This window comes from Carassius gibelio, chromosome B3 (assembly GCF_023724105.1).
Source record: "Carassius gibelio isolate Cgi1373 ecotype wild population from Czech Republic chromosome B3, carGib1.2-hapl.c, whole genome shotgun sequence".
In the NCBI taxonomy this organism is placed as follows: Eukaryota; Metazoa; Chordata; class Actinopteri; order Cypriniformes; family Cyprinidae; genus Carassius; species Carassius gibelio.
The window spans coordinates 6,462,164-6,534,252 of NC_068398.1; the positions used below are offsets into that span (position 1 = coordinate 6,462,164).

Sequence of the window (72,089 nt, forward strand, 5' to 3'; positions counted from 1 at the left end):
CTAAATACAGAGGTACCTCCAAAGAAAGAAGAACTTTTTAAGAGAGAGGAGCCATCAAATACAGATGAATCTTCAGAGGCAAGCCAACTTTCAAAGAAAGATGAAATTTCAAAAACAAGAGAACCTGCTAAGACAGAGAAATATCTGAAAACTGAGGAATATCTGAAAACAGAGGAATCACCAAAGAAAGAGGAACCTCCTAGGACAGACAAACCTTCTAAGAGTGAGGAGCATCTAAATACAGAGGTACCTCCAAAGAAAGAAGAACTTTTTAAGAGAGAGGAGCCATCAAAGACGGATGAATCAGAGGCAGGCCAACTTTCAAAAAAAGGAGAACCTTCTAAGACAGAAAAATTTCTGAAAACAGAGGAACCTTCTGAGACAGACAAACCATATCAGAGTGAGGAGCATCTAAATACAGAGGTACCTCCAAAGAAAGAAGAACTTCCTAAGAGAGAGGAGCCATCAAAGACAAATGAATCTTCAGAGGCAAGCCAACTTTCAAAGAAAGATGAAATTTCAAAGACAGGAGAACCTTCTAAGACAGAGGAATATCTGAAAACAGAGGAATCACTGAAAACAAAGGAATCACCAAAGAAAGAGGAACCTCCTGAGACAGATACACATTCTAAGAATGAGCAGCATCTATATACAGAGGAACCTCCAAAGAAAGAAAAACTTTTTAAGAGAGAGGAGCCATCAAAGACAGATCAATCAAAGACAGGCCAACTTTCAAAGAGAGGAGAACCTTGTCAAACAGAAAAATCTCTGAAAACAGAGGAACCTCCAAAGAGAGAGGAACTTCCTAAGACAGACAAACCTTCTAAGAGTGAGGAACATCTAAATAAAGAGGTACCCCCAAAGAAAGAAGAACTTTTTAAGAGAGAGGAGCCATCAAAGACAGATGAATCTTCAGAGGCAGGCCAACTTTCAAAGAAAGATGAAATTTCAAAGACAGGAGAACCTTCTAAGACAGAAGAAACTCAGACAGTAGAGGAATATCTGAAAACAGAGGAATCTCTAAAAACAGAGGAATCACAAAAGAAAGAGGAACATCCTGAGACAGATAAACCTTCTAAGAGTGAGGAGCGTCTAAATACAGAGGTACCTCCAAAGAAAGAAGAACTTTCTAAGAGAGAGGAGCCATCAAAGACAGATGAATCTTCAGAGGCAGGCCAACATTCAAGGAAAGATGAACTTTCAAAGAGAGGAGAACATTCTAAGAAAGAAGAATCTCTGAAAACAGAGGTACCTCCAAAGAAAGAGGAACCTCCTGAGACAGATAAACCTTCTAAGAGTGAGGAGCATCTAAATACAGAGGTACCTCCAAAGAAAGAAGAACTTCCTAAGAGAGAGGAGCCATCAAAGACAGATGAATCAGAGGCAGGCCAACTTTCAAAGAAGGATGAACATTCTAAGACAGAAGAATTTCTGAAAACAGAGGAATCACCAAAGAAAGAGGAACCTTCCAAGAAAGACAAACCTTCTAAGAGTGAGGAGCATGTAAATACAGAGGTACCTCCAAAGAAAGAAGAACTTCCTAAGAGAGAGGAGCCATCAAAGACAGATGAAACTTCAGAGGCAGGCCAACTTTCAAAGAAAGATGAAATTTCAAAGACAGGAGAACCTTTTAATATAGAAGAACCTCTGAAAAAAGATGAACCTTCAAATAACGAGGGACCTCCTAAGACAGACAACCATTCTAAGAGTGAGGAGCATCTAAATACAGAGGTACCACCAAAGAAAGAAGAACTTCCGAAAAGAAAGGAGCCATCAAAGACAGATGAATCTTCAGAGGCAGGCCAACTTTTAAGGAAAGATGAATTTTCGAAGACAGTAGAACCCTCTAAAACAGAAGAATCTCTGAAAACAGAGGAATCACCAAAGAAAGAGGAACCTCCTAAGACAGACAAATATTCTAAGAGTGAGGAGCATCTAAAAACAGAAGTACCTCCAAAGAAAGAAGAACTTTTTAAGAGAGAGGAGCCATCAAAGACAGATGAATCTTCAGAAGCAGGCCAACTTTCAAAGACACGAGAACCTACTAAGGCAGAAAAATTTATGAAAACAGAGGAACCTCCAAAGGAAGAGGAACCTCGTAAGACATACAAACCTTCTAAGAGTGAGGAGCATATAATTACAGAGGTACTTCCAAAGAAAGAAGAACTTCCTAAGAGAGAGGAGCCATCAGAGACAGATGAATCTTCAGAGGCAGGCCAACTTTTAAAGAAAGATGAAATTTCAAAGACAGTAGAACCTTCTCAGACAGAAAAATCTCAGAATACAGAGGAACATCCAAAGAAAGAGGAACCTCCAAAGACAGACAAACCTTCTAAGAGTGACGAGCATCTAAATACAGAGGTACCTCCAAAGAAAGAAGAACTTCCTAAGAGAGAGGAGCCATCAAAGACAGATGAATCAGAGGCAGGCCAACTTTCAAAGAAGGATGAACATTCTAAGACAGAAGAATTTCTGAAAACAGAGGAATCACCAAAGAAAGAGGAACCTTCCAAGAAAGACAAACCTTCTAAGAGTGAGGAGCATGTAAATACAGAGGTACCTCCAAAGAAAGAAGAACTTCCTAAGAGAGAGGAGCCATCAAAGACAGATGAAACTTCAGAGGCAGGCCAACTTTCAAAGAAAGATGAAATTTCAAAGACAGGAGAACCTTCTAATATAGAAGAACCTCTGAAAAAAGATGAACCTTCAAATAATGAGGGACCTCCTAAGACAGACAAACGTTCTAAGAGTGAGGAGCATCTAAATACAGAGGTACCACCAAAGAAAGAAGAACTTCCGAAAAGAAAGGAGCCATCAAAGACAGATGAATCTTCAGAGGCAGGCCAACTTTTAAGGAAAGATGAATTTTCGAGGACAGTAGAACCCTCTGAGACAGAAGTATCTCTGAAAACAGAGGAATCACCAAAGAAAGAGGAACCTCCTAAGACAGACAAATATTCCAAGAGTGAGGAGCATCTAAAAACAGAAGTACCTCCAAAGAAAGAAGAACTTTTTAAGAGAGAGGAGCCATCAAAGACAGATGAATCTTCAGAAGCAGGCCAACTTTCAAAGACACGAGAACCTACTAAGGCAGAAAAATCTATGAAAACAGAGGAACCTCCAAAGGAAGAGGAACCTCCTAAGACATACAAACCTTCTAAGAGTGAGGAGCATATAATTAAGGAGGTACTTCCAAAGAAAGAAGAACTTCCTAAGAGAGAGGAGCCATCAGAGACAGATGAATATTCAGAGGCAGGCCAACTTTTAAAGAAAGATGAAATTTCAAAGACAGTAGAACCTTCTCAGACAGAAAAATCTCAGAATACAGAGGAACATCCAAAGAAAGAGGAACCTCCAAAGACAGACAAACCTTCTAAGAGTGACGAGCATCTAAATACAGAGGTACCTCCAAAGAAAGAAGAACTTTTTAAGAGAGAGGAGCCATCAAAGACAGATGAATCAGAGGCAGGTCAACTATCAAAGAAAGATGAACTTTCAAAGACAGGAGAACCTTCTAAGACAGAAGGTCCTCTGAAAACAGATGAACTTTCAAATAAAGAGGAACCTCCTAAGACAGAAAAACATTCTAAGAGTGAGGAGCATCTAAATACAGAGGTACCTCCAAAGAAAGAAGAACTTTTTAAGAGAGAGGAGCCATCAAAGACAGATGAATCAGAGGCAGCCCAACTTTCAAAGAGAGGAGAACCTTCTCAGACAGAAGAATCTCTGAAAACAGATGCATTACCAAAGAAAGAGGAAACTCCTGAGGCAGATAAACCTTCAAAAAATGAGGAGCATGTAAATACAGAGGTACCTCCAAATAAAGAAGAACTTTTTAAGAGAGAGGAACCATCAAAGACAGATGAATCTTCAGAGGCAGGCCAAATTTCAAAGACAGTGGAACCTTCTAAGGCAGAAAAATCTATGAAAACAGAGGAATCTCCAAAGGGAGAGGAACCTCCTAAGACATACAAACCTTCTAAGAGCGAAGAGCATCTAATTACAGAGGTACTTCCAAAGAAAGAAGAACGTCCTAAGAGAGAGGAGCCATCAAAGACAGATGAATCTTCAGAGGCAGGCCAACTTTCAAAAAAAGATGAAATTTCAAAGACAGGAGAACCTTCTCAGACAGAAAAATCTGTGAAAACAGAGGAATCTCCAAAGGCAGAGGAACCTCCTAAGACAGACAAACCTTTTAAGAGGGAGGAGCATCTAAAAACAGAGGTACCTCCAAAGAAAGAAGAATTTCCTAAGAGAGACGAGCAATCAAAGACAGATAAATGGGAGGCAGACCAACTTTCAAAGAGAGGAGAACCTTCTCAGACAGAAGAATCTCTGAAAACAGATGCATTACCAAGGAAAGAGGAACCTCCTGAGCCAGATAAACCTTCTAAAAGTGAGGAGCATGTAAATACAGAGGAACCTCCAAAGAAAGAAGAATTTCCTAAGAGAGAGGAGCCATCAAAGACAGATGAATCAGAGGCAGGCCAACTATCAAAGAAAGATGAACTTTCAAAGACAGGAGAACCTTCTAAGACAGAAGAATCTCTAAAAACAGAGGAATCTCTGAAAACAGAGGAATCAACAAAGAAAGAGGAACCTCCTGAGACAGATAAACCTTCTAAGAGTGAGGATCATCTAAATACAGAGGTACTTCCAAAGAAAGAAGAACGTCCTAAGAGAGAGGAGCCATCAAAGACAGATGAATATACAGAGGCTGGCCAACTTTCAAAGAAAGATGAACTTTCAAAGACAGCAGAACCTTCTAAGACAGAAGAATCTCTGAAAACAGAGGAATCACTGAAAACAGAGGAATCACCAATGAAAGAGGAACCTCCTGAGACAGATAAACCTTTTAAGAGCGAGGAGCATCGAAATACAGAGGTACTTCCAAAGAAAGAAGAACTTCCTAAGAGAGAGGAGCCATCAGAGACAGATGAATCTTCAGAGGCAGGCCAACTTTTAAAGAAAGATGAAATTTCAAAGACAGTAGAACCTTCTCAGACAGAAAAATCTCAGAATACAGAGGAACATCCAAAGAAAGAGGAACCTCCAAAGACAGACAAACCTTCTAAGAGTGACGAGCATCTAAATACAGAGGTACCTCCAAAGAAAGAAGAACTTCCTAAGAGAGAGGAGCCATCAAAGACAGATGAATCAGAGGCAAGCCAACTTTCAAAGAAAGATGAAATTTCAAAGACAGGAGAACCTTCTAAGACAGAGGAATATCTGAAAACAGAGGAATCACTGAAAACAAAGGAATCACCAAAGAAAGAGGAACCTCCTGAGACAGATACACATTCTAAGAATGAGCAGCATCTATATACAGAGGAACCTCCAAAGAAAGAAAAACTTTTTAAGAGAGAGGAGCCATCAAAGACAGATCAATCAAAGACAGGCCAACTTTCAAAGAGAGGAGAACCTTGTCAAACAGAAAAATCTCTGAAAACAGAGGAACCTCCAAAGAGAGAGGAACTTCCTAAGACAGACAAACCTTCTAAGAGTGAGGAACATCTAAATAAAGAGGTACCCCCAAAGAAAGAAGAACTTTTTAAGAGAGAGGAGCCATCAAAGACAGATGAATCTTCAGAGGCAGGCCAACTTTCAAAGAAAGATGAAATTTCAAAGACAGGAGAACCTTCTAAGACAGAAGAAACTCAGACAGTAGAGGAATATCTGAAAACAGAGGAATCTCTAAAAACAGAGGAATCACAAAAGAAAGAGGAACTTCCTGAGACAGATAAACCTTCTAAGAGTGAGGAGCGTCTAAATACAGAGGTACCTCCAAAGAAAGAAGAACTTTCTAAGAGAGAGGAGCCATCAAAGACAGATGAATCTTCAGAGGCAGGCCAACATTCAAGGAAAGATGAACTTTCAAAGAGAGGAGAACATTCTAAGAAAGAAGAATCTCTGAAAACAGAGGTACCTCCAAAGAAAGAGGAACCTCCTGAGACAGATAAACCTTCTAAGAGTGAGGAGCATCTAAATACAGAGGTACCTCCAAAGAAAGAAGAACTTCCTAAGAGAGAGGAGCCATCAAAGACAGATGAATCAGAGGCAGGCCAACTTTCAAAGAAGGATGAACATTCTAAGACAGAAGAATTTCTGAAAACAGAGGAATCACCAAAGAAAGAGGAACCTTCCAAGAAAGACAAACCTTCTAAGAGTGAGGAACATGTAAATACAGAGGTACCTCCAAAGAAAGAAGAACTTCCTAAGAGAGAGGAGCCATCAAAGACAGATGAAACTTCAGAGGCAGGCCAACTTTCAAAGAAAGATGAAATTTCAAAGACAGGAGAACCTTTTAATATAGAAGAACCTCTGAAAAAAGATGAACCTTCAAATAACGAGGGACCTCCTAAGACAGACAACCATTCTAAGAGTGAGGAGCATCTAAATACAGAGGTACCACCAAAGAAAGAAGAACTTCCGAAAAGAAAGGAGCCATCAAAGACAGATGAATCTTCAGAGGCAGGCCAACTTTTAAGGAAAGATGAATTTTCGAAGACAGTAGAACCCTCTAAAACAGAAGAATCTCTGAAAACAGAGGAATCACCAAAGAAAGAGGAACCTCCTAAGACAGACAAATATTCTAAGAGTGAGGAGCATCTAAAAACAGAAGTACCTCCAAAGAAAGAAGAACTTTTTAAGAGAGAGGAGCCATCAAAGACAGATGAATCTTCAGAAGCAGGCCAACTTTCAAAGACACGAGAACCTACTAAGGCAGAAAAATTTATGAAAACAGAGGAACCTCCAAAGGAAGAGGAACCTCGTAAGACATACAAACCTTCTAAGAGTGAGGATATGGAGCCAGAAGAATCTCAATAAAGATAAATGCACACACTACATTCACATATGCACACACAGGATCCATACATGCACACACATAATTCATAAATACACACACAGGATACACAAATGCACACAAAATTCACAAATGCACACACAAAATTTAAAAAGCACAGAAGATTCACAAATGCATACAAAATTCAGAAATGCACACAAAATTCAGAAATACACACACAATTCAGAAATGCAAACAACATTTACAAATGCACTCAAGATTCACAAATGCACAGGACAAGATTCAGAAATGTATTTCTGATGCACACACACATATATCTTGATTTACAAACTGCTTGCGGTCTGTGAACTTCACTGCATTTGTGTGTGAATTTTGAGACTCCCTTGACTTGGCTCGACACACAAATGCCTTTTTTTAAACAGGGAATGATCTGCAACCAATCAGATATCTCCCTTGTTTTAGCCAATCACAAGAATGCACCCCACGTGGGGAATTGTTTACTTATAAGCCAATCAGCGAACAACTCACTTTCCTCACGCAGCGAACGACTCACTTTCCTCAGCGAACGACTCACTTACCTCACACAGCCGGCGACTCACTTTGCGCAGCCAGCGACCCACTTTGCGCAGCGAACGACTCACTTTCCTCACGAGTCACGCAGCGAACGACTCACTTTCCTCACCCAGCGAGCGACTCACTTTCCTCACGAGTCATGCAGCGAACGACTCACTTTCCTCACCCAGCGAGCGACTCACTTTCCTCAGCGAACGATTCACTTTCCTCAGGAGTCACGCAGCGAACGACTCACTTTCCTCACCCAGCGAACGATTCACTTTCCTCAAGCAGCGAAGTTGAGCGAACGATTCACTTTCCTCACGCAGCGATCAACTCACTTTCCTAAGCGAACGACAGCCGCAGACCCACTTTTCGCAGCCAGAGAGCCACTTTCCTCTCGCAGCGGACCACTGACTCTCTCTTCATGTAGGGACTGAATATTATAATTAAAGTGACTTCTATATTGCATCCAAAAGAATATTTAGATATATTTAAATATTCAAAAAGGTTTAAACATTTTTTTTTTTTTTACTTTCATTAAAATATTTCAATAAAATGAAATAATTGCCTATTGCAAATTTATGAATCCATGGTTAACTTTTTTTTCTGCAGTCACTGGGCTATATGTATTGAGACATTTTTTAATTTATATTTTGTAAAAAATAATAAAAAATAAACCTGAATTGTAATCTAAACATCTGTATTTTCATACAATTTAATACAATTGCTGTGTGAACACGTTCATGTGATTGGCTTATAAGTAAACAATCCCCCCACATGGGGTGCATTCTTGTGATTGGCTAAAAGAAGGCAGATATCTGATTGGTTGCTGATCATTCCCTGTTTAAAAAAAAAAGCATTTGTGTGTCGAGCCAAGTCAGGGGAGTCTCAAAATTCACACACAAATGCAGTGAAGTTCACAGACCGCAAGCAGTTTGTAAATCAAGATATATGTGTGTGTGCATCAGAAATACATTTCTGAATCTTGTCCTGTGCATTTGTGAATCTTGTTCTGTGCATTTGTGAATCTTGAGTGCATTTGTAAAGGTTGTTTGCATTTCTGAATTGTGTGTGTATTTCTGATTTTTGTGTGCATTTCTGAATTTTGTATGCATTTGTGAATCTTCTGTGCTTTTTAAATTTTGTGTGTGCATCTGTGAATTTTGTGTGCATTTGTGTATCCTGTGTGTGTATTTATGAATCATGTGTGTGCATCTATGAATCCTGTGTGTGCATATGTGACTGTAGTGTGTGCATTTATCTTTATTGAGACTCTTCTGGCTCCATATGAGGAGCATATAATTACAGAGGTACTTCCAAAGAAAGAAGAACTTCCTAAGAGAGAGGAGCCATCAGAGACAGATGAATCTTCAGAGGCAGGCCAACTTTTAAAGAAAGATGAAATTTCAAAGACAGTAGAACCTTCTCAGACAGAAAAATCTCAGAATACAGAGGAACATCCAAAGAAAGAGGAACCTCCAAAGACAGACAAACCTTCTAAGAGTGACGAGCATCTAAATACAGAGGTACCTCCAAAGAAAGAAGAACTTCCTAAGAGAGAGAAGCCATCAAAGACAGATGAATCAGAGGCAGGCCAACTTTCAAAGAAGGATGAACATTCTAAGACAGAAGAATTTCTGAAAACAGAGGAATCACCAAAGAAAGAGGAACCTTCCAAGAAAGACAAACCTTCTAAGAGTGAGGAGCATGTAAATACAGAGGTACCTCCAAAGAAAGAAGAACTTCCTAAGAGAGAGGAGCCATCAAAGACAGATGAAACTTCAGAGGCAGGCCAACTTTCAAAGAAAGATGAAATTTCAAAGACAGGAGAACCTTCTAATATAGAAGAACCTCTGAAAAAAGATGAACCTTCAAATAATGAGGGACCTCCTAAGACAGACAAACGTTCTAAGAGTGAGGAGCATCTAAATACAGAGGTACCACCAAAGAAAGAAGAACTTCCGAAAAGAAAGGAGCCATCAAAGACAGATGAATCTTCAGAGGCAGGCCAACTTTTAAGGAAAGATGAATTTTCGAGGACAGTAGAACCCTCTGAGACAGAAGTATCTCTGAAAACAGAGGAATCACCAAAGAAAGAGGAACCTCCTAAGACAGACAAATATTCTAAGAGTGAGGAGCATCTAAAAACAGAAGTACCTCCAAAGAAAGAAGAACTTTTTAAGAGAGAGGAGCCATCAAAGACAGATGAATCTTCAGAAGCAGGCCAACTTTCAAAGACACGAGAACCTACTAAGGCAGAAAAATCTATGAAAACAGAGGAACCTCCAAAGGAAGAGGAACCTCCTAAGACATACAAACCTTCTAAGAGTGAGGAGCATATAATTAAGGAGGTACTTCCAAAGAAAGAAGAACTTCCTAAGAGAGAGGAGCCATCAGAGACAGATGAATATTCAGAGGCAGGCCAACTTTTAAAGAAAGATGAAATTTCAAAGACAGTAGAACCTTCTCAGACAGAAAAATCTCAGAATACAGAGGAACATCCAAAGAAAGAGGAACCTCCAAAGACAGACAAACCTTCTAAGAGTGACGAGCATCTAAATACAGAGGTACCTCCAAAGAAAGAAGAACTTTTTAAGAGAGAGGAGCCATCAAAGACAGATGAATCAGAGGCAGGTCAACTATCAAAGAAAGATGAACTTTCAAAGACAGGAGAACCTTCTAAGACAGAAGGTCCTCTGAAAACAGATGAACTTTCAAATAAAGAGGAACCTCCTAAGACAGAAAAACATTCTAAGAGTGAGGAGCATCTAAATACAGAGGTACCTCCAAAGAAAGAAGAACTTTTTAAGAGAGAGGAGCCATCAAAGACAGATGAATCAGAGGCAGCCCAACTTTCAAAGAGAGGAGAACCTTCTCAGACAGAAGAATCTCTGAAAACAGATGCATTACCAAAGAAAGAGGAAACTCCTGAGGCAGATAAACCTTCAAAAAATGAGGAGCATGTAAATACAGAGGTACCTCCAAATAAAGAAGAACTTTTTAAGAGAGAGGAACCATCAAAGACAGATGAATCTTCAGAGGCAGGCCAAATTTCAAAGACAGTGGAACCTTCTAAGGCAGAAAAATCTATGAAAACAGAGGAATCTCCAAAGGGAGAGGAACCTCCTAAGACATACAAACCTTCTAAGAGCGAAGAGCATCTAATTACAGAGGTACTTCCAAAGAAAGAAGAACGTCCTAAGAGAGAGGAGCCATCAAAGACAGATGAATCTTCAGAGGCAGGCCAACTTTCAAAAAAAGATGAAATTTCAAAGACAGGAGAACCTTCTCAGACAGAAAAATCTGTGAAAACAGAGGAATCTCCAAAGGCAGAGTATTCTGTCCTCAGTGTGTGTGACTGTACACAAATCGACAGATAGCTAACAGGCTTCAAGAGAAAGTCAGAGGCTGGAGTAAAGTTCAAGGCTCTTTACTGTTGTCTTAATTCTCATGAAGGAATCTTTGTAAAACTGAAATGATACAGAAAGATAACACCAATCACTGAATGCTATCCAAACATGTCATACATTAACAGACATTAAATAATACACCTTTAAGCTACAAAGTTGTAACACATATATTACATTCAGCTAATATGCTTATAACTGTAAAAACTTATAACTTATAGTAAATATAGTATGTGCAGCTCAACAGCTAAACTAACAAACTATTGAATGACCTCTTCACTGAAAGCCTATACAATAGCAGTTTTCATGTGTAAACAAATAAATATTCAAGAACATTGCAGAAAGTCTTACATGACATATGTATCAACGTAATTAACTATAAACTCAAATACAACTTACAAGCGATGCTTTCTCAAGGCACAAACACAAAATGAAGACAGGATTAGATTACTAGAGCTGCAAGTGGACCGCATGGAATATAACTACTGATGTATTTCCTGATCTGACTGCATCATGTGATAAAATCAACCAATGAAAGCAATGTAAGAATTATATATGAACACAATGAATTACTCCTAGATGACCACTAGGGGGAGAAAGAAACAAACTAAATGCAAAGTATTCTTACAGAACATGACACTCCCCGCCTGGTATTAATTAAATACCACTCTCTGAATAACCTTATTAAGTCTGAATAAAAAAGGGAAAACTAAATCAGTTTAATTCCTCAGCACTCTTGAGAAGGATCGTCTCAGAAACAGGTCTCAAGAAGGTCCTTGCTGACCCAGATCTTGTGACCTTGAGTTCAATCTTCCTGACCTTCCCATCTTCGTCAGGGAATGTCCTTGTAACCAGAGCCATGGGCCATTCATTCCTTTTCTCCTGGTTATCCTTAAGCAGAACCAGGTCACCTTTCTCAATGTTTGGTCGTACATCCTGCCACTTGCTTCGGCTTTGCAGCGTAGGAAGGTACTCACGTCTCCATCTGCTCCAAAATGTGTTGGCCAGATGCTGCACCCGTCTCCACTGCTGGCGATGAAGATCTGTGCTGTCAAAGGTTCCCGGAGGAGGAGGGTAAGTAGACATCTTCTGAGTCAGAAGTGTAGCAGGAGTAAGAAGAAAGGGTGACTCCGGGTCTGAAGAAATAGGTGCAAGTGGCCTAGCATTAATAATTGCTGTGATCTCTGCCATTAAAGTAGACAACACCTCATGAGTGAGGCATGAAGGGTTGGTTTGCATAAGCATGGAGTTGAGTATCCGTCTGGCGAAACCAATCATTCGCTCCCAAGCTCCTCCCATGTGGGAGGAATGCGGAGAGTTAAACACCCAAGAGCAACCCTCTTCACCCAAGTACCTCCTCACATTGGGCTCTTTGGGATCGGTAAGGAGTATGTGCAGCTCCTTGCAGGCACCTGTAAAGTTGGTTCCACAGTCTGAACGGATTTGCTTGGCAGGTCCCCGCAAAGCAAAGAATCGGCGCAATGCATTGATAAAGCTTGATGTGTCCATCGCCTCTATCAGCTCTATGTGCACGGCCCGTGTGCTCATGCAGGTGAAAAGTACAGCCCACCTTTTGCTGTTAGCCTGACTACCGCGGGTTCGTCTTGTGGTGACAGCCCAAGGGCCAAAAACGTCAAGACCCACGTAGGTGAAAGGGGGCTCTGTACTCAGACGATCTGAAGGTAGGTCTGCCATCTTTTGTTCAGCGCTTTTCCCCCGAAGTTTGTTACATGTCACACATTTGTGAAGGATACTGCTGATACATTTCTTAGCTCCAATGATCCAAAATCCAGCTTCGCGGATAGAGCCTTCTGTAAAAACACGACCTTGGTGCTTAACCTTGTCATGGTAATGGCGCACAAGCAATGTTGCAATGTGGCTGCGGCCTGGAATGATGAGAGGGAACTTTTCTTTAGTGTCGAGTAACGCATGGTTGAGCCTGCCTCCTATTCTCAGAAGACCCTCTTCGTCCACATAGGGGTTAAGCTTTCTCAGTGAACTATCTTTTGAGATATCTTTCCCAGCAACCAAGCAGGAGAACTCTTTGCTGTAAGTTTCCCTTTGCACACACTTGACAATAAGAGTTTCTGCCTTAGACAGTTCTTCTGCCGTGTGAGGTTTTCTGCACAGATGCCAACCACTACAGCTGCCATTCTTGGTTTTTACTTCATTTCTTTGAGACTGAATGATGTGTGTCAGGAATGCTGTGGCTCGTACCAGAGACTTCCAAGATGAGAACCGTTCAAAACGATGAGATCCCAGACTACATGATGGAGTAGAGAGAGTGGTGGCATGAGAACGCACATCAACGTCTGCATCTGGATCAATGAGCTCATATGACTCCTCTCCTGAAATGGCTTCTCCTTCAGGAAGGGACAAAAATGAAGGCCCTGTGAGCCAGGTTGTGCTTGCTAATTCAGCCGCAGGTACAGAACGTGTAGCATGATCTGCTGGATTCTGTGTGGTGCAGACGTAGTGCCACTGCTCAGGTTTGGTGGACTTCCTGATTCGCTGGATTCTGTTGGAAACGTACACATAAAACCGCCTGGTCTGATTGTATATGTACCCCAAGACGACCTTGCTGTCTGTATAAAACTGCAATGTGTCTACACTGATGTCCAACTCACTCTCTATCAACTCTGCCATTTCTACTGCCAACACAGCTGCTCCCAGTTCCAACCTTGGGATAGTGTGAGCAGATAAGGGCACCAGTTTTGCCTTTCCCAAAACAAATCCCACGTAACACTCTCCATCATCGCTGATCACCTTAAGGTAAGCTACAGCGGCAATGGCCTTCACCGAGGCATCTGAGAAGATGTGGAGCTCTTTCTTTTGGGTGGTGGTAAGGGTAGTAGGTGTGTAGGCTCTTGGAATCTTGAGCTCACTCAAGTCTTGCAAGGAGTCTTTCCACATTCTCCATTCAGTTTCCTTCTCATGTGGAAGAGGCGTATCCCAGTCGAGGGCTTCAATGCTAGTAAACTCTCGTAACAGGAACTTCCCTTGTATAATGATTGGCGCCACAAATCCGAGAGGATCAAACAAACTGTTCACGGTGGCTAGAACACCTCTACGGGTAAAAGGCTTCTCGGTAGATGCTACTCTGAAGGTGAAAACATCATGTTTAAGATCCCAGCTGAGCCCTAAGCTGCGTTGAATGAGGGATGAATTGTCGTTGAAGTCCAGGTTCTGCAAACCCTTTGCGTGGTCTTCTAGTGGAAAGGCATCCAAAACGCCAGAGTGGTTTGACGCTATCTTATGGAGGCGTAAGTTTGATTCTGCAAGCATCTCTTGTGCCTTTTTCAGCAGATCTATGGCTTTAGAAGCTGATGGTAGAGACTTGAGGCCATCGTCGACGTAGAAGTCGCGCTCCACAAAGTGTTGTGCCTCTGAGCCATACTCACTTGCTCCATATTGTGCCGCGCGACGAAGACCATAGATAGCTACTGCTGGCGACGGGCTATTGCCGAACACATGGACTTTCATCCTGTACTCAACAATCTCCTTTCCTGGTTCGTTGTCCTTGAACCAAAGGAACCTAAGGAAGTCTCGATGGTCTTCTCTGACAGTGAAACTGTAAAACATCTGCTCAATGTCTGCTACCACTGCTATTGACTCTCTGCGGAAGCGTAGTAAGACTCCAAGTAAGCTGTTGTTCAGATCTGGGCCTTTAAGTAACACATCGTTGAGAGAAATCCCATGATGCTGAGCACTGGAATCAAACACGACTCTAATCTGGTTCGGCTTCTGAGGGTGATAGACACCGAAGATGGGTAAGTACCATCGTTCCTTTCCCTCTTGCAGCGGTGGAGCTAACTCTGCCTGGTCGTGATCGAAGATCTTTTGCATGAAGTTCACAAAGTGAGTTTTCATCTCAGGCTTTCTTTTAAATGTGTGGCACAAAGAGGCAAGGCGACTAAGAGCTTGTTCTCGATTGTTTGGCAGCTGTCGCCGTGGTGATCGAAATGGAAGAGGCGCCACCCAGCTATTAGACTCATCTATAAACATTTCTTTATCCATAAGCTCCAGGAAAAGATCATCTTCGATGGAGAGACCCACTTTGTCATCATCCTTGGTTCTCTCAAAAATCGTGCTGCCGAGGCTGCAGTCATGGAGGACTGGGGTGTGGTTTGTAAGGCCGTGAAGAGATGTGCAGTGTAGTCCTTCATTGCCAAACCTCTCCTTGACTTGAATATGATTGGGACATGGAGTAAGGAGAGATGGACGTCCATTTTCGAGCACGTTAGTCCGAAAAGAATTTACAGAATCTGTCTTTTGGGCTGAGCCCAAGCAGACGTTACCTATAACAACCCAGCCAAGGTCTAGTCTTTGAGCGTAGGGTGCTCTAGGTGGCCCATTGCGTTGTTCTCTGACTTTGTGAACCTGGAGGATGTCGCGTCCCAGAAGAAGGAGTATCTGGGCCTCTTGATCTAGGTGTGGTATCTTGTGAGCTATGGACTTCAGGTGTGTGTGGTGCTGTGCAGCTGCTGGAGTTGGAATCTCTGTGCGGTCATTCGGCACATGATTGCATTCAATGAGTGTAGGAAGCATCACACTTGTTGTTTCATCCAGTGACTCCACCATGAACCCTGTGGCTCTTCTCCCAAACGCTTCGGTGACCCCTGAACATGTGCGCAGAATGTATGGTGAGTTTGACCCTTCAATTTGAAAGAGGTCAAAGAATTCAGACCTGGCCAAGGACCTGTTGCTCTGATCATCCAGAATGACATACATTTTCACAGCTTTGTCAGGGTGTGCTTTAGGATAAACTTTCACTAGGCAAATCTTGGAACAGGATCTAGGTTCCTTACTGTTATCACAGACCTCCGTGCACCTAGAGGTGACTGCCATCTGAAGTGTTTCTCTTTCACCCTCCCCGCCATGCTCTGAGGGGGGACTTTTCCTGTCCCATGGTGGGGGTCCAGGATGTAGTGCTGCAATATGGCTGTCGCTCTCACATTCTGTGCACTTCAAAGCTACTTCACAGTTCTTAGCCTGGTGAATAGTAGAAGAGCAACATCTGAAACAGATCCCATTTTCTTTAAGAAAAGCTTTGCGTTCCTCTAGTGACTTACTTCGAAAACCTCTACACTTTTTCAGAGGATGTGGCTTCTTGTGGATCGGGCATTGTTTGTCTATTTCTCCTCGCCTGCTGCTTGAACTATCCGCCTGAGAAGCTGTTTGTAGTGACGCGATTCCAGTCTTGTGAGCAGAAACATAGCCTTTGCCATATGCTGATCTCTTTTCCACTCGATCAAACTTTGATGGTCCTGTAGTATACCTGTGGGAATTATTCAACGGGGTTACAGGGGCTGTCAAGAGAGTGAAACTTGGGTCGTTTCTTCGGCGTGCTTCACTGCATATGAACTCTGTAAAGTATGCAAATGGAGGAAAACATACATTGTGTTGCTCCTTGTATTGTGAGCCTTGAGCTAACCACCTCTCTTGCAGACCAATTGGCAACTTCTCTACGATAGGGTTGACACCCCTTGCGGTGTCCAAGTATGAGAGCCCTGGAAGGTAACCCTCAGATTTTGCAGACACTAACTCCCTTAGCAGGTCTCCCAGCTCCCTGAGCTTTATGGGGTCCTTATGACTGATTTTAGGAAAGTTCTCTATCCTCTCAAAGAGAGCTCTTTCAATTACCTCGGGGGAGCCATAGCACTCCTCTAGGCGATCCCAAGCCATTCTTAAACCTATATCAGGCCTGGCAACATGTACAGAACGAATCCGTATGACGTGTTCTGAAGACTGATTTCCTAACCATTTTGTTAAGAGGTCAAGCTCTTCGCTAGCACTTAAGTTCAGTCCTCCAATAGCGTTGCAGAATGAAGATTTCCACGCCCAGTAATTTTCTGGACGATCATTAAACTTGAACAGGCCAGAATTCACCAGCTCTCGACGTACCAAGTACCTCGCAATATCACTCATACCTGCCCTGTCGTCTGCATAGCCTAAATGTGACTGTAATGAGGCTCTACTGACAGAGCAAGGGTCTGGACGAGTAGAGAAGAGGTGATCAAAGGAGTGGTGTTGAACTGCTGGCGTTGGCCTTTCAGGCTGCTGCGCTTTATGGTTATCATCCCTTGTGTTGAGTTGATGTACCATGGACGTTGTTCTTTCTAGCTGTTGTGCTGCAGCCTGAATTGCACCCTCATTCTTGGGTAAGAAATGAGAAGCACTGTTGGGACCAGGGAAATGCTCCTTTCTGTCTGATTGGACCTCAGGTTTGATGAGCGGCAACAGTGATGGCGTGTATGGTTCAAGTACTGGGGGTTTTTCATCACTGAGACGTAGCTGGGAGTGTTGTTCGACATATTCACGGGTGCGCTGAATGGCGGCTTGAACTGACTCATGAAGACTCCGACTGCCCTGAGTACCTTCGATCTCTGCTGCTGCCTCAAAAACTTCAGCTTCAGCCAAAGCTACTGCAATCTCCCTCTCTTGCTCCAAAGCTGCTAACTCAACGGCTATACGTGCTTCCTTGACCTTCAAATCAGCTGCAAGATGTGCCTCTTTTATCTTCAATTCAGCTTCTCTCTGAACAAAGGTGGCACGTGCACGTGCAGCTTCAACTTTAGCACGGGCCTTAGCAGCGGCCCTGCTAGCTGAGGACACTTTAGATGTGCTTGATAAGGTGGAATGTTGTGATCTTGCTTCACGTGCCGTCTCTTGATCTTTAACACTGCCGTCAGTGATGGATGCTTTTCCCACTCCAGCCTCACTGATATGCGACATTATGTTTAACAATCCTCCAAGATGTATTAGACGGGAAGTATAAAGAGGCCTTAGTATGTTTGAGAGGTGTCCTGGCTCAGTTTTTTATCTTCTTATTGCTGTTTTGCCCGCCGTGAAGTCGCTTTTTTACTATTCTGTCCTCAGTGTGTGTGACTGTACACAAATCGACAGATAGCTAACAGGCTTCAAGAGAAAGTCAGAGGCTGGAGTAAAGTTCAAGGCTCTTTACTGTTGTCTTAATTCTCATGAAGGAATCTTTGTAAAACTGAAATGATACAGAAAGATAACACCAATCACTGAATGCTATCCAAACATGTCATACATTAACAGACATGAAATAATACACCTTTAAGCTACAAAGTTGTAACACATATATTACATTCAGCTAATATGCTTATAACTGTAAAAACTTATAACTTATAGTAAATATAGTATGTGCAGCTCAACAGCTAAACTAACAAACTATTGAATGACCTCTTCACTGAAAGCCTATACAATAGCAGTTTTCATGTGTAAACAAATAAATATTCAAGAACATTGCAGAAAGTCTTACATGACATATGTATCAACGTAATTAACTATAAACTCAAATACAACTTACAAGCGATGCTTTCTCAAGGCACAAACACAAAATGAAGACAGGATTAGATTACTAGAGCTGCAAGTGGACCGCATGGAATATAACTACTGATGTATTTCCTGATCTGACTGCATCATGTGATAAAATCAACCAATGAAAGCAATGTAAGAATTATATATGAACACAATGAATTACTCCTAGATGACCACTAGGGGGAGAAAGAAACAAACTAAATGCAAAGTATTCTTACAGAACATGACACAGAGGAACCTCCTAAGACAGACAAACCTTTTAAGAGGGAGGAGCATCTAAAAACAGAGGTACCTCCAAAGAAAGAAGAATTTCCTAAGAGAGACGAGCAATCAAAGACAGATAAATGGGAGGCAGACCAACTTTCAAAGAGAGGAGAACCTTCTCAGACAGAAGAATCTCTGAAAACAGATGCATTACCAAGGAAAGAGGAACCTCCTGAGCCAGATAAACCTTCTAAAAGTGAGGAGCATGTAAATACAGAGGAACCTCCAAAGAAAGAAGAATTTCCTAAGAGAGAGGAGCCATCAAAGACAGATGAATCAGAGGCAGGCCAACTATCAAAGAAAGATGAACTTTCAAAGACAGGAGAACCTTCTAAGACAGAAGAATCTCTAAAAACAGAGGAATCTCTGAAAACAGAGGAATCAACAAAGAAAGAGGAACCTCCTGAGACAGATAAACCTTCTAAGAGTGAGGATCATCTAAATACAGAGGTACCTCCAAAGAAAGAAGAACTTCCTAAGTTAAAGGAGCAATCAAAGACAGATGAATCTTCAGAGGCAGGCCAACTTTCAAAGAAAGATGAACTTTCAAAGACAGAAGAACCTTCTATGACAGAAAAACCTTCTAAGACAGAAGAACCTCTGAAAACAGAGGAACCTCCAAAGAAAGAGCAACCTCCTAAGACAGACAAACCTTCTAAGAGTGAGGAGCATCTAAATACAGAGGTACTTCCAAAGAAAGAAGAACGTCCTAAGAGAGAGGAGCCATCAAAGACAGATGAATATACAGAGGCTGGCCAACTTTCAAAGAAAGATGAACTTTCAAAGACAGCAGAACCTTCTAAGACAGAAGAATCTCTGAAAACAGAGGAATCACTGAAAACAGAGGAATCACCAATGAAAGAGGAACCTCCTGAGACAGATAAACCTTTTAAGAGCGAGGAGCATCGAAATACAGAGGTACTTCCAAAGAAAGAAGAACTTCCTAAGAGAGAGGAGCCATCAGAGACAGATGAATCTTCAGAGGCAGGCCAACTTTTAAAGAAAGATGAAATTTCAAAGACAGTAGAACCTTCTCAGACAGAAAAATCTCAGAATACAGAGGAACATCCAAAGAAAGAGGAACCTCCAAAGACAGACAAACCTTCTAAGAGTGATGAGCATCTAAATACAGAGGTACCTCCAAAGAAAGAAGAACTTCCTAAGAGAGAGGAGCCATCAAAGACAGATGAATCAGAGGCAGGCCAACTTTCAAAGAAGGATGAACATTCTAAGACAGAAGAATTTCTGAAAACAGAGGAATCACCAAAGAAAGAGGAACTTTCCAAGAAAGACAAACCTTCTAAGAGTGAGGAGCATGTAAATACAGAGGTACCTCCAAAGAAAGAAGAACTTCCTAAGAGAGAGGAGCCATCAAAGACAGATGAAACTTCAGAGGCAGGCCAACTTTCAAAGAAAGATGAAATTTCAAAGACAGGAGAACCTTCTAATATAGAAGAACCTCTGAAAAAAGATGAACCTTCAAATAATGAGGGACCTCCTAAGACAGACAAACATTCTAAGAGTGAGGAGCATCTAAATACAGAGGTACCACCAAAGAAAGAAGAACTTCCGAAAAGAAAGGAGCCATCAAAGACAGATGAATCTTCAGAGGCAGGCCAACTTTTAAGGAAAGATGAATTTTCGAAGACAGTAGAACCCTCTAAGACAGAAGAATCTCTGAAAACAGAGGAATCACCAAAGAAAGAGGAACCTCCTAAGACAGACAAATATTCTAAGAGTGAGGAGCATCTAAAAACAGAAGTACCTCCAAAGAAAGAAGAACTTTTTAAGAGAGAGGAACCATCAAAGACAGATGAATCTTCAGAAGCAGGCCAACTTTCAAAGACACGAGAACCTACTAAGGCAGAAAAATCTATGAAAACAGAGGAACCTCCAAAGGAAGAGGAACCTCCTAAGACATACAAACCTTCTAAGAGTGAGGAGCATATAATTACAGAGGTACTTCCAAAGAAAGAAGAACTTCCTAAGAGAGAGGAGCCATCAGAGACAGATGAATCTTCAGAGGCAGGCCAACTTTTAAAAAAAGATGAAATTTCAAAGACAGTAGAACCTTCTCAGACAGAAAAATCTCAGAATACAGAGGAACATCCAAAGAAAGAGGAACCTCCAAAGACAGACAAACCTTCTAAGAGTGACGAGCATCTAAATACAGAGGTACCTCCAAAGAAAGAAGAACTTTTTAAGAGAGAGGAGCCATCAAAGACAGATGAATCAGAGGCAGCCCAACTTTCAAAGAGAGGAGAACCTTCTCAGACAGAAGAATCTCTGAAAACAGATGCATTACCAAAGAAAGAGGAAACTCCTGAGGCAGATAAACCTTCAAAAAATGAGGAGCATGTAAATACAGAGGTACCTCCAAATAAAGAAGAACTTTTTAAGAGAGAGGAGCTATCAAAGACAGATGAATCTTCAGAGGCAGGCCAAATTTCAAAGACAGTGGAACCTTCTAAGGCAGAAAAATCTATGAAAACAGAGGAATCTCCAAAGGGAGAGGAACCTCCTAAGACATACAAACCTTCTAAGAGCGAGGAGCATCTACTTACAGAGGTACTTCCAAAGAAAGAAGAACGTCCTAAGAGAGAGGAGCCATCAAAGACAGATGAATCTTCAGAGGCAGGCCAACTTTCAAAAAAAGATGAAATTTCAAAGACAGGAGAACCTTCTCAGACAGAAAAATCTGTGAAAACAGAGGAATCTCCAAAGGGAGAGGAACCTCCTAAGACAGACAAACCTTTTAAGAGGGAGGAGCATCTAAAAACAGAGGTACCTCCAAAGAAAGAAGAATTTCCTAAGAGAGACGAGCAATCAAAGACAGATAAATGGGAGGCAGACCAACTTTCAAAGAGAGGAGAACCTTCTCAGACAGAAGAAACTCTGAAAACAGATGCATTACCAAGGAAAGAGGAACCTCCTGAGCCAGATAAACCTTCTAAAAGTGAGGAGCATGTAAATACAGAGGAACCTCCAAAGAAAGAAGAATTTCCTAAGAGAGAGGAGCCATCAAAGACAGATGAATCAGAGGCAGGCCAACTATCAAAGAAAGATGAACTTTCAAAGACAGGAGAACCTTCTAAGACAGAAGAATCTCTAAAAACAGAGGAATCTCTGAAAACAGATGCATTACCAAGGAAAGAGGAACCTCCTGAGACAGATAAACCTGCTAAGAGTGAGGATCATCTAAATACAGAGGTACCTCCAAAGAAAGAAGAACTTCCTAAGTTAAAGGAGCAATCAAAGACAGATGAATCTTCAGAGGCAGGCCAACTTTCAAAGAAAGATGAACTTTCAAAGACAGAAGAACCTTCTAAGACAGAAAAACCTTCTAAGACAGAAGAACCTCTGAAAACAGAGGAACCTCCAAAGAAAGAGCAACCTCCTAAGACAGACAAACCTTCTAAGAGTGAGGAGCATCTAAATACAGAGGTACTTCCAAAGAAAGAAGAACGTCCTAAGAGAAAGGAGCCATCAAAGACAGAAGAATATACAGAGGCAGGCCAACTTTCAAAGAAAGATGAAATTTCAAAGACAGGAGAGCTTCCTAAGACAGAAAAATCTCTGAAAAAAGAGGAACCTCCAAAGACAGATGAACCTCCTAAAACAGACAAACCTTCTAAGAGTGAGGAGTATCTAAATAAAGAGGAACTTCCAAAGAAAGAAGAACGTCCTAAGAGAGAGGAGCCATCAAATACAGATGAATCAGAAGCAGACCAACTTTCAAAGAGAGGAGAACCTTCTCAAACAGAAAAATTTCTGAAAACAGAGGAACCTCCACAGAAAGAGGAACCTCCTAAGATAGATAAACCGTCTAAGAGTGAGGAGCATCTAAAAACAGAGGTACCTCCAAAGAAAGAAGAACTTTTTAAGAGAGAGGAGCCATCAAAGACAGATGAATCTTCAGAGGCAGGCCAACTTTCAAAGACAGGAGAACCTTCTAAGGCAGAAACATATTTGAAAACAGATGAAGCTTCAAAGGAAGAGGTACCTCCTAAGACATACAAACCTTCTAAGAGTGAGGTGCATCTAATTACAGAGGTACTTCCAAAGAAAGAAGAACTTCCTAAGAGAGAGGAGCCATCAAAGACTGATGAATCAGAGGCAGGCCAACAATCAAAGAAAGATGAACTTTCAAAGACAGGAGGACCCTCTAAGACAGAAGAATCTCTGAAAACAGAGGAACCAAATAAGAAAGAGGAACCTCCTAAGCCAGACAAACATCCTAAGAGCGAGGAGCATCTAAATATAGAGGTACCTCCAAAGAAAGAAGAACTTTTTGAGAGAGAGGAGCCATTAAAGGCAGATGAATCAGAGGCACGCCAACTATCAAAGAAAGATGAACTTTCAAAGACAAGAGAACCTTCTAAGATAGAAGAATCTCTGAAAACAGAGGAATCACCAAAGAAAGAGGAACATCCTGAGACAGACAAACATTTTAAGAGTGAGGAGTATCTAAAAACAGATGTACCTCCAAAGAAAGAAGAACTTTTTAAGAGAGAGGAGCCATCAAAAACAGATGAATCTTCAGAGGCAGGCCAACTTTCAAAGAAAGATGTACTTTCAAAGAAAGGAGAACCTATTAAGACAAAAGAATCTCTAAAAACAGAGGAATCTCTGAAAACAGAGGAATCAACAAAGAAAGAGGAACCTCCTGAGACAGATAAACCTTCTAAGAGTGAGGAGCATCTAAAAACAGATGTACCTCCAAAGAAAGAACTTCCTGAGTTAAAGGAGCAATCAAAGACAAATGAATCTTCAGAGGCAGGCCAACTTTCAAAGAAAGATGAACTTTCAAAGACAGGAGAACCTTCTAAGGCAGAAAAATATCTGAAAACAGAGGAACCTCCAAAGAAGGAGGAACCTCCTGAGACTGACAAACCTTCTAAGAGTGAGGAGCATCTAATTACAGAGGTGCTTCCAAAGAAAGAAGAACTTCCTAAGCGAGAGGAGCCATCAAAGACAGATGAATCTTCAGAGGCAGGCCAACTTTCAAAGACAGGAGAACCTTCTAAGGCAGAAAAATATCTGAAAACAGAGGAACCTCCAAAGAAGGAGGAACTTACTAAGACTGACAAACCTTCTAAGAGTGAGGAGCATCTAATTACAGAGGTGCTCCCAAAGAAAGAAGAACTTCCTAAGAGAGAGGAGCCATCAAAGACAGATGAATCTTCAGAGGCAGGCCAACTTTCAAAGACAGGAGAACCTTCTAAGACAGAAGAACCTCTGAAAACAGTGGAACCTACAATGAAAGAGCAACCTTCTAAGAGAGACAAACCTTCTAAGAGTGAGGAGCATCTATATACAGAGGAACCTCCAAAGAAAGAAGAACTTTTTAAGAGAGAGGAGCCATCAAAGACAGATGAATCAGAGGCAGGCCAACATTCAAAGAGAGGAGAACCTTCTCAAACAGAAAAATCTCTGAAAACAGAGGAACCTCTAAAGAAAGAGGAACCTCCTAAGACTGACAAACCTTCTAAAAGTGAGGAGCATCTAAAAACAGACTTACCTTCAAAGAAAGAAGAACTTTTTAAGAGAGAGGAGCCATCAAAGACAGATGAATCTTCAGAAGCAGGCCAACTTTCAAAGACAGTAGAACCTTCTAAGGCAGAAAAATCTATGAAAACAGATAAAGCTTCAAAGGAAGAGGAACCTCCTAAGACATACAAACCTTCTAATAGTGAGGAGCATCTAATTACAGAGGTACTTCCAAAGAAAGAAGAACTTCCTAAGAGAGAGGAGCCATCAAAGACAGATGAATCTTCAGAGGCAGGCCAACTTTCAAAGAAAGATGAAATTTCAAAGACAGGAGAACCTTCTAAGACATATAAACCTTCTAAGAGTGAGGAGCATCGAAATACAGAGGTACCTCCAAAGAAAGAAGAACTTCCGAAGAGAAAGGAGCCATCAAAGACAGATGAATCTTCAGAGGCAGGCCAACTTTCAAAGAAAGATGAAATTTCAAAGACAGGAGAGCTTCCTAAGACCAAAAAATCTGTGAAAACAGAGGAACCTCCAAAGAAAGATGAACCTCCTAAGACAGACAAATCTAATAAGAGTGAGGAGCATCGAAATACAAAGGTACTTCAAAAGAAAGAAGAACGTCCTAAAAGAGAGGAGCCATCAAAGACAGATGAATATTCAGAGGCTGGCCAAATTTCAAAGAAAGATGAACTTTCAAAGACAGGAGAACCTTCTAAGGCAGAAAAATACCTGAAAACAGAGGAACCTCCTAAGACTGACAAACCTTCTAAGAGTGAGGAGCATCTAATTGCAGAGGTGCTTCCAAAGAAAGAAGAACGTCCTAAGAGAGAGGAGCCATCAAAGACAGATGAATCTTCAAAGGCAGGCCAACTTTCAAAGAAAGATGAACTTTCAAAGACAGGAGAACCTTCTAAGACAGAAGAATCTCTGAAAACAGAGGAATCTCTGAAAACAGATGAATCACCAAAGAAAGAGGAACCTCCTGAGACAGATAAACATTCTAAGAGTGAGCAGCATCTAAACAAAGAGGTACCTCCAAAGAAAGAAGAACTTCTTAAGAGAGAGGAGCCATCAAAGACAGATGAATCAGAAGCAGGCCAACTTTCAAAGAAAGATGAACTTTCAAAGACAGCAGAACCTTCTAAGACAGAAGAATCTCTGAAAACAGAGGAATCATCAAAGAAAGAGGAACCTCTTGAGAAAGATAAACCTTCTAAGAGTGAGGAGCATCGAAATACAGAGGTACCTCCAAAGAAAGAAGAACTTCCGAAGAGAAAGGAGCCATCAAAGACAGATGAATCTTCAGAGGCAGGCCAACTTTCAAAGAAAGATGAACTTTCAAAGACAGCAGAACCTTCTAAGACAGAAGAATATCTGAAAACAGAGGAATCTCTGAAAACAGAGGAATCGCCAAAGAAAGAGGAACCTCCTGAGACAGATAAACCTTCTAAGAGTGAGGAACATCGAAATACAGAGGTACCTCCAAAGAAAGAAGAACTTCCGAAGAGAAAGGAGCCATCAAAGACAGATGAATTTTCAGAGGCAGGCCAACTTTCAAAGAAAGATGAAATTTCAAAGACAGAAGAGCTTGCTAAGACAGAAAAATCTCTGAAAAAAGAGGAACCTCCAAAGACAGATGAACCTCCTAAGACAGACAAACCTTCTAAGAGTGAGGAGTATCTAAATAAAGAGGTACTTGCAAAGAAAGAAGAATGTCCTAAGAGAGAGGAGCCATCAAAGACAGATGAATATTCAGAGGCTGGCCAACTTTCAAAGAAAGATGAACTTTCAAAGACAGCAGAACCTTCTAAGACAGAAGAATCTCTGAAAACAGAGGTACCTCCAAAGAAAGAAGAATTTCCTAAGAGAGAGGAGCCATCAAAGACAGATGAATCTTCAGAGGCAGGCCAACTTTCAAAGAAAGATGAACTTTCAAAGACAGCAGAACCTTCTAAGACAGAAGGACCTCTGAAAACAGAGGAATCTCTGAAAACAGATGAATCACAAAAGAAAGAGGAACCTCCTGAGACAGATAAACATTCTAAGAGCGAAGAGCATCTAAACAAAGAGGTACCTCCAAAGAAAGAAGAACTTCCGAAGAGAGAGGAGCCATCAAAGACAGATGAATCAGAAGCAGGCCAACTTTCAAAGAAAGATGAACTTTCAAAGACAGCAGAACCTTCTAAGACAGAAGAATATCTGAAAACAGAGGAATCGCCAAAGAAAGAGGAACCTCCTGAGACAGATAAACCTTCTATGAGTGAGGAGCATCGAAATACAGAGGTACCTCCAAAGAAAGAAGAACTTCCGAAGAGAAAGGAGCCATCAAAGACAGATGAATCTTCAGAGGCAGGCCAACTTTCAAAGAAAGATGAAAATTCAAAGACAGAAGAGCTTGCTAAGACAGAAAAATCTCTGAAAACAGAGGAACCTCCAAAGACAGATGAACCTCCTAAGACAGACAATCCGTCTAAGAGTGAGGAGTATCTAAATAAAGAGGTACCTGCAAAGAAAGAAGAACTTTTTAAGAGGGAGCAGACATCAAAGGCACATGAATCAGAGGCTGGCCAACTTTCAAAGAATGATGAACTTTCAAAGACAGCAGAACCTTCTAAGACAGAAGAATCTCTGAAAACAGAGGAATCACTGAAAACAGAGGAATCACCAATGAAAGAGGAACCTCCTGAGACAGATAAACCTTCTAAGAGTGAGGAGCATCGAAATACAGAGGTACCTCCAAAGAAAGAAGAACTTCCGAAAAGAAAGGAGCCATCAAAGACAGAAGAATGTTCAGAGACAGGCCAACTTTCAAAGAAAGATGAAATTTCAAAGACAGGAGAGCTTCCTAAGACAGAAAAATCTCTGAAAAAAGAGGAACCTCCAAAGACAGATGAACCTCCTAAGACAGCCAAACCTTCTAAGATAGAGGAGTATCTAAATAAAGACGAACTTCCAAAGAAAGAAGAACGTCCTAAGAGAGAGGAGCCATCAAAGACTGATGAATCAGAGGCAGGTCAACTATCAAAGAAAGATGAACTTTCAAAGACAGGAGAACCTCTGAAAACAGAGGAATCTCTGAAAACAGATGAATCACCAAAGAAAGAGGAACCTCCTGAGACAGATAAACATTCTAAGAGTGAAGAGCATCTAAACAAAGAGGTACCTCCAAAGAAAGAAGAACTTCTTAAGAGAGAGGAGCCATCAAAGACAGATGAATCAGAAGCAGGCCAACTTTCAAAGAAAGATGAACTTTCAAAGACAGCAGAACCTTCTAAGACAGAAGAATCTCTGAAAACAGAGGAATCTCTGAAAACAGAGGAATCATCAAAGAAAGAGGAACCTCCTGAGACAGATAAACCTTCTAAGAGTGAGGAGCATCGAAATACAGAGGTACCTCCAAAGAAAGAAGAACTTCCGAAGAGAAAGGAGCCATCAAAGACAGATGAATCTTCAGAGGCAGGCCAACTTTCAAAGACAGGAGAACCTTCTAAGGCAGAAAAATATCTGAAAACAGAGGAACCTCCAAAAAAGGAGGAACCTCCTAAGACTGAAAAACCTTCTAAGAGTGAGGAGCATCTAATTACAGAGGTGCCTCCAAAGAAAGAAGAACTTCCTAGGAGAGAGGAGCCATCAAAGACAGATGAATCTTCAGAGGCAGGCCAACTTTCAAAGACAGGAGAACCTTCTAAGAGAGAAGAACCTCTGAAAACAGTGGAACCTCCAATGAAAGAGCAACCTTCTAAGACAGACAAACCTTCTAAGAGTGAGGAGCATCTATATACAGAGGAACCTCTAAAGAAAGAAGAACTTTTTAAGAGAGAGGAGCCATCAAAGACAGATGAATCAGAGGCAGGCCAACTTTCAAAGAGAGGAGAACCTTCTCAAACAGAAAAATCTCTGAAAACAGAGGAACCTCCAAAGAAAGAGGAACCTCCTAAGACTGACAAACCTTCTAAAAGTGAGGAGCATCTAAAAACAGACGTACCTCCAAAGAAAGAAGAACTTTTTAAGAGAGAAGCAGGCCAACTTTCAAAGACAGTAGAACCTTCTAAGGCAGAAAAATATATGAAAACAGATGAAGCTTCAAAGGAAGAGGAACCTGCTAAGACATACAAACCTTCTAATAGTGAGGAGCATCTAATTACAGAGGTACTTCCAAAGAAAGAAGAACTTCCTAAGAGAGAGGAGCCATCAAAGGCAGATGAATCTTCAGAGGCAGGTCAACTATCAAAGAAAGATGAACTTTCAAAGACAGGAGAACCTCTGAAAACAGAGGAATCTCTGAAAACAGATGAATCACCAAAGAAAGAGGAACCTCCTGAGACAGATAAACATTCTAAGAGTGAAGAGCATCTAAACAAAGAGGTACCTCCAAAGAAAGAAGAACTTCTTAAGAGAGAGGAGCCATCAAAGACAGATGAATCAGAAGCAGGCCAACTTTCAAAGAAAGATGAACTTTCAAAGACAGCAGAACCTTCTAAGACAGAAGAATCTCTGAAAACAGAGGAATCTCTGAAAACAGAGGAATCATCAAAGAAAGAGGAACCTCCTGAGACAGATAAACCTTCTAAGAGTGAGGAGCATCGAAATACAGAGGTACCTCCAAAGAAAGAAGAACTTCCGAAGAGAAAGGAGCCATCAAAGACAGATGAATCTTCAGAGGCAGGCCAACTTTCAAAGACAGGAGAACCTTCTAAGGCAGAAAAATATCTGAAAACAGAGGAACCTCCAAAAAAGGAGGAACCTCCTAAGACTGACAAACCTTCTAAGAGTGAGGAGCATCTAATTACAGAGGTGCCTCCAAAGAAAGAAGAACTTCCTAGGAGAGAGGAGCCATCAAAGACAGATGAATCTTCAGAGGCAGGCCAACTTTCAAAGACAGGAGAACCTTCTAAGAGAGAAGAACCTCTGAAAACAGTGGAACCTCCAATGAAAGAGCAACCTTCTAAGACAGACAAACCTTCTAAGAGTGAGGAGCATCTATATACAGAGGAACCTCTAAAGAAAGAAGAACTTTTTAAGAGAGAGGAGCCATCAAAGACAGATGAATCAGAGGCAGGCCAACTTTCAAAGAGAGGAGAACCTTCTCAAACAGAAAAATCTCTGAAAACAGAGGAACCTCCAAAGAAAGAGGAACCTCCTAAGACTGACAAACCTTCTAAAAGTGAGGAGCATCTAAAAACAGACGTACCTCCCAAGAAAGAAGAACTTTTTAAGAGAGAAGCAGGCCAACTTTCAAAGACAGTAGAACCTTCTAAGGCAGAAAAATATATGAAAACAGATGAAGCTTCAAAGGAAGAGGAACCTGCTAAGACATACAAACCTTCTAATAGTGAGGAGCATCTAATTACAGAGGTACTTCCAAAGAAAGAAGAACTTCCTAAGAGAGAGGAGCCATCAAAGGCAGATGAATCTTCAGAGGCAGGCCAACTTTCAAAGAAAGATGACATTTCAAAGACAGGAGAACCTTCTAAGACAGAAGAATCTCTGAAAACAGAGGAATCACCAAAGAAAGAGGAACCTTCTAAGACAGACAAGCCATTTAAGAGGGAGGAGCATCTAAAAACAGAGGTACCTCCAAAGAAAGAAGAATTTCCTAACAGAGATGAGCCATCAAAGACAGATGAATCTTCAGAGGCAGGCCGACTTTCAAAGAAAGATGAAATTTCAAAGACAGGAGAACCTTCTAAGACAGAAGAACCTCTGAAAACAGATGAACTTTCAAATAAAGAGGAACCTCCTAAGACAGAAAAACATTCTAAGAGTGAAGAGCATCTAAATACAGAGGTACCTCCAAAGAAAGAAGAACTTCTTAAGAGAGAGGAGCCATCAAAGACAGATAAATCGGAGGCAGACCAACTTTCAAGGAGAGGAGAACCTTCTCAGACAGAAAAATCTCAGAAAACAGACGAACCTCCAAAGAAAGAGGAACCCCCTAAGACAGACAAACCTTCAAAGAGTAAGGAGCATCTAAATACAGAGGCACCTCCAAAGAAAGAAGAACTTTTTAAGAGAGAGGAGACATCAAAGGCACATGAATCAAAGGCAGGCCAAATATCAAAGAAAGATGAACTTTCAAAGACAGGAGGACCCTCTAAGACAGAAGAATCTCTGAAAACAGAGGAATCAACTAAGAAAGATGATCCTCCTAAGCCAGACAAACATCCTAAGAGCGAGGAGCATCTAAATATAAAGGTACCTGCAAAGAAAGAAGAACTTTTTAAGAGGGAGCAGACATCAAAGGCACATGAATCAGAGGCAGGCCAACTATCAAAGAAAGATGAACTTTCAAAGACAGGAGAACCTTCTAAGACAAAAGAATCTCTGAAAACAGACGAATCTCTGAAAACAGAGGAATCACCAAAGAAAGAGGAACCTACTGAGACAGATAAACCTTCTAAGAGTGAGGAGCATCGAAATACAGAGGTACCTCCAAAGAAAGAAGAATTTCCGAAGAGTAAGGAGCCATCAAAGACAGATGAATCTTCAGAGGCAGGCCAACTTTCAAAGAAAGATGAAATTTCAAAGACAGGAGAGCTTCCTAAGACCAAAAAATCTCTGAAAACAGAGGAACCTCCAAAGAAAGATGAACCTCCTAAGACAGACAAACCTCCTAAGAGTGAGGAGCATCGAAATACAAAGGTACTTCCAAAGAAAGAAGAACGTCCTAAAAGAGAGGAGCCATCAAAGACAGATGAATATTCAGAGGCTGGCCAACTTTCAAAGAAAGATGAACTTTCAAAGACAACAGAACCTTCTAAGACAGAAGAATCTCTGAAAACAGAGGAATCACCAAAGAAAGAGGAACCTCCTGAGACAGATAAACCTTCTAAGAGTGAGGAGCATCTAAATACAAAGGTACCTCCAAAGAAAGAAAAAATTGATAAGAGAGAGGAGCCATCAAAGACAGATGAATCTTCAGAGGCAGGCCAACCTTCAAAGAAAGATGAACTTTCAAAGACAGCAGAACCTTCTAAGACAGAAGAATCTCTGAAAACAGAGGAACCTCCAAAGAAAGAGGAACCTCCTAAGACTGACAAACCTTCTAAGAGTGAGGAGCATCTAAATACAGAGGTACCTCCAAAGAAAGAAAAATTTGCTAAGAGAGAGGAGCCATCAAAGACAGATGAATCTTCAGAGGCAGGCCAACTTTCAAAGACAGGAGAACCTTCTAAGGCAGAAAAATATCTGAAAACAGAGGAATCTCTGAAAACAGATGAATCACCAAAGAAAGAGGAACCTCCTGAGACAGATACACATTCTAATAGTGAGGAGCATCTAAACAAAGAGGTACCTCCAAAGAAAGAAGAACTTTTTAAGAGAGAGGAGCCATCAAAGTCAGATGAATCAGAGGCATGCCAACTTTCAAAGAAAGATGAACTTTCAAAGACAGCAGAACCTTCTAAGACAGAAAAATCTCTGAAAACAGAGGAACCTCCAAAGAAAGAGGAACCTCCTAGGACTGACAAACCTTCTAAGAGTGAGGAGCATCTAAATACAGAGGTACCTCTAAAGAAAGAACAATTTGCTAAGAGAGAGGAGCCATCAAAGACAGATGAATCTTCAGAGGCAGGCCAACCTTCAAAGAAAGATGAACTTTCAAAGACAGCAGAACCTTCTAAGACAGAAGAATCTCTGAAAACAGAGGAACCTCCAAAGAAAGAGGAACCTCCTAAGACTGACAAACCTTCTAAGAGTGAGGAGCATCTAAATACAGAGGTACCTCCAAAGAAAGAAAAATTTGCTAAGAGAGAGGAGCCATCAAAGACAGATGAATCTTCAGAGGCAGGCCAACTTTCAAAGACAGGAGAACCTTCTAAGGCAGAAAAATATCTGAAAACAGAGGAATCTCTGAAAACAGATGAATCACCAAAGAAAGAGGAACCTCCTGAGACAGATAAACATTCTAATAGTGAGGAGCATCTAAACAAAGAGGTACCTCCAAAGAAAGAAGATCTTTTTAAGAGAGAGGAGCCATCAAAGACAGATGAATCAGAGGCAGCCCAACTTTCAAAGAAAGATGAACTTTCAAAGATAGGAGAACCTTCTAAGACAGAAAAATATCTGAAAACAGCGGAACTTTCAAAGAAAAAGGAAACTTCTAAGACAGACAAACCTTCTAAGAGTGAGGAGCATCTAAATACAGAGGTACCTCTAAAGAAAGAAGAACTTTTTAAGAGAGAGGAGCCATCAAAGACAGATGAATCTTCAGAGGCACGACAACTTTCAAAGACAGTAGAACCTTCTAAGGAAGAAAAATCTATGAAAAGAGATGAAGCTTCAAAGGAAGAGCAACCTCCTAAGACATACAAACCTTTTAAGAGTGAGGAGCATCCAAATACAGAGGTACCTCCAAAGAAAGAAGAACTTTTTAAGAGAGAGGAGCCATCAAAAACAGATGAATCAGAGGTAGACCAACTTTCAAAGAGAGCAGAAACTTCTCAGACTGAAAAATATCTGAAAACAGGGGAACCTCCAAAGAAAGAGGAACCTCCTAAGACTGACAAACCTTCTAAGAGTGAGGAGCATCTAATTACAGAGGTACTTCCAAAGAAAGAAGAACTTCCTAAGAGAGAGGAGCCATCAAAGACAGATGAATCTTCAGAGGCTGGCCAACTTTCAAAGAAAGATGAACTTTCAAAGACAGGAGAACCTTCTAAGACAGAAGAATCTCTGAAAACAGAGGAATCTCTGAAAACAGATGAATCATCAAAGAAAGAGGAACCTCCTGAGACAGATAAACATTCTAAGAGTGAGGAGCATCTAAACAAAGAGGTACCTCCAAAGAAAGAAGAACTTTTTAAGAGAGAGGAGCCATCAAAGACAGATGAATCAGAGGCAGGCCAACTTTCAAAGAAAGATGAACTTTCAAAGGCAGGAGAACCTTCTAAGACAGATACATTTCTGAAAATGGTGGAACTTTCAAAGAAAGAGGAACCTCCTAAGACAGACAAACCTTCTAAGAGTGAGGAGCATCTAAATACAGAGATACCTCCAGAGAAAGAAGAACTTCCTAAGAGAGAGGAGCCATCAAAGACAGATGAATCAGAGGCAGACCAACTTTCAAAGAGACGAGAACCTTCTAAGACAGAAGAATCTCTGAAAATAGATGCATTACCAAAGAAAGAGGAACCTCCTGAGACAGATAAACATTCTAAGAGTGAGGAGCATCTAATTACAGAGTTACTTCCAAAGAAAGAACTTCCTAAGAGAGAGGAGCCATCAAATCCAGATGAATCTTCAGAGGCAGGCCAGCTTTCAAAGAAAGGTGAACTTTCAAAGGCAGGGGAACCTTCTAAGACAGATACATTTCTGAAAACGGTGGAACTTTCAAATAAAGAGGAACCTCCTAAGACTGACAAACCTTCTAAGACAGAAAAATCTCTGAAAACAGAGGAATGTCTGAAAACAGAGGAATCATCAAAGAAAGAGGAACCTCCTGCGACAGATAAACCTTCTAAGATTGAGGAGCATCGAAATACAGAGGTACCTCCAAAGAAAGAAGAACTTCCGAAGAGAAAGGAGCCATCAAAGACAGATGAATCTTCAGAGGCAGGCCAACTTTCAAAGAAAGACGAACTTTCAAAGACAGGAGAACCTTCTAAGGCAGAAAAATATCTGAAAACAGAGGAATCACCAAAGAAAGAGGAACCTCCTAAGACTGACAAACCTTCTAAGAGTGAGGAGCATCTAATTACAGAGGTGCTTCCAAAGAAAGAAGAACTTCCTAAAAGAGAGGAGCCATCAAAGACAGATGAATCTTCAGAGGCAGGCCAACTTTCAAAGAAAGATGAAATTTCAAAGACACGAGAACCTTCTAAGACAGAAGAATCTCTGAAAACAGAGGAATCTCTGAAAACAGATGAATCACCAAAGAAAGAGGAACCTCCTGAGACAGATAAACATTCTAAGAGTGAGGAGCATCTAAACAAAGAGGTACCTCCGAAGAAAGAAGAACTTTTTAAGAGAGAGGAGCCATCAAAGACAGATGAATCAGAAGCAGGCCAACTTTCAAAGAAAGATGAACTTTCAAAGACAGGAGAACCTTCTAAGACAGAAGAATCTCTGAAAACAGAGGAATCAACTAAGAAAGATGATCCTCCTAAGCCAGACAAACATTCTAAGAGTGAGGAGCATCTAAATACAGAGGTACCTCTAAAGAAAGAAGAACTTTCAAAGAGAAAGGAGCCATCAAAGATAGATGAATCTTCAGAGGCAGGCCAACCTTCAAAGAAAGATGATCTTTCAAAGACAGCAGAACCTTCTAAGACAGAAGAATCTCTGAAAACAGAGGAACCTCCAAAGAAAGAGGAACCTCCTAAGACTGACAAACCTTCTAAGAGTGAGGAGCATCTAAATACAGAGGTACCTCTAAAGAAAGAAAAATTTGCTAAGAGAGAGGAGCCATCAAAGACAGATGAATCTTCAGAGGCAGGCCAACCTTCAAAGAAAGATGAACTTTCAAAGACAGCAGAACATTCTAAGACAGAAGAATCTCTGAAAACAGAGGAACTTCCAAAGAAAGAGGAACCTCCTGAGACAGATAAACATTCTAATAGTGAGGAGCATCTAAACAAAGAGGTACCTCCAAAGAAAGAAGAACTTTTTAAGAGAGAGGAGCCATCAAAGACAGATGAATCAGAGGCAGCCCAACTTTCAAAGAAAGATGAACTTTCAAAGACAGGAGAACTTTCTAAGACAGAAAACTATCTGAAAACAGCGGAACTTTCAAAGAAAAAGGAAACTTCTAAGACAGACAAACCTTCTAAGAGTGAGGAGCATCTAAATACAGAGGTACCTCTAAAGAAAGAAGAACTTTTTAAGAGAGAGGAGCCATCAAAGACAGATGAATCAGAGGTAGACCAACTTTCAAAGAGAGCAGAAACTTCTCAGACTGAAAAATATCTGAAAACAGGGGAATCTCCAAAGAAAGAGGAACCTCCTAAGACTGACAAACCTTCTAAGAGTGAGGAGCATCTAATTACAGAGGTACTTCCAAAGAAAGAAGAACTTCCTAAGAGAGAGGAGCCATCAAAGACAGATGAATCTTCAGAGGCTGGCCAACTTTCAAAGAAAGATGAACTTTCAAAGACAGGAGAACCTTCTAAGACAGAAGAATCTCTGAAAACAGAGGAATTTCTGAAAACAGATGAATCACCAAAGAAAGAGGAACCTCCTGAGACAGATAAACATTCTAAGAGTGAGGAGCATCTAAACAAAGAGGTACCTCCAAAGAAAGAAGAACTTTTTAAGAGAGAGGAGCCATCAAAGACAGATGAATCAGAGGCAGGCCAACTTTCAAAGAAAGATGAACTTTCAAAGGCAGGAGAACCTTCTAAGACAGATACATTTCTGAAAACGGTGGAACTTTCAAAGAAAGAGGAACCTCCTAAGACAGACAAACCTTCTAAGAGTGAGGAGCATCTAAATACAGAGAGACCTCCAGAGAAAGAAGAACTTCCTAAGAGAGAGGAGCCATCAAAGACAGATGAATCAGAGGCAGGCCAACTTTCAAAGAGAGGAGAACCTTCTAAGACAGAAGAATCTCTGAAAATAGATGCATTACCAAAGAAAGAGGAACCTCCTGAGACAGATAAACATTCTAAGAGTGAGGAGCATCTAATTACAGAGTTACTTCCAAAGAAAGAAGAACTTCCTAAGAGAGAGGAGCCATCAAATCCAGATGAATCTTCAGAGGCAGGCCAGCTTTCAAAGAAAGGTGAACTTTCAAAGGCAGGGGAACCTTCTAAGACAGATACATTTCTGAAAACGGTGGAACTTTTAAAGAAAGAGGAACCTCCTAAGACAGACAAACCTTCTAAGAGTGAGGAGCATCTAAATACAGAGGTACCTCCAAAGAAAGAAGAACTTTTTAAGAGAGAGGAGCCATCAAAGACAGATGAATATTCAGAGGCAGGCCAACTTTCAAAGAAAGATGAACTTTCAAAGACACGAGAACCTTCCAAAACAGAAGAATCTTTAAAAACAGATGAACCTTCAAAGACAGGGGAATCTCCAATCGCAGACCTTCTGCAGTCAGATGAATCTTTGCAAACTTCTATAATGGAAGGTAAAATGAATCATCTCATGGTTCTGAAATATCACATGGTTCTAAGAGGGCTTTTACACTGGTCTCGTTTGCTGCGGTCTGAGCCCGAGTGCGATTGTTCCTGGTGCCGCCTGCAATGTTGGTCTGCTTTCACACTCAATAGTTGTATCAAACCCAGGTGCGTTTGCGGTAACTTTATGTCATTGCAAATGCACATGAAAATTGCATGGAGAACACAACGCGACAGAGCATAGTTGTATTTTTTTTTTTTGGTGCTATTTTGCACAGCATAATAATTTATTTAAATTATTTCATTTTAATTAATTAAATTTTTACTTTTAGGAGTGTGTGGAACCAACCTCGGCTCTCTCGTGTGTTGAGGAAACAATGATATTGACAGTGTTATGTATGCGCAGGATACTTTACTTCCTGAATAAGTGCTCACCCGAGTCCATGTTGCTTGCACATTCACGTGAACAGCGCCATAGTTCTGGAGCAACCGAACTCAGACCACCTTCTCCAGGTAGTCTCGGATTCCGTACCCCAGTGCACACCAGGGTCTGATGACAGCATGTACATTAGCGATATTTCATGTGAACCGTGCCCTTTTCTGCACTTAACTGCCAGTGTGAAAGCCCCCTAAGTATTCAGACCCTTTGCTGTGATACTAATATATTTAACTCAGGCGCTGACTTTTTCTTTTGATCATCCTTGACATGGTTCCACACCTTCATTTGAGTTCAACTGTGTTTGATTATACTGATTGGACGTGATTAGAAAAGCCAAACACCTGTCTATATAAGACCTTACAGCTCACAGTGCATGTCAGAGCAAATAGGAGACAGAACAGAATTGTGGCAAGTCACAGATCTGGCCAAGGCTACAAAAAAAAAAAAAAAAATCTGCTGCACTTAAGGTTCCTAAGAGCACAGTGGCCTCCATAATCCTTAAATGATAGACGTTTGGGACAACCAGAACCCTTCCTAGAGCTGGCTGTCCGGCCTAACTGAGCTATCGGGGGAGAAGAGCCTTGGTGAGAGAGGTAAGGAAGAACCCAAAGATACATGAAAGACACAAGAAAGCCCACATGGAGTTTGCTAAAAAAAAACGGAGAAATAAGATTCTCTGGTCTGATGAGACCGAGATAGAACTTTTTGGCCAATTCTAAGCGGTATGTGTGGAGAAAACTAGGCACTTGTTTGTGTAGTATAGCAAACCAAACTGAGAGACCATTTTGAAGGCTCAGGAAACCTTTGCAGGTGTTTTGAGTTGATTAGGTGATTAGCATGTCACCATTTTCTAATTTGTTGAGTTAGTGAATTGGTGGGTTTTTGTGAGCCAAAATCATCACAATTAAAAGAACCAAATACTTAAACTACTTCAGTCTGTGTGCACTAAATTTATTTCCAATTAAACTTTTCCACACTATTCTAATTTATTGAGATGTACCTGTATTTACAGACTGTTCATCGATAAGATGAATACAACTGCCTCTTCACTTGATGTCATTACTCATGTTTGAGTCTTACCTATCAGATAGGTCCTTCAAAGTATCTTGGAGAGGTGAGGTGTCCAAGTCTCAACATCTAACTACTGGGGTGCCTCAGGGCTCAGTTCTTGGATCACTTCTCTTCTCTGTCTACATGGCATCATTAGGTTCTGTCATTCAAAAACATGGCTTTTCATACCACTGCTATGCTGATGACACTCAACTCTACCTCTCATTCCATCCTGATGATCCGACGGTAGCTATTCGCATCTCAGCTTGTCTAACTGAGATTTCTTCCTGGATGATGGACCATCACCTTCAACTCAACCTTGCCAAGACAGAACTGCTTGTGATTCCAGCAAACCCATCGTTCCATCACAATTTCACCATCAAGTTAGGCACATCAACCATAACTCCTTCAAAAACAGCTAGAAGCCTTGGAGTTATGATTGATGATCAGCTGACTTTCTCAGACCACATTGATAAAACTGTCCAATCCTGCAGATTTGCTTTATTCAACATCAAGAAGATCAAGCCCTTTCGTTCGGAACATGCTGCACAACTCCTTGTTCAAGCTCTTGTTCTGTCCAGGCTGGACTATTGCACAGGACAGGTCTTCCAGCCAATTCTATCAAATCTTTACAATTAATTCAGAACGCGGCAGCAAGATAAATTTTTAATGAGCCAAAAAGAATACACATCACACCTCTGTTTATCAATTTGCACTGGCTTCCAATAGCTGCTCGCATAAAATTCAAGGCATTGATGTTTGCCTACAAAACTACCACTGGCTCTGCACCCATTTACCTAAATTCGTTACTTCAGACTTATGTGCCCTCTAGAAGCTTGCGTTCTGCAAGTGAACGTCGCTTGATTGTGCCATCCCAAAGAAGCACAAAGTCACTTTTATGGACTTTTAAATTAAATGTTCCCTTCTGGTGGAATGAACTCCCCAACTCAATCCGAGCAGCTGAGTCCTTAGCCATCTTCAAGAATCGGATTAAAACACATCTCTTCCATCTTTATTTGACCCTCTAACTTTAACACTCAATACTCTAATTCTATTCTTTAAATAGAATTAGAGGGGAAGTTGTGGCCTAATGGTTAGAGGGTTGGACTCCCAATCGAAGGGTTGTGGGTTCTAGTCTCGGGCCGGACGGAATTGTTCAATACCATGACTTAGGTGCCCTTGAGCAAGGCATCGAACCTCCAACTGCTCCCCGGGCGCCGCAGCATAAATGGCTGCCCACTGTTTCGGGTGTGTGCTCACAGTGTGTGTGTGTGTGTGTGTTCACTGCTCTGTGTGTGTGCATTTCGGATGGGTTAAATGCAGAGCACAAATTCTGAGTATGGGTCACCATACTTGGCTGAATGTCACTTCACTTTCACTTTTCACTTTCACTTTAAAAAATCTAACTACCTTTCTAATCTTTTTGTATTCTATTTTCTTTTCATTTATTATGCAATTGTATATGTATGTGTGTGTGTATGTGTATGTGTAAAGAACTCTAACTAGCTTGCTCTATTCTTTTATTTTTTTATTCTATCTGTTTTCTTTTTATTTATTATATTAGTTAAAAACCCATCCTACGTGTACTGTGTTAACCTAACTGAGACTTGTTATAGCACTTATATATCATTGCTCTTTTTGTTGTTTTTGATTGCTTCCACTGCCTTCATCTGTAAGTCGCTTTGGATAAAAGCGTCTGCTAAATGAATAAATGTAAATGTAAATGTCATTCCTTCTGAGATTATTAAGGCCTCTTTTTCTGAAATCAGTACTTCCATTCAGTCATTGATCAACTCGTCCCTGAATGCTGGGGTAGTCCCAAAATATTTTAAGCATGCTGTAGGGTTTGGAGGAAAATTACCTTGATAATTATCGGCCTGTCTCTAAGCTTTAATTTTTATCAAAACTTTTAGAAAAAGTTGTATATTTACAAATGATTTCCAGCTAAATTAACAGAACCTGCCCAATCTGGTTTATCTGCCCATCATAGCCTACTTTGCTTAAAGTGTTCAATGACATTTTGCTTGCATGGGTAGTGGTAAAAATACAGTTCTGTTGCTTCTTGATTACAGCTGCTTTAGATACAGTTAGGTATAGGTTAGGTTTAGAGACAGTGAGACAGGTAAGTTTTCTTTATCTGTTGCTCCTATTATCTGTGGAGTGCATAAAGGATCCATTTTAGGGCCACTTCTTTTTAATCTATGTATGCGACCTTTGAGAGACATTATTAGGAGACAATTTATATGCTGATGATACCCAGTTGTACATACCATTGAAAGCTGGCGATACCATTGAACCCACATTGGCCAGCCTTGGGGAAATCAAGAAATGGCTGTCCAATAGCTTTCTTTCAAATAAATGAAGATAAAACAGAAGTAATCTTCTTTGGTTCCCCAAAGTTGAGAAGTGGTCTAATAAATGAGCTTGGCAAGCTTTTCTTCTCAATCTCCTTCCAGGTCAGGAAGCTTGGTGCTTGGTGAACTTTGCTTAACTAAGCAAATTAATACAGTTGTATTATACAAGAACAGTTTTTATCAGTTATGGATCATCTTGAGACTGAAATATTTTTTTACTTTTAATGACCTGGAGAAAGTCATTCATGCTTTTATTACCTTGACTGCTGTAATTCATTATATTTGGGTCTTCTTCAGTCATCCACAATAGCCCTGTTTCCACTGTTGGGCCAAAAGCGGGCATTCTAGTGCGTGCCAGGGCCAATCGTGTTTCCACTGTCACTTCCGGGGCTTGATCGCCAACGAGCCAGGTTTTTTGGCCCAACGAAAACCTTGGGCCAAAGTGGGCCAGCTGGGGCTAGAGGAGTGGTTATGAACAAAGGCGGAGTTTCTCTGCATCCGGAGAGTGTCAGCACCGCGGATCATTTCATAAAGCTACAGCTTTAACACCAGCATTAAACACTTTTTAAAATAAGTTGAGCTCAAAAACTCACTTTCAGTCAGCAGTGAGTGTTTGAAATTACTTGATCCGATGTGGATTATAATCACCATATGAGACAGAAATATTTATACACGATGCAAAAGACTGCACGATTGCCATTAACGTTACCATAGTAAACATGGTAAATGCGACCATTTGAAGAAATCAGACATCAGCTTCTTATTCTTTATCACAATCATGTATTTATTTAGTAAAATATCGTATCTGTCATAAGTCTCGTCTCAAGAGTTTAGCTCTGTTAACTGCTGTGTGTGTGCACTTTGGATGGATTAAATGCAGAGCACGAATTCTCAGAATGGGTCACCATACTTCGCTGTATGTCGCGTCACTTTCACTTTTTATTTCACTTGTTTCACTTTCAAATAGCCTAAACAGAAACAGACTGTTTCAGAAATGTTCATAACACTTTATTTATTTGTGACAAATTTTCAATCCTGATTAATGTCTGATAAATCAATCTATCACTTATTATAGTAAAACATCGATGCTTTTTGATTTTTGCTGGAGGAAACAGCATTGGCATGATGAGTGTAGGGTTGCCACCTTCAGCGAATTGATAACTCTGTCATTTAGCCCTACATCTGGGGAGTCTTGTGTTCAAAAGGCAGATGTGAGCTCTAGAAGTTTTAAACTGCGCAGGTTTATTTACCATAGGCTGCGCTCGTGTGAAAGGGCTTTAACTGCACGTGCTCTGGAGATTTTTGAATCACGCGCAAATGAGCTTCTCTGGCTGCATCCGAAAACTGAAAAATGCTGCCTTCGGAGGACGCATTCCAAGGTAGGAAGGCATCAAGTCATGTCCGAATTCAATGTAAGCTTCAGTTCCTGTCTCCTGAGATGCCTTAATCTGGCAGATTTTTGAAGGCAGCATAGTTTTATCCTTTGATGCCTTTAATATCCCACATTCCTGTACCGTTACATTCTGTGACAGTTAAGACAAAAATAAAGATGGCGTTTGAAAGTTGCAGTCAGTGGTCAGTTTGTGTGTAAATGTACATTTTTTTTAATCAACGTTTTCCACTTTTGATGTAATTTCTAGCAAGACATTAATATTGCAGTAAAGAAATATCCACTTAGTTATCACCAAAACTCTCTATATTTTGCTGTAGATCAGTTAACCAGTACTCTGCCTGCCCAAAAACAGTTTGTTGAGGTGCCTTTGTGCAGAAACGCTGCCTGCAAAGTCATTGCCTGATAAGGCAGCAAGGCAGCTGTCTAAATTTTCGAAATTTTCGCAGCCATTCTCATGAAACCGAATTAATTATAATTGCTATTAATATTATAAACAGTGCAGAATGCTTTTTGTTTATTAAAATATTTGTTGACCTAAAATACGGGACAAATCTTGTCACATATTGATTTGATATAGGGCGCTTAAGTTTACCTTTAAATACGGGACCGGAATGCAGCGAAAACTTTACAGTAAATGGGAAACCGATTGCGCCCTTGTGACCTTTTGTAAAATTTATTCATGAAAAACAACTGCACAGATACAGATATTATAATCTTAACCCTAATCTATCGATAAACTCTCACCTGTCAGATTTGCAAGAAATAGGAACCAAATGCAGAATGAACAGACAAGGGTATTTTATTAACAGAAACGTACACTGGAACAGCTGCGGGAATTTGCAGTGAAACCGTTCAAACAGAGGTACTGGGCAGACAACAGTATGGGCAGGAGGGATGACCACTGAGACCGTCCAAGATGGCCACGTACTCGAGCATGGAGGAGGCAGCTCCAGAGGAAAGACCAGGCAGGCACACAGGAAACCCGTAGCTTGAATTGAAACTCACTCAAACTTGACATGAGAGAGGTGATAAGCTTCAAGGAAGAGGGGGTCAGTGACCAGTGAATCTAGGTTAGGACAATACACAAATAGACGAGACTCAAAACGACACAGACAATTGAAAACAAAATGTGAACAAAAGGCAAAATAACCAAAACTTTCCAAATAAATAAATCAAAGAGTTAAAACAAAAGGCCAGGATCCAAACATGAACTGCAATATCAAAAACAAAAAAAGAAAACCTAAATCAAAAAAAATAAAAAATAAAAAATAAAACTAGATTAGGATGCACACAATCAAAAAACAAGACCTAGATAGAACTAGAAGGCCAAAAAGGAACCGAGGATATAAAATAACTAGACAAGAGATCAAAAAATAACTTAAGTAAGATCAAATGGATAAATTCTGGGCCAAGAAACAGGTAAACACCAAAAACAAACCAGCAGAGACCCAAGGAAAGTGAACCCAATATATAGAGCAGTCCACATGAGGATCAGGTGAAAACAACCAAGCCGACAAGGGCTAAACAAGGGGGCGTGACCGGGGTAACAAGGAGGTGGGACAAGAGGAGCACGTGGCAGACACAAACAAAGAGAGAACCATGTGCTTAGACACAAAAAAACTAAGAAACATGGAACAGAGACAATATGGACAGGACTGTCAGCAGGATCCTGACAACACCTTGAGTCCTTTCTACTTCTGTTTTAGTCTGCTTATGCTGCATCGCCGCGGTCTGTGGATTGAAGAGCGCGCTGAAAGACAGGGATGAGATGAAGTATGACGCCGTCTTCATATGAAATTAGGTGACTGACTCTGACTCTGTTTTGTGGGGCTAATCACTACAGACCCGCTAAAAAATGGCATAGCAACGCCCATGTGTCTAACATCCATTTCGGAGAACCAGGACAAATATTTCAGTTGATCACTCAGGCATTAAGTGCCACCTGAATGAGGCAGCGAAATCTGTGTTCTGATTCGGTTCGGTGCATACCCAATCCATAGGTACCGGTGCCATATTGGTTTTGTTACCCAACCCTAGTCAAAAGTTTGGACACATTACTATTTTAATGTTTAAAAATTGCATAAATTTATTTATTTGATAAAAAAAATACAGAACAAGATTGTAATATTGTAATATCTTGGGGGGGGGGGGGAGTCTTGCCAAAAAAAAAAAACTCGAATAACTCTAACATCAAAATGACGTCGAATGACTCGAATCTGTGTTCATCTTCAGTTCTCTATTCACAGCACCCTTTAAAGTTTGAGCATATTGTATGCAAACTGCAATTGATTAATTAATTAAAAACAAAGTAGGTAATATGCCATATGTTTTTGTTGTTTAGTAGCAGTAATATGCAGTTATTAGCAGTGTTTTCATGAGATGCCTTCATGAGGTAAATTCCTGCTAAGTTTCAAACTTGTAATTTTCAAAAAGTTCCCATGGAAATTTTCCTCCCCTTTGCAACCCTGGCTATGAAAACAGCTCCTTTTTGACATTCAGTTTAATATGATAAAAGTCCATTGCATGCTAGATTAATCCAAGTTCTCTAAATATATAAATGTACATAATTATTTATGTATTATTATATTTCAAAATTAACTAAATGAATAATATCTGAAATAATGGTTTTCAAGTTAAAATAAAAGTTTAAAATAAATGTTTTAAGTTAAAAAATGGAGAGAAACTTTAGGAAATATAATATAGATAAAATAAAAGAAGGAAAAATAGCCAGAGGCAGAAGAGAGAGAACAGGCTGATCACTTCTTTGAGGTCAGAATCAACAGACTTGTCTGTGAAAGCATTGCCTTCTTTTATTTCATTTGATTTCAACTCAGGCTGTGGCTGGAACTCTGCTGTAGTTTTTGTGTTTCTGCTCATCTCATCTCTTTTTTTATGTACTTGTTTTTTCTTTCCTTCAGTGATTCTGCTTATTAACAGCAGGTGCTTGTCGTTAATAATGCACAATCAGCATTAATTAAACACATAATTATCTAATTGACTGCATTTGCACTGCGTGTAAGGGGAAATGGCAGTGTTCCCAGGTAAAGTTATCCATAAACTTTATTTAACCAAATTAAACTGCATAATTTAAAAAGTGTTAAAAATAAAACTCAGTTAAATCCCACAATGATTTTGTCACTGTCAAAAACAAGTAAAACAAAATTATTCTGCAAATCTGTTGTTGGCCATTTAATCATTTTAATTATGTTATAATATAGTATTGTTCAATATTCAGTCAATATCAGACACAGAGTTAATCAGCTAGAACAGCGGTCTGTCTAAAGGCTTGTGGTCAGATCAGTTATTACTAATGTCATTTCCAGGTGTAAACAGAGAGTGGAAAGAAGGATATGAAAGTGAGAAGGATGGGGTGAAGAACATCTGCACTGAAACTGATAATTCATTTCAGGTGAATGTTCAGAGGAAACTGTAGAAAACTGCATTCATACACTAGTATAGAATTGGGGTGCCCAATCCTGTTCCTGGAGATCTAGCTACCTACACCAACACAGCAGTCTATAATTATCAAGTGCTACCTAAAAGATTAATTAGATGATTCAGGTGTGTTTGATCAGGGTTGGAACTGTGTTTGCAGGATTGGGCACCCCTGGTATAGGATATTGAAATCAGTAAGAAAAAAAAAACCCGATAACGTTCATGTTGTTTTTGTCTGTTTAACAGAATGAAAACAAAGATGTTGAAACAGCAGGAGCCAAAGCTGATCAAGATAAAATACAGCATCTATTTCACAGACTTAACCTTGAAGGCAGACGCAACAATAAACTGAGAGCTGCAGATGTTCTTCAGATAACTGAACATTCGTTACAGTCTCATGAGTCTTGTGTTGAAGAGGAGCTGGTTCAGACTTTCATTGAAAAAATACTGATGATGGACTACAGAGCAAGATTCATCAGTGTTAAAGAGACAAATGAACAGGATCAACAGAGAGATGCTTACTCGTCTGAAGATGAGGGTGATTTGTTTGAATGTGTTCTTCACATTACTTCGTCAAACACAGTAACAGGCCAATCTGAGCGAGTTCACCCAATGGATGTTCAGATGGCGGTGTTTCATTGTGCTGATGGTTTCCTGAAGCAGCTGATGGTGACTAAACTGTCCCAGTGTCAGTACGCTCTGCCTCTGCTTGTTCCTGATCCAGTCACAAAACAGATTGAGTTTCCTCTCTGGACATTCAGACAAATCAACAAGAGCTGGAAGATGAGAAACACCAACAATGAGACCATCAGTAAATCCCAGCCGATCTACAAGGCACAAACTCCAATGGTGTTTTTCTTCAGGTTTGCCTCTGTGTCTTCATCCAAGTCTCAGCTGATGAACAGTCTGATCAATGAGAAACACAACACGTTCTTCCACAGGAACTGTCCAGGCAGCAGCAGATCCAGAGTCCTGATGGATGGAGTGGTGGAGATCGCCTGGTTCTGCCCCTCTGGGAAAAACACAGATCAATTCACTGACTGTGTTGCCTTCTGTAATCTACACGGTGATGCAGGAGACCATGAGAAACAGCTGCAGATCCTCACTGAAATGGCTTCAGTCAATGTTGTTCTTCTACCACGACTGGACAGGAATGACATAAGTGCAGCAATGATGAATAACCTGTTTGGAAACAAAAAGCCACTCATTTGTCTTTTTACGGAGGATGAATTTACTGTAATGAAGATGAAGAAAAGAAAATTCAAAATCGGTTTGAAATACAGAAATCAGTCAGATGTGTCTGAAGAACTTAGAAGAATTATAAATGAGTGTCTCTCAGAAACATCTTCCACTTTCAGACTTGAAGATGTGTCCAAACACTCAGATATCAGAGTAGATGAGGAAGATGATGACAGCAGAAGAGGAAGAGAAGCAGCACAAAAGATGATGTGTTTACTGGAGAAGAAAGATCTGACAGAAATCAAAGAATCATTTCTGCCTCATCAGGGGAAACTGTGGCATCAGTGGAGTCAGAAGAACAAAGAACTACATCGACCTCAAGGAGAAGAAATAAAAATGGAAATAAGTGCAAAAACAATAGAAATGAATAAAATCCGAGGAAAGCAGCATGAATCTGACATGAGTGAGTTTTTGAAGATCTTTATTAAAGAAATGAACTCACATAATGAAAATGGAAAGATGTTTTTCCTCAAATGGCTCAGAATCCTGTTGGATGAACATACATCAAGTGACCTTTCTGGGCTTCTTCACAAATATGATAAAGCATGGTCAGGAGTCTTGAAACTGAAAGACAGCAGTAATAAATCTGAACAACATAAAGTTAAACAAACTGAACTTGAGAAGATATCTGAGGAGCTTCAAGCTGCAGCCTTTGGTTTGGAGCACATCATGAGGGAGATCGGTCAGATCTATGAATCATGTTCATCTGTGCAGGAGAACAAGAAAGATCTGGAGGTTCACTTCTCTTCTCTCCCGAGTCTTGCAGCAGAGATGATGATCTCTGGATTTCCTCTGGAGCTGATGGATGGAGATGCTGCTCATGTTCCTGTGATCTGGATCTCTGCTGTTCTAGATGAACTCGTCCAGAAACTGGGAGACCAGCGAGTCTTTGTGCTGTCAGTTTTAGGAATTCAGAGCTCTGGGAAATCCACCATGCTGAATGCCATGTTTGGACTTGAGTTTGCCGTCAGTGCTGGAAGATGCACCAGAGGAGCTTTCATGCAGCTGGTCAGAGTCTCAGATGCGATGAAAACACAGATGAAGATTGACTTCATTCTGGTTGTTGATACTGAGGGTCTTCGTGCTCTAAAACTGTCTGGAAGATCAACAAGAGATCATGACAATGAATTGGCCACATTCGTCATTGGAATTGGAAATCTGACCTTGATAAACATCTTTGGAGAAAACCCATCCGAGATGCAGGACATTCTTCAGATTGTTGTTCAGGCCTTCATGAGAATGAAGAGGGTCAGGCTCAATCCCAGCTGTGTGTTTGTGCATCAGAACGTTTCAGATGTCACAGCTGAAGAGAAAAACATGGAGGGAAGGAGACGACTGCAGGAGACACTGGATGAGATGACAAAACTCGCTGCTAAAGATGAAGTCTGTGATGCAGAATGTTTCAGTGATGTCATTACATTTGATGTTCAGAAAGATGTGAAGTATTTTGTTCAGCTCTGGGAGGGCAGCTCACTAATGTCACCACCAAACCCAGACTACTGTGAGAACATTCAAGAACTAAAGGAATCTGTTATTTCTCATGCCGCAAAATCTCATGGAATTATGCTGAAAGACTTAACAGTTCGTGTTGAAGATCTCTGGAAGGCTTTACTGAGTGAACGATTTGTCTTCAGCTTCAGAAATTCTCTGGAGATTTCAGCCTACAGGAAACTGGAGACCGAATACAGCAAGTGGTCCTGGAGTCTTCGCAGTGCCATGATGGAAACTGAGAACAAACTACACAACCAAATAGAAAATGAAGTAATTCATGAGGTTGAGAGAAAATATCTTGAAACACAACTGAAGAAGACAAGTGAAGAAGTAGAACAATCAATGTTTGATTTCATTGAAAATGACAAAGATAAAGACATACTGATTCAGTGGAAAACATCATTTAAAATCAAAATCGAAGAACTTCAGGAAAACATTGTGAGGGACACAGAAAAGAAACTAAATGAGGTTCTTAAACAGCGAGACTTGAAGAAAGAGATTGATGCTCAGAGGAAACATCGTGAAGACACGCTCTATGAAAAGAGCAAAGAACTTGCCTTAGAGCTCAAATATAAAAATAACAATGAAGAAACATTGAAGAAAGAGTTTGATTCCTTTTGGGAACAGTGGATAAAGGAGATCATCACAGACACCTCTCCGATAAAAGAAATTAACATAATGAGAGATGTGAGAGAGATCCTCAGGGACATCTATGGAAGTGTTATAGATCACTTGAGGGAGAGCAATGACTACAATAAAGTTGTCACTGTGCAGAGTTATTCAGAATATGTACAGTTAAAAAAAAACAGTGGATTTAAAGGACAGGTTAAACATGCCTTCAACTCAGCTTTATGTTTTGATCCTTTATCTAATGAGGATGAAACCCAGATAAGATCATTTGTCACAGATGTTGTTCAGCAAACAGACAAAGAGATTCAGTCATTTAACATTTCAAAGATGGGCTACAACAAAAGCTGCATTCAACAACTCACAGGTTACATCAAGGCAAGAATAATACAACATGAGGAAGGATGCCTGAAATATGTGTACAAGAATGAATTCTTTATGGATTTGGTTCTTACCATCTGTGAGAGAGCAAACGAGATGATCACTGACCAACACACAATGTTTACAGAAGCCAATAATCCTGTCATATATGTTCAGAAAAAGAGAGAAGAGTACTATAGTATTTTCCAGAAATACTGTCAAGGAGCAACATCAGCTGCTATTTGTGGTGAGATCATCTGTCAGAAACTGAAAGAGCCCATTGAGCAGAGTGTCTACAAGAAGACTGCTAGAGATCTGGCAAATGAAATGAGAACAGAATGTCCATCACTGAAAGAAAACCGATTAAAACTGGAGAAGCACATCCTGGAGACACTGGCAGAAGAGGAGGACTTTGACAAATACATGAACTACATTCATAATCCCAGAGATCACTTCAAGAGTTTCATTAGAGATGAAGTCAATCGATATTTCACTGCTAAGTTCAGTGACAGTGTTTTACCCAAAATGATGGAGAACACTGAACTCCTGCAGCAGAAGATCATGAAAGCAGCTCATGAATCTATTGAACAAGTTCAAGAAAAGAGAGGAGATAAATCCACTAAATATGTTCAAGAGAACAGAGGAGATGTTGGTTTGTGGTTAAAGAGTTTCACACAGCATCTCTCAGATGAGCTGATCTTCTCTGAAAAAGACCTCAGTGGAGTGAAATATGACGATTTTGATTTCAAACTCCTAGAAGATGTGATGAGAAAAGAACTTGATCATGTGATCTCTATTTGTGAAAGTAGTTTCAACACAAATACTTTTAATGAAAAGCTGGACCTAAAGTTCAGACCAGATGAGCTTCTGTTTTCTCATTTCTGTCAGTGCTGTTGGATTCAGTGTCCATTCTGTGGAGCTTTCTGCACCAGCACAATAGAAAACCATCCTGGTGATCACAGTGTCCCTTTCCACAGAGTGACTGGAATTAAAGGAACTTCTTACTATCAAACAGATGATCTCTGTGCTGATTTCTGCACAACTTTAGTGACAAGTAGAAAACAATTTCGTGTTTCAGATAAGAGTTTTCCATGCAGTGACTACAGAAGTGCAGGAGGAGTTTATGCAGAGTGGGACATCACCCCGGACCCTCATGGACTGCCATATTGGAAGTGGTTTGTGTGCACATTCCAGGGAAAACTGGAAAATCATTATAATAAAAAATTCAAGGATCAGGGCGAGATTCCACCTGAATGGGGAATGAACGAAAAACAAGCTGCTATTCAGAGTTTGAACAAAATGATTGTTACAAACTAATGGAACTGATAAGACTTAAACCTCCTTTTATACCACTCATTTAAAGAACAATCTAAAATATAAACATACAATTCCCCCTACATTATAAGACTTGTTGTGGCAGGTGATTCATTAGATGTGCGGAGGAACGCGGAGGAAAACAGGACAGAATCTCAACCGATGGAGCAGCAGGAAATTGTTTTTAGAATAAGAATGATTTAACTTATGCGAAAATAGGAGGATTTGAATAAGACAATTATGAGAATGCTGAAAGAATTGATTGTGTTGGTGAACTTTAATTTGGAGCTACAATCTCTCGCAAATTATATTAGGGCTTTGAGACTGCAAACATCTGCCACTAAACCTGAAAAGCCTTGAAAGGCAATAATGAGATATACATTCTGTTAGAGTTTGCTCAATAGTTAAGACACATATGTATACTTTTTGCTAACTGTATCATGATTGTGTGAGGAAGTGCATTTTGTAATAACGTTGCAGAATGGACCTTCTTTCTTAAAGTGTTGTTTTGTAATATGTTTTAGCTTAGATGTGTTGTTTTTTGTGACTATAAATCATTGTGGTTGGAACACATTCGCCGCCGCAATTTGGAGTGAATATTTTATGCTATTTACTTTTATTGTAATTTGCTTAATGAGTTATTGTTTTAATAAAGTGAAACCATTTCCTATGGTGATGCATTAAACTTCTTTTTAAAACATCTCTGAGTTATTAAGTGTAAATCTATTATCTTGCTCTATACCTGAACCTGCATTATGAGTTCCAAAGTGGCAATGACCTCAGCTGAGCTGATTTAATCTAGACACCGGTGGGAAGAAGTATTGAAGCTTCTATTGCATATGATAAATATCCGAGGTAAGAGCTATATTTATATATTGCAAATGCTTGTGGGAAACAAATATGTGAATAGATGGTTTCTATATATTATTTAATCTGAATAAATAACACATCTGTGTCTTAACCCCTTTCTAGGCACCTCCTTTTTTGGCATGGAGACAGAAATGACATACCCAAAATAAAAAGGTTTCTGCTCATGATTCTTTCTGACTAGATACATATTCAACATATGTTCACAAAGCTGACACTTTAAAGTTTACTGTTCAGGAATCAGAATCACTCAGACTGTTATGATAATAGAGATATATAAGCTCAAACATAAAAACAAAAATAAATATATTAAAAACATATTTTTTAAATGTATTTAAAAATGTGTTGATGTAAGATATGAGTTTAGAAATAGAGTGTAGCTAAAGCCACAAGTCTTTCAAAACTTCATTAGAAATTTCATAATCTAATCTGTAAAACTGTGAATTTTATGAAATATTTTCTAAGGCCATGTCATGTGTGTTTTTTAGAGAAGGCAAATCAGATTGATTTATGGCCCTTGTCATCCCTGTAAGATCTCACATGTAAACTCTTCTGTGAATTTTGTATGTGTGTTGGCTTTGCACAACTCCCCATTCATGATTATATTGTTCTCACCAAACGAGTCTTTCACACCTCCGCCAGGTACGACACATTATCCGCATTATTCTTTTGTTTTTATTCCACCTTTATTAGCATTGATTGTGGTTTTTCAGGCTTTACAAAGCAACAAAGCAGCGATCTCACTTCAGTCTCTCTTTGCATTTAGCCCTTATTTATCAAAAGTCTTAATATAAAAATACAACAAAACATTTTCTTACGACATTGAAGTGAATTATTGAGACAAAAATGCATTATGAAGAAGCAAAGCACCTGCTATTAGTAGCATCGGAGCTAACGTTAGCATCAAGCTACATCAGACAATTTATGAAATTATTAGTACACTTTTATACAAAACTCACTTTAAACCCCGATCGAGTGTTTATAATAACTTCCTTTAGCGATCAGGGGTGGAATTTGGTCGTTTACTATTGTAAAAATATGCTATTTGTAGCCTTTTTCATCGCTGCACAAGTTAGCATTTCCCATGTACATTTTTTTGTATATTTTATAAAATGCCCCAGATCTCAAGAAAATCTCATACCAAGCTTTTCTATCGTAATCGCGGGTTTATTATTCGGATATTTCGTGTATACAGAGGTGTTTCAGTGTTGTTGTGAGCAGATATGAACCAGGAACTGTTCACGAACCATGTGACACGATCTGACGCTGTCTGGTTTTGGGACTGTCAGATTGACAACCCAAACGTCCAAGTCTTTCTGGGTCACAGCTCGAGTAAACGGAAGCAAACAAACAGAGACGGCTCTGGCAGAGGCTATTTATCATCAGATCGCGTAAATCAGTGGAAAATGAATAGAAATGACGATTCTGTCTGAAGAAATATGAAGTAAACATCAGTAAATATATCCATATATCTCCGCAGATATGCATCTTTGGTCTATAAATCCTTATTGACGCTGTTCAGTGAGTCTATGTGAACACAAATAAACCGCTCTTGACGTGACTGAATATGAGTGAGTGGTGAATTTCTATTCAAAATGGGGCATAATACGGATTTATTATTTTGCACTCCTGACATAAATCACTAAATATCTGTCACTGCAACAATGTTTTATCAAAATATTGGTCAAATATCGAAGCTAGAGTCTTTAAACTTTCAATTGATGCACAGTTTGTCCAGATCAAGTAAGAGAGTGATGTTTGATGTGCTGTGAAAGTGAAACAATAATAAACTGGGGCCGTCAGCGATGTTTGCACGTAAAGGGGTTTTAAATAAGGCTGTTATTTACACTATTTTCCATAAAGTGAATGGAACACAGTGCACTATAGAAAGGATAGTGAACAATTCAGACAGTATAAATATGCTTTCCACTTGGGGCGAACTGTAGGATTTATGGATTCTAAATGCAATGTTTCAAGAGAGCAATCATGCATTTTTATTAATTTTTACTCATACATTTAAAAAAAAAAAATTATCCTTTAACAATTTTCCTAAATATGCAATTTAATCATGTGTTCTCAACTGTCTTGGGCCTTCTTTGTGGCATCTTCCTCTTTATGATGTGCCAAATGTTTACTATGGGTGAAAGATCTGGACTTAGGCTGGCAATTTCAGTACCCGGATCCTTCTACGCAGCCATGATGTTGTAATTGATGCAGTATGTGGTCTGGCATTGTCATGATGGAAAATGCAAGGTCTTCCCTGAAAGAGACGACGTCTGGATGGATGCATATATTGTTCTAGAAATTGGATATACCTTTCAGCATTGATGGTGCCTTTCCAGATGTGTAAGCTGGCCATGCCACACGCACTCATGCAACACCAAACAATCAGAGATGCTTCTGAACTGAGCGCTGATAACAACTTGGGTTGTCCTTGTCCTCTTCAGTCTGGATGACATGGCGTCCCAGTTTTCCAAAAAGAGCTTAAAATTTTCATTTGACCACAGAACAGTTTTCCACTTTGCCACAGTCCATTTTAAATGAGCATTGGCCCAGAGAAAACGCCTGCGCTTCTGGATCATGTTTAGATATGGCTTCTTTTTTGACCTATAGATTTTTAGCTGGTAACGGTGAATGGCACGGTGGATTGTGTTCACCGACAATATTTTCTGGAAGTATTCCTGAGCCCATGTTGTGATTTCCATTATAGGTGTGCGTGGACATACTGTAGTATGATCTTCCACACATCAATCAATCAATCACCTTTATTTAAATAGTGCTTTAAACAAAATACAGTGCGTCAAAGCACTGAACAAAATTAATTTGGAAAACAGTGTCTCAATAATGCAAAATGATAGTTAAAGGCAGTTCATCATTGAATTCAGTGATGTCATCTCTGTTCAGTTTAAATAGTGTCTGTGCATTTATTTGCAATCAAGTCAACGATATCGCTGTAGATGAAGTGACCCCAACTAAGCAAGCCAGAGGCGACAGCGGCAAGGAACCGAAACTCCATCGGTAACAGAATGGAGAAAAAAACCTTGGGAGAAACCAGGCTCAGTTGGGGGGCCAGTTCTCCTCTGACCAGACGAAACCAGTAGTTCAATTCCAGGCTGCAGCAAAGTCAGATTGTGCAGAAGAATCATCTGTTTCCTGTGGTCTTGTCCTGGTGCTCCTCTGAGACAAGGTCTTTACAGGGGATCTGTATCTGGGGCTCTAGTTGTCCTGGTCTCCGCTGTCTTTCAGGGCAGTAGAGGTCCTTTCTAGGTGCTGATCCACCATCTGGTCTGTATACGTACTGGATCCGAACACACAGCCTTTATGCACAGAGATGGTTCCAGATTATCTGAATCTTTGGATGCTACTGTATTATGCACTGTAGATGATGATAACTTCAAACTCTTTGCAGTTTTTCTCTGAGAAACTCCTTTCTGATATTGCTCCACCATTTTCCACCGCAGCATTGGGGGAATTGGTGATCCTCTTCCCATCTTGACTTCTGAGAGACACTGCCACTCTGAGAGGCTCTTTTTATATCAAATCATGTTGCCAATTGACCTAATAAGTTGCAACTTGGTCCTCCAGCTGTTCCTTATATGCACATTTGACTTTTCTGGCCTCTTATTGCTACCTGTCCCAGCTTTTTTGGAATGTGTAGCTCTCATGAAATCCAAAATGAACCAATATTTGGCATGACATATCAAAATGTCTCACTTTCAACATTTGATATGTTATCTACTGTATATTCTATTGTGATTAAAATAGAAGTTTATGAGATTTTTTAATAATTCAATTCCTTTTTTACTCACAATTTGTACAGTGTCCAAACTTATTTGCAATCAGGTTTGTACAAGGGGTTGCACGACTAGTGATTTCTTCTAGTCGGTTTCTTATTTTTTAAAAAAAAAACTTGAGTTACTCGACCACTCGTGGTTCATGCTACTGTAAATGAAAAGACATGAAATAGTTCTTATAATTAAACGCTTATTAATTCATAGCCTTATGCAACAATTACATATGTAAATTGTCAAATTTACATTTCCATGTAACAGCCAGTATTTATAAATGTATCTGTATCTTTTTTCATAGTTATCACTGAACAAGTATGCTGTGTTAAACTAAAATAATTATTAATTTCTAAAATAATATATATATATATATATATATATATATATATATATATATATATATATATCATGCAAGCAGAGAGATGTTGTGCTTATTCCTTTCATTTGTATCATATCATAGCCTAAGGTTTAAATCATTGCCTTTTAAATATATACAAATAATATAATGTGTATAATGTATTATTATAGGTGATATTACTCTTGCAAAGCTCTGATTTCTGAGAGATGCATGGAGAAGTAACAGCAATGCTGTGTTTGATTCGTGCTCTTTTCATTCATAAAGTTTACATTCATTCACTTCATTTTGTATTTCGTTACTTTAAAGGTCTGTGTATAGTATTGCGCTGATCCCCTAGCTCAACTGTTATCTAGCAAACACCAGACTGTGCCAGCTTCAGCTGAGTATTCAGTCAGAATTATTCCTTGTCCGTTATTCGTTTTTAAAAACCATTATCCGTGGCATTCTGAAAAAAATAAGTATTCTGCTTACTTTACATATTTAAATTTTACATGCAACATAAATAAAGTCATAGAAATTAACAGCTGCACGCAATATTGTAATCCTAAAATCCACGTTGTACTTGCAAGCTCTTAGCATGCATTATGGTTAATGCATACTCAAGTATTTGATTGTTTCCAAAAGAGTTTATTAAAAAAAAGTTATTCTACATATATGCATTTTAAGTTGTTTCAAGGACAAAAATAGCAAGCTTTAAACCATGTCAGTTGGCAGTAACATAAGCGTTTGTCAAGCAGAAAACAGATTCTCAATTTTTTTTAAATGAGGAATTTGTATGAGCATTAATAATCAAATAATTTCAGCAAGTCATTTATTTCCTGAATTAATCAGTGTTTTAGATCTAATTGATTACATCAATAATTAAATTACTCACCCATAGACTTGTTGCCACCTACTGGTTTAAAGGGTCAGGAGCTGATAAATAAAAATTTCCTTGATGTTTTGACAGACAAGAGGTCATTTTATATATATATATATATATATATATATATATATATATATATATATATATATATATATATATATATATATAAACATCCTGTAAGTTCCAAACTCAAAACTATATTGTTAGTCTAAAAATTGCTTATATTGAAGCCAGTCTGTTAAAAGGGTAGGTTGTGAAATATGGCACTCTATGTTGTAATAGTGTCGATAAGCACCGCCTCCGCATAAGATCATCAACGCCTGCTTCTATGTACATCGCTGCCTGTTTTTTTTCGCAGTGCATTGCCTTCCTTCTGATTTTAAGATTAGGAAAGATTGGATTATTTTTAATGAAGTTCCAGACCGTGTCAGTTTTTTTGCTTCAATTTACAGCGGATTTGTTTACAAAAAAAGCACAATTGGACGGAGGATTTTCAGAAAGGTTGAAGCAGTGCCGAATATATCTGACAGTCACAACATGCCTATGCCTAATGTTACAGAACGATATGACAATCCAGGAGTGTAACGGGTCTGTGCAAGATTTGGATGTGTTGATAGAGCTCCATCTGTGTTTTGATCATCAATATGAATCTAATGCAGACACGGTTGACCATGCTCTGAATCACATGTGTAATCAGCCCAACGGAAAGACAAGACGTCATAGGCGGGTGCCGTTATTGACCAGGAAGCTCTCTAGCAGGGGTGCCGGGAGTATGGCTTCGAGACGCATCAACTCTTTCCCTCGAGGAAACATGGTTAAATATGTAACCTGAGACATTCCTCTTCAGTGAGCCTTGACTCCCATCGGCAAGAGGAGGTCAGAGGACTCGTAGGCCAGGTTGATAGCCTCAACTATCCAGTGGCTGAGGGTATGCTTAGTCGAGGGATTGACCCTTCTTGGGAGGACCATGGCACACAAGCAGTTGGTCTGTCCTTCTCCACTGGGCAGCCCTGTGGACATATGTCTCCAGCACCTGAACTGGACACATACAGTTAAGCTTCTTCAGGTCGGGCTCTTAGAAGGGAGGAGGGCAGAAGGTGTGCAGCACTATCAGTTGTGGTGTTACAGAGGGAATCTTTGGAACATAACCTGCTCCAGGTTATAAAAATGCTTTGGTCATGCTGGGCGCAAAGTCAAGATGAGTAGGGGCCACTGAGAGGGCCTGAAGGTCTCCAAGTCACAGTCACAGTTACACAACTCCAGGTGAGGGTGAATTATTGTAACCTGGGCCTTTGAGAGTAGATCTGTCCTAACTGGAATCTCCCATGGAGAGCCGTCGAGGAGTGAGATCAGATCTGAGAACTATACTAAGCCCGACTAGAATGGGGCTACTAAAAACAGCCCAACCCCATCTCGGCGTACTCTTGCCAGAAGTCCCAGAAGCAGAGTAATTGGGGGAAACTGTATAGATGAAGCCTCGGCCAAGTCTGTACCATAGCGCCCAGTCCCATAGGAGCTGGATGAACTAGAAAGAACCAGAGGGAACATTGTGAGGTCTCCTGAGTCGCAAAAAAAAGTCCATCTGAGCCTGGACAAAAACTCACCATAACTGCTTCACCATGTTGGCGTGAAGCATCCATTCCCCAAGCCTCGGCCGCTGTCTCGACAGGATGTCTGCACCCATATTGAGATACCAAGGAATGAATACTGCTCTGAGTTAGAGGAGTTTTTCCTGGGACAACACACGGATCTGGTGTGCAAGCTTGTACAAGGGTCCCAATCGCAGACCCCCTTGGTGGTTGATTTAAGAGATGTGATGTGTCGGTGCTAACACATGGTGACCTCTCAGGTCTGGGAGGAAAGTGTTTTAATGTTCGATACATGACCAGGATCTACAGACAATTGATATGCCATGTCAGATGGTGACCACTCCACAGACCACGGGCAGGGTGGCCACTCCAGCCCAGCTGGTGAGGGATGCGTCCATTTCTATCATTACATGGAGCCAAGGAGCTCCCAACACCGGGCCCTGATTCAAGAACCAATGTTTCTTCCACATGTCTTAGGCATGGATGCATTGCCGTGTGACCTTGATAGTCCAAAGTGGATTCCCCTCTGGGAATGTACAGCAGGCCAAGATGTATCATGTTGGACTCAGCTGCCATCAGACCCAGCAGTTTCTGAGACTGTTTTACAGTGAGTGACTGGCCTTCTCTGACTCTCTTGACTGACATGAGGATCGACTCGATATGAGCAGGGAACAGATGTGCCGATACTACGCCTAGATAAGTGGTCCTCTGTAATGGAGAAAGTACACTTTTCTTGGTGTTCAACTCCTTCATGTGGGCAAAAACGGCATCTGGATGTCGAACGGCCATCTGCTCTGATTGAGCTAAAATCAACCAATCATCCATATAATTTAGTATGCGGATGCAGTTGCAATGGAGCCAGGGCAGCATCCACACACCTTGTAAATGTGCGAAGTGAAAGTGCAAGGCTGAACGGAATAATTCGATATTGGTACGCTTCGACTCCAAAAGCGAACCTCAGAAACTTTCTGTGATGTGGAAAGATGGAGACATGGATGTATGCGTCTTCGAGATCTACATTTACATTTATTCATTTAGCTGACGCTTTTATCCAAAGCGACTTACAACCCCCCATCCTTATTTGGAACTAAGAAATACTGGCTGTAAAACCCAGATTCCCTGTTGTGATGAGGGACCACCTTGATTGCCTCCCTCCTTAATAGGGTATTCACTTCCTGTTTCATAACCAGAGCCTGCTCAGGTCTGAAGAGAGTCAGAATAACCCCGTTGAATCTCGGCGGTGGAGAGTCGAACTGAATGCAATAGCCTTTTTCTACTGTGTGCAGGACCCATTGAGATACATTTGTCAGTAGTTTCCATGCTGCTAAATAATCTACTAAAGCCCCTTTCACACTGCACGTCGGACCCGCAATATTCCCGTAACATTGCCTGGTCGCCTTCTGTGTGAAAGCAACCACGTCCCGGGATTGATTACTGAATTGAACCCGGGTCGGGGACCTAGTAACATTGCGGTAATCGATCCGGAACGAGCACTGTGTGAACAAAAGCCAGATCTAATTCCGTATCGAAGTGATGACACGCGTTATCGCGCGACTCTTTTACCGGCTGTTTTGAAGGAAGATCAATATTCGCGACGAAAACATATGTGCAAACTGTAATGAATCAGAGATCAGTTAGTTCCTCACTTTCCGCGCTGACGCCGAGATCGTTTGCTTGCTTCAGTTAAAGTATAAAGTGCCAAGCGTTGTCGACTCGTACATTACACGTCACGCGCTGATGTCACGTGTCGTTACGGGATCTTCAAGGGTTGTGTGTGAAAGCACGCACATATACCGGGTCATCACTGGCAGTGTGAAAGTGCCAAATCTAGCGACCAGGGAACAATCACAGGAACACTTTACCCCTCTATTTGCCGGAATGGCAGTGTGAAAGGGGCTTAAGGGAATCAGTCTCTCGGGACTGACCTCTGGTGTTCTTGAGGCAGCTAGATCGGTGCCCAGAATGAGTGCACCCGCAGGGGGCAACCGGTCTAACTGTTTTAGAGACCCCATGATGGGGTAGCAAGCCTTTCAGCTCTGCTACACTCGTGGGTGGAAGAAACTGAGAGCAGTGCTCGCTGGAAGCTGCTGCACCCAGGAGCTCTGCCAGGGTTGGCAGATCGACTTCCAGAGTGCCACATGCTTCATTCTGTGGGCTGTCAGTATGATCTATCCTGGAAGCAGATTTGTGGTAATACCAGACTCCACTTAATCTACAAGTCATACTGATTTTCAATAGAGATCAGAATAAATCAAATATAACATTTTATTTGTCAGGCAAAAATGTATCACGCTAATTAAATAATTAAGCAATGATAATCCAATTTAGAATTAAATTCAGTTAAAATGAAGATGAATACATAACATCAGTTACTCAAAGTTGAATCTAAAAGAGTGAGAGACGCATACCCAACATCTCTTCTCTAGATTAGTTTTATCGTTTTGTTGCATGGCATCTGTTTTGTGGAGTTCCTTGAGTTTGGTCTAATCATTTCCGGATACATCACTTCCTGATTATGTTTGCAAAAATGCCAGAATCACTGAGATCTGCTGCCTGTTGCGAAACAATCTTCTCCAAACGCCTTTTTTGGTATTGACTTATTACAGATTCCTATTCCCTTTTTTTTTTTTTATCAGGACATTGAGGATATTGTCACTATGACAGAGAGTAGTGAATTATTAAGACCACTCGCATATGGTTAAGTACTTTTACAGAACTTTTTTTTTTCAGCCTAGTCTGGCCAGACATTTTGTCTCATGAAAATAAATCATAGATATTATGACTGATTTTTATATTCATTGTTCAAACCTGGGGTGCTTTTCCCAAAAGCAACTATGGTTGCAAGTTCTATCATCACTAACAGTTCAGTAGAACTCGTGACCATAGTTAGCTAACAAAGATTTAGAGAAATGCACCACCCCACCCACATCTTGAAACATCTACTTCAAGTTTTGAATCAGTTGCAAAATTTTACCATTAGATGTCAGTAAAGCCACACAGAAGTTTCCAACACGATAAACATCAGTGCGTTTATGTGCTGTAGCCTTTTCTGGTTAGTATTAGTATTTCCATTAAATAGTCACACATCCATCGACAGGTGTTCAGTGGTCTCTTTATTCTGTGAATTAATTTGACAATGAGCTTTTTAACCACTTGGCTTGTGTCTGGCTTTTACTCAAATTCACTGGAAAGAGTGACATAGCCCTAATTTATTTACATACATTTATGCATTCTCTGCACCTCTAGCATGTGTTTATGGAAATGTTTTACAGTTCCTGCAAACTCTTGTTTATTGTCCATTATGATCTATATGTCTCTGTGTAATGGCATGCATGTTTCTGCAGGGTCAGATTTGTTGAGATCGATGCCGCTCTTAGGTAAATTGTTGCCTAGGAGATGGACAGGTGCTTTCGATCTTACAGTCTTGAGAGGGAAGCAGGAAGACAAATTCTGTCTTCCGTTCTCACATCACCGTGGAAACACTGGAATGCAATCGACCAGATGTCCAGCTCAGCACACTTGGATTCTATCAGCAAAGATTTGATTCTTACATGTGTAACCAGTGCAGGGTAAATTACTCACAAATTGTAGATTTTCTGATGATTCCAAACTGCATGATTAGTTTTGACCCAATGCCTTTTTAATGTGATTGAAAGACAAAAGCCTTCCAAAGACACTTTAATACATGCTTAAATGATAATTAATGTGTTCATCAGTAGTTGATGATTTTAAAAGGAAAATTTAAAAGACGAAAAAGAAGAATTAGGAAGAATCAATCAATTCTGAATAATTTATTGCCTTTATGTTAATAATATAATCATGCAATCCACAAAAAGTAGTTAATTTTTCTGAATCTGATTACGTAATCTAGATTCAATTTTTCATCCCAGTACTGTGAATAACCTACTGCACGCTAGAAGTACTTGTGTGGCTAATGTATCGTAAGACTTGACTGGATGTGCATAACTACATATTTTCAAAATTAATTCAATGTTTTCTTGAGGGCAATTATCTTAGGACTCAGGGGTCAACTTCTATGCAAAACATTATGACCCCCTTCCTAAAATATAACATTGAATATATAAATGTTCACGTATTGAGTTCTAAAGTCATGTTTTCAGAATGACTAGATTCAAGTAGAACATAAATGATTCAAACATTATCTGGAAATATTAAAAAAGGAAAGGATGGATGTTTGTTTGTAAACAATATAGAAACAAAAACTCCACCAAATGCTGCAGTAGACAAGTTTATTTATGTAATAATAATGATGGTGTTCATATCAATGGGTAGTAATAAATATGATGTCATAATAATAACGATGATAACTTTAATGTCAGAATAAGAAATAGAGTTTTCATCTGAGGTTTGTAGCGATAGCAGAAGAGAAAGAAAACACAAACTGATACAGTCACAGATCTGGAGGGCTTCAGAGAGACACATTTATCTTTCAATAATTCACCTTTAAACCTTTTTTTTAAGATATTTTATCATTTGAATGCTTACAAAAATGAGAAAGAGAGAGATTTTTAAAAATCCTTACAAATAAACCTTAGCGTTTTAGAACAAAATACAAGATTTTGCTTGGTTGAAGGGTAGAGGAGACGGGGCTGATATTTACAGCACGGCAGAGATAGAAAAACAAGCGTTTACCACGGTAAAACCAGACAGATGCACTTCTCACACACACAGTTCTTCACTTTCCTGAAAACTTTTAGACGTAAACATATAGACGTATGAGAATTATGCTTCAGAATTATGATAGATGAAAAGCATGTGGTCTCAGCTGTTTAAGCAGAACCGGATGAATCTCTATTTTTCATGTTGATTTTGAAGGGGAATCTGTGAAATTCTGTCGAATTAATTGAAATAGTATAATGTGCAAACAAACAGAAATGAGATGTAGATGTATAGAACTTTATACATCTCCATCCAGATTTAATAATCCAAATTAAATAAAACTAAAACCATAAAAAATAAAAAATAAAAAAAAAAACTTCCCAGTACTTGGAATATTTTAACTAAATATAAAACATAAAAAAAGTTACAAAAAAAACATAAAACTGGCAAAAACAATAAAATTACAAAAAAAAAAAAAAAAAAAAAACTTTAAAAGTTAAAAGAAAATAAACAAGGTTTAATAAAGTGTATATAAATAAAAACTAATGCAAAATATTGATCAAACTATAAAACTAGACACTGAACTGGCCGAACTGTTGATCGTAAGTGAGATTTTCCAAAATGATGTTTGCAAAACCCTGGGGATTTACCAGGGAACTGCAATGAAAAGCTAACAATTATTTACAATTAGAAAATATTATTGAAAATAAAAATGATAAAATCAACCACTTACTAAAGGAAATATTTCATTTGTTTACTTGCATGTGACCATAAATAAACATCAGAGAACTATGAACACGTGAATGTGTTGTTAAATTATTGAAATATTAACGTATAGAAAGACATCAAGGGGTTCTGCTGACAGAACATTTTTGGAAACTGATGTAAACTCTTTAATAATCAGTAAATGTAAACCTTTTACCATTTATCATCACACTTGGTTAAATCCAATAACATGATTTCACTTTGCATATAAAGCGCCTTTACTAATGTTCTGCTTGCTACTTCAAGTTTTTCAGAAACGTAGACTTGAATTACTTATAGAGAAATTTCTCTAAAGATTTGGCTGGACAAATACAACTGCTGAATAAAACACTAAATCAAGTCTTAATTAAACTAAACAATACAGAGTTTCTGTAGGGCGTTTAGAGCGGCAAATATAAGAAGCTTAATACTAAAACAATGGTAGTCAAACTGAAAGAGTATTAATGTATTAGAAGCTCCAAAATAAAGCATGATTTGATTATGATTGGATTAAAAAATAACAAAATACACATCTCACCCATTCAGACACACACATACATACACCCCGTGCCATCAACCCCGTCAGCCTGATAATAAATATGTTATGTATGTACAAATACAACTACTGTTACACTCTCAACATATATCAATACACTCTTGAAAACACGTGGGTAGGGAAAATGTGCTTTAAAAATTTAGCTGTTTTCCCAAATAAAATGTTCTGTTTGTTATGTTACATCCCATCCCTCCCTCCCTCCCTCCCTCCCTCCCTCCCTCCCTCCGAGGCGTATCAAACCCCAGAAATACTTCATACAGCTGACAAAATTTACCAAAGAACAGGTTAACAGTCACTGTTGTTGTAAAACATTGTTTAAAGGAAGCATTTAATGTAGGGGTAGATAAACATGTGGATATATTTGTCATATAGCACTATGATATTTCAATGAATAATACTTTACTTTTTCTTCTATCTCTCTTTTTTTTCCTAAGTTAAATACTAGATGCATCCACGGTTCGGTTCATTTTGGCTGGAAGTTTGTCCCCTGGTTTAAAAGTAAACATTTTAATCTCACGCTTCAGTCAAATGAGTTTCATAGACCACAAGTCACTGATCAATTTTTCTCTCGGCACATGATGTGAACGGTGGGAGTGTTTGTTCAGGTGAAGTGTTGCTTTGTATTTATGTGTAAATGTCAAGCCTTTTTTTTTTTTTTTTTTGCATAAATCGTTGCATTAACATTATAATTAAATCACATCATTCTACCCAAAACATCGGTCGGGTGCGGGTTGTTTATACATTGACCATCACTGATCCTTAGTGAGTAATGGTATTTGTTTATAAAACAACAACAACAACAACAAACTAAACAAGACAAAACAAAAAGATCTTCTAAATTGTAATAACTTTTCACAGTATTATTGTTTTAAATTATCAATATCTGTAGTTTTGATCAGATAAATGCAGATTTGGTAAGCAGACGAGATAATTTAATATACATTAACACATCTTAACTGTTCCTCAATTATTCACATCTTCTAAATGGTAGTTCAGATTAAATACTCTTAGGGCCGTTCACACACAATGTGTTTTTTCCAGTTCAATGCGCTACTTTTCTATTGTTTTTCTACGTAAACATGCACTAGGTGATGTGTATGACCACTTGTGTCATTTGTAGCATCTTGCATGAGCGACAATCTTCTTTAGATGTCATGTCAAGTTTCATCTGCTCATCCGTGTCAGTTCCAAAACAGTGGACCAATCAGAAGTTGGGAAGGGATTGCAAGCTTTTGTTTAAAGAAAAAAGTTGGCTTTGCAACTGTTTTAGCGATTTGGCAGAGGAGGCATTCTGCGTTGCACTTTTTTTAAAAGCACTTGTCTTGTGTTTTTAGATCCAAAGCCACATTCTGTGTGAACAGCCCCTCATTCTGTAATAGAATGAATGTCAATGTAAACTGTCCATAAAGTCATTCTTATATAAATTGTAAATTGTTAATTAGAAATTTTGGTGTGCCCCTTCTGAACCAACACTCTCACCGTGCACTCTACTGCTGGACATAATTGATCAGTAGTTGACATCTTTAGTTTAAGAGTCCTAACCAGGAACACCACAGGAAGTTGGTCAGCAGCATGGCCAATCAGCTAAGTTCTGACATCAGCCACAGGAAGTGAATGAGTGGCTCCGCCCACACAGGATGAACTGTATCGTGTAAGCGGTCTGGCGACGTCTCTCCACAGGAAGTGGGTGAATGAATGACCAATAATGATGTGAGCTGAAGCACATGATACAGGAAGTGTGGTTAGAGTGATATCCTTTCTGGGAAGTTTTGCAAAGCAACCAATCACAGCACGCACAATGACTCCACCCACAGGAAATACATTAGTCATGCAGCCTTCGGCATGTCTTGTCTCCTCCCCCATCATAAGTCACTTCTGATTGGTGGATGATGTTGTGGGCGTGGTCATAGCTTGAGGATCCCTGCACGGTCATATCAGTGTCAGTTAACTGTAGTCTCTGAGATGCACACACGTCTCTGCTCCATCCATGAACATTAACATATAGAAAAATAAAATGTTTCCAAACGTGTTTTCTTTCTTTCTCTTCCATCTGTTTGTATTTGTGTCCTTCATGTTCTCTGCTGGAACTTTTCTTCATTCTCCTCTGGACAATACATTTTCTTTTCTCATGATGGTCCTTGCTTTCCTGAAGTGCTCAGTACTGATCTCTCTCTCTCTCGTTGTTTTTTCTTCTGCTGTATTTACTAAAAAAGCAAAAGCAGATAAGAATTTATTCAATGATGATTGCTGGCTTCAAATGATATAATTTCAGTTTCAGGATGAAATCTACAGCAGCCCCCCAAATCTCCCATGTCAAACCCATGGTCACTTGTACACTATATTATAAGTTTTATAAGTTTCATGATGCTTTATGTGAGGAAAATTAACCCAAATTAAAGTTACTGACTGTAACAAATATGTTAGATCATAAATGGTAAAACATCCGTTTTTCAATAGTGTTACCATGACTGACGTTTCAGTGTTTTCACTGAGAAGTCTATCGGTCTGTTCCTCACATAAATATATCATACATTGCAAAATAAACAAATAAAAACATAAATAAATGGATGAAATAATTAAAATAAAACAATAGGTACATTTAAAAATACAAAAAGTGATAAAAATTAACTAAAATGATAGTTCCCTTTCAAGAGAACTTTGAAACTGCATCCTCTAGGGTGCGCTATGGAGAACATCTTTTCATGACCCTTGTCTGAAGCATACATTGAAAAAACACCAACCAGCTGACCATAGCCCTCCAGCTCAGGTGAGCCTTCCATTTCTGCCTGATCTCCATACAGAGATCGAAAAGAAATGAAAGAGACCGTTTTCTTCTCGCATCCATTGGTTTTGACTTGAGAGATGTGCCGACATTGGAGCGATGCGCGAAAGCCGCTATGAGAGGATGCCACCTGTAGAAAGAGCTAATATATATATATTAGCTCTATATATTAGCTCTTTCTACAGGTGGCATATAGCTTACAGGGAATCCAAAGTGCACCCAGACACCAGACCTGTTGGTTATTGGAGAATCTTCTATTTCTGGTCTGTTAAATGCATTAGACATTTTGCAACGAGCCTTCAGCGCGTGCTGAGTGAGCGAGCGCCTTAGGGGCCGTTCACATATCGCGCCGAAAAATGCGTGGAAAGGTGCGTCTTTCTCCTCCTTTCCAAAGCGCTTGGGCAGAAGCGCCCCAGAGGCGTCTGCCTTTGCTAAGCAACAATGACGTACTCTCTCCATGAAGTTGCGGAAATTTCAGCAAAGGATAAATGGATTTGCAGCTCTAAAAATCGCTTGCAGTAGGCTAGCTCTGCTACTAAATTTATTTCAAAACTGCAATCCATATACAACTATGATCAGCTGTTTCTTCATCTTAGCTGAGCTTTCAACGTTGTTACGGGAAAGGATGAAGCTGATTGGTTAGTTCTTGTCACATGACCCGCGGTGCGCTTGCGGAATTCTGAAAAGTTGAGATGTTTTTACATTTTGCTGTATCTAAAACATACCGAACCGTACCGAACCGAACCGTGACATCAGTGTATCATATCGAACTGAATAAAGGTGAGGGCATTTCTTCTGATCAGGTAGCCGAGCTGCGCCACACCACGGATCTCGCTCCATGCTACCAAGCAGGCCGCCGCCGCCATGGGCAGCACTATGGTGGCCATTGTGGTAGTGGAGAGACATCTATGGATGAACCTGGCAGACATCTGGAAGAAAGAAAAGGCTTTCTTCTCAATGCTCAGGTTTCGCCTTCTGAACTTTTCGTTATTTCCATTCAGACGGTGATCTGGAAGTTCAGGGAGATGAAGGCACACTCCGCTGCTTTCAAATCCTTCATTCCATGAAGGTCCAGGTCTGAGCCCGAACAATATAAGGGTCCTGGCCTGTCTCGATCTGAGGATCAAAGACGGCCACAGAAGGCTAGTGTCACGACTCACGCTCCTCCCTCACCTGCGGGTAGGGGTTAGAGGAATCATGGGTAAAGAGGAGGTAAACAGAACCTAAAGGATGTGATCCAGATGAGGCAGCATTCCTGTCTGAATCAGAGTGATACCTAGGTATCTACTCGTTCCCTTTGTGGATTTTTTAACTTCTGCTTTTATACTCTTTTTCCTAATTCCCCTGTAACCACTAGCTCTCCACCTGATGAAGGTTAGGTGGAAACCCTCTCGCATAACAGTCTTCTATGCTTGCTTACCTTACTGATGGTCTGGACTAAAAGGAGGCGGGGGAGGAGTGGGGCTCCAGCGCAGGAGGGTGGGAGAGTATGTAACCCTTTGCTGGTGGTTATGTGTCTACAAATAAACTCTGTGAGCTTCCTTTGCAGTGCTCAGTTACAGTGTTTACACTGTTCCCCATAGCGCCCCCTAAAGGACAAAGTTTGAAGTTCCCTCGAAAGGGAACGTCGCAGGTTACGAATGTAACCATGGTTCCCTGAGTTGGGAACAAGACACTGCATTCACTAGCGCCCGGCCATGCTTTGGATGCAATCTTCAGACGAATAAGTGAATGATGTGTTTTCCCGGTGCCTGTTTATAGACGCGCCGGTAGTGACGTCAGAGGCTGTTGCTGGCCCACTCGTTGGTGCTTTTTCCATGTATGCTTCAGACACGGGTCACGATGAGGTGTTCCCCATAGCGCCCCCTAGAGGACGCAGTGTCTCGTTCCCTACTCAGGGAATCATGGTTACATTCGTAACCTGAGACATTTTTCATGTACATTTAATTTGTTTTAAGGACGTTTAAACATTTTAACAAAAAAACGGGATATAGAATGAAAAGATTCTTTAAAAAAATATTGTCTTCAAAAAATTAAAAAAATTGTGATTATGAGAAAAACAGAAGGGTGAATCAACTATTACTTAAATCATAAAACAAAATATTAAAGCAACTGTAATTTATTTTCAAGAATGACAGCAGAGGCATTTTGTAAGCACAGCATTTCTTAAACATCATTGCAATGTGTCTAAATACGTTTTGGAGCTGCTGTTTTTTTCTATACATATAAGAGAAGAGACCTCAGCTCATGTAAGCTCTTTATTTGTATGTAGACATATTCATGAATTATAATGAACTTGTATATATAAACATCAAATATTTTTATATTCAAAAAGACCACGTCATATACATGTTTTGAATATGTCAAACAAAAGTACTTTTGACAAAACTCTCAGACAAAAACAAATGAAAATAAATTACATAAATTTTAAAGAATAAAAAATTTCAGACACAAAATCCATTATACCTGTGTACTGAAACGCTTATAGAGAATCATATGATATTTATGAAGTATATATACATGTATTTATAAACATGTTTTTTTTTTTTTTTTTTTTTTTTTTTTTTTTGCTTTTTGTTCTTTTCTTTTTTGTAATTGTGTCTTTAATTTTTTTTTTTTTCAAACAGCAGGTAAACATGCTGGTCTGAATGAGTCGAGACCTGAAGACTTCAAAGACATGAGTAATAATCATATCAGCCCTTGTGCTGATATGGTGAATAATTTGGTGACCCCTCATTTACTTAATAATATATTAAAACAATAAGCAAATACATGACAAATGTATAGTTTACTGTCTGCTGGTTCGTTTTATATTAACTTGCATTGAAATAGTGGAAATAAAACATCAAATAACATCTTTCACATCCACAGGGGCTCTTTCTGGTGGAACATCAGAAGCAGCAGCCTTAACAGGTCAAAGCAGAATAAAATTGCAGGAGATACAGAGAGGAAAACACTGAGCAGTTGTCTTCTGAAGACTTACATATACTGCAATCCAGTGCTAAAACGTGTTTTATACTGGAGTGTAAACTGTTCTCTTACGCTTTGATGCAATTTCCCTTCACAGAATATACAATTTATACACAACAAAAAGACAACAGCTCCCTCAAAACAGCAAAAAAAGTCCCTAAAGGTCAGTCAAACAATGTTGTGAATGTGACTGTGAATTTAAGAAATGAAAAAAATATGAAAAAAAGGAGATGAGGAACCAAATGTCCTTAAAGATTCTGCTGATATGTTTGGGTGTAAACATTGTTAACTTGTACTACACTTATTTTAATCCTAAAGGCCCTTTTACATGAGTCACATCACTCAAAGTTAAGTTTCAACATACACCTAAAGGATATAGCCCTAATTTTGTGAATCAAATGACATTTTACAGCGCATGGGAGCTGAATTAAATCCAAAGCATCATAACATGAGCTCAGGGATGTGAGTTTCTTAATTTTTAACAAATGTCACACTACTTAAGATCTCTATCCATGTTTTGCATTTGAATCAATGAGGTAGAGACTGAACTGATTCACATTTAATCATTAATGCATTCAGATTGAAGGTGTGGAAAAGGAATTGCAGGATATTCTCATGACATCTGAATGAGCTTCTCTTTATTTCTTTCTCTTACACTTTCCTGTGATTCTTTATGCCTGACTGTATCTCGGTATGTTTATTAAGGCAAGACACTACAGGTGAACAGAGTAAATATTTGGGCTAATATATCACCCATACATACAGTACATAAAGAAAACTCTGTTGTATTATACGTTTTCAGAATTGTTTTGTTTAAAAATGCAAATAAAGCATTTTCTAATTAAATATGCACTAATTTGCAAAAATCGCAAAGAATAAATCTTAACACTGGATAAAACAAGATGTATTTATATTTTTCTTGATTTTTTGACATAGTAGTGTCAAAGGTTTTTACAGAAGGGATTTTTGATATATCTTTTTATCATTCTATAAATCATAAAATACCACCAACAGGCAGAAAAAAAATTTCCATCATGTTTTAAGAATAAAATGCAATATATATCGGTACAAATGATATATGAACAAACCCTTCTATAAAAATCTTCAGAATATAGATAGAAATAAAAATAAAATTTGGTGTTCGCGAGTGCTGCTAAAGTGGAGAAACAATCTTATTTCGAAAAGTTATTTTGTAAGTGCTATTGATGAGGAAATACGGTCGAAGACAGAATATATTTTTTGCATGTTTTATGAAATAAAATGGTACATAAATATTTTTGAATAATATATGAACAAATCCCTCAGTAATAATCTTCAGAATATAGATAGGAATACAATTGTAAAGTTTTGTATATTTCAGTACTACTGAAATGGAGAAACAAACTAATTTGAGACAAGGTCTTTTAAATATATGTAATGTAATCTACAGACATAAATAGTTATAGTGCAATAATTAAATCAAGTGAATGATGTATGAAAAACCCTCTATAAATACCTTAGGAATATAGATAGGAAGAAAACAGTTGGGTTATGTAAGTGCTACTGATGAAGAAATACTGTCAACAGACAGGAAAAAAAAGCACTTTCAGTTTAAAAAAATAAAAAATAAAATGGTATACAAATCATTGTGAATGACTTATGAACAAATCCTCTCAATAAAAATGTTCAGAATATAGATAGGAATAAAATTTTACAATTGTGTATATTTCAGTACTACTGAATTGGAGAAAAAACTTATTTCTGAGGAAACGTCCTTTAAATATGCATTGTAATTGAAATCTACACTTAATACTAAATTCTAAAAAAAAAAAATATATATATATATATATATATATATATATATATTATTTTTTTTAATAATAATAATTAATAGATTTAAATAGATAATTTAAATAGAAAATTATTTGCACATCTCTTCAAGTCCCGCCAAGTTTCCTTGTATTTTCATTAATCTAATTATTTGTCCTTCTTTTGAAAATCCAGAAAATCATATTGCTCCCAAAGTCACTATGTTAACTTGTAAAATTACTTTTTATGTAATGTAATATTTCCATATATGAAATGATCTTTTAATCCTTATTATGTTAATGCACAAGCACTCACACATTCATTCAGCATTAGTTAGAGTGAGTTAAATCTGTCCACTGTGTACGGAGGTAAATATGTTAGTGCAAACGTGAGAGAACACATGATGAGTCCTCTCATCTCGGAAACAACATGCATAGAAACCCTTAAAATAAAACCCCAGCAACTAAACAAGAACAGCTTATTCATACAGCAAACACACAGTTTCAGACCACAGAGAATAGAGTATGCTGGCAATATCTGGTATATATATATATATATATATATATATATGTATGTCTGTCTGGGGTGGTTTTGGATCCAAAGAAAAGTTGAAGAGAGTCCTGAGATATTGTCTCATGTCTGAATTCAGTCTAGCAGCTTATATACATAACAAAATGATTAATAATGAAAAACAATCATCTAAAGGACCACATGATAATTCACTTTCTTCCCATTTTAAAATGCTTTTTCAAACACTGTCCTTGCATTTGCAGACAAAACACAAATGAGAAAACAAATGTGACTTTAAAAAATCTGACATCAACTTCACATTTATGAGCTGCTCTTCTGATTTTCCCACTGATTTCCACAATGTCCACTTGAGAGAATGTTGTCGGGATGAGGTCATTGGGTGACCTGGAAGCATTTTTGATTGAAATCACACTCCGTGTAGCAGAAGGAGTCTAGTGGTTTTGTGTGTTAGTTTGAGTAATCAGTGGTTTAGTCTCTCTAGTAGGGTTGGAAGCGGCTGTAGCCTCCTCTGTACAGGCTCGCCTGCAACATCAAAGATGACAGAGCACCAATCAGAGTCAAGCTGGTGGTCACGGCAACGACGGAATTCCTGCTTCTCAAATGTCCTTCCTTTAGAATTCTGGCATTGTTATAAAGGAACAGTCCACTCAAAAAAGAACGCCAGTTTGTTTGTAGAAAAGCTTATTTTTCTTTTCTTTTTTTTCTTCTTCAGTAGAACAGTTTTGGATAAATATATAAAATTACATAACTCACCAATGGATTCTCTGTATTAAATGGGTGCTGTGAAAAGGAGACTCCAAACAGCTGATTAAAAACATGTTGCCGCAATCCACCCACATTTTGTGTTTTGGCCTGTTTTGGTTTGTAAACTCTGGAGCCTGACATGACATGACATGCAAGAAAAAAAAAAAAAAATTGTGTGCACGATTTACTAATTCATTCCCTTGATGTACTAAAGCATACGCACGATTACTATTGCGTTCCCTCGATTTACTA

At 39.5% G+C, this 72,089-nt stretch overlaps 4 protein-coding genes across 11 annotated transcripts in view; 2 read left to right on the top strand and 2 right to left on the bottom strand.

Annotated features, from left to right (window-relative positions):
- Positions 1-10,698: 10,698 nt before the first annotated feature.
- LOC127952500 (uncharacterized) lies at positions 10,699-18,337 on the bottom strand. Of its 2 annotated transcripts, none has more exons than XR_008152973.1 (2): positions 11,167-18,337; positions 10,699-10,830 (listed from the first exon to the last, which is right to left on the bottom strand). XR_008152973.1 is itself a non-coding variant. In XM_052550977.1 (2 exons), the coding sequence occupies exon 2, from the start codon at positions 17,500-17,502 to the stop codon at positions 11,482-11,484; it is 6,021 nt and encodes a 2,006-aa protein (XP_052406937.1). In that variant the 5' UTR covers positions 17,503-17,767; positions 18,104-18,337; the 3' UTR covers positions 10,889-11,481. The 2 variants fall into 2 exon arrangements, 1 of the variants encoding a protein (XP_052406937.1); XM_052550977.1 differs by lacking the exon at positions 10,699-10,830 and having other exon boundaries at positions 10,889-17,767; positions 18,104-18,337.
- LOC127952101 (neurofilament heavy polypeptide-like) lies at positions 18,316-23,833 on the top strand. Its single transcript, XM_052550384.1, is given in 7 exon segments — positions 18,316-18,574; positions 18,737-19,062; positions 19,594-19,684; positions 21,497-22,210; positions 22,430-23,304; positions 23,573-23,677; positions 23,822-23,833. Coding segments are annotated over 7 exon segments (2,382 nt in total).
- Positions 23,834-26,130: 2,297 nt separating this feature from the next.
- LOC127952102 (interferon-induced very large GTPase 1-like) lies at positions 26,131-50,335 on the top strand. Its single transcript, XM_052550385.1, has 8 exons — positions 26,131-27,010; positions 27,191-27,439; positions 28,397-28,645; positions 29,783-30,732; positions 32,803-33,553; positions 33,950-34,239; positions 35,251-35,721; positions 44,851-50,335. Exons 1-8 carry the CDS (start codon positions 26,131-26,133, stop codon positions 49,636-49,638), a joined length of 8,628 nt encoding a protein of 2,875 aa, XP_052406345.1. The 3' UTR covers positions 49,639-50,335.
- A 20,341-nt stretch (positions 50,336-70,676) lies between these two features.
- Positions 70,677-72,089, bottom strand: part of rbfox3b (RNA binding fox-1 homolog 3b) — a 209,978-nt gene continuing 208,565 nt past the window's right edge. For all 7 annotated transcript variants that reach the window (XM_052552215.1, XM_052552218.1, XM_052552216.1 and 4 more), the window contains one exon: positions 70,677-71,615. In XM_052552215.1, the coding sequence (XP_052408175.1) occupies positions 71,571-71,615 (45 nt within the window). In that variant the 3' untranslated portion in view covers positions 70,677-71,570. The remainder of the gene's footprint in view (positions 71,616-72,089) is intronic.

Bases quoted from the DNA above. Each gene is read 5' to 3' on its own strand.
- LOC127952102 (XM_052550385.1), top strand. From the start codon at position 26,131: ATGAGTGAGGAGCATCGAAATACAGAGGTACCTCCAAAGAAAGAAGAA. The intron at 33,554-33,949 runs GTGAGGAGCATC...CTCTGAAAACAG, and splicing joins GACTGACAAACCTTCTAAGA to AGGAATCAACTAAGAAAGAT. The intron at 35,722-44,850 runs GTACCTCCAAAG...TCTGTTTAACAG, and splicing joins AGGAGCATCTAAATACAGAG to AATGAAAACAAAGATGTTGA.
- LOC127952500 (XM_052550977.1), bottom strand. From the start codon at position 17,502: ATGTCGCATATCAGTGAGGCTGGAGTGGGAAAAGCATCCATCACTGAC.